At 29.2% G+C, this 64,650-nt stretch overlaps 3 protein-coding genes across 6 annotated transcripts; 2 read left to right on the plus strand and 1 right to left on the minus strand.

Annotated features, from left to right (window-relative positions):
- The first annotated feature begins 19,632 nt into the window (after positions 1-19,632).
- LOC129984319 (S-phase kinase-associated protein 1-like) lies at positions 19,633-20,385 on the plus strand. The gene has a single exon (XM_056094180.1). It carries the CDS (start codon positions 19,648-19,650, stop codon positions 20,134-20,136), a length of 489 nt encoding a protein of 162 aa, XP_055950155.1. The 5' UTR covers positions 19,633-19,647; the 3' UTR covers positions 20,137-20,385.
- Positions 20,386-27,457: 7,072 nt separating this feature from the next.
- LOC129984345 (uncharacterized) lies at positions 27,458-44,108 on the minus strand. Of its 4 annotated transcripts, none has more exons than XM_056094209.1 (6): positions 43,910-44,108; positions 41,821-42,044; positions 35,058-35,202; positions 33,945-34,064; positions 32,554-32,753; positions 27,458-29,545 (listed from the first exon to the last, which is right to left on the minus strand). In XM_056094209.1, the coding sequence occupies exons 1-6, from the start codon at positions 44,064-44,066 to the stop codon at positions 29,399-29,401; spliced, it is 993 nt and encodes a 330-aa protein (XP_055950184.1). In that variant the 5' UTR covers positions 44,067-44,108; the 3' UTR covers positions 27,458-29,398. The 4 variants fall into 4 exon arrangements, with proteins under 4 accessions (XP_055950184.1, XP_055950183.1, XP_055950186.1 ...); XM_056094208.1 differs by having other exon boundaries at positions 27,458-29,548; XM_056094211.1 differs by having other exon boundaries at positions 32,562-32,753; positions 43,910-44,107.
- Positions 44,109-56,115: 12,007 nt separating this feature from the next.
- On the plus strand, positions 56,116-57,183 carry LOC129985073 (speckle-type POZ protein-like). Its single transcript, XM_056094993.1, has one exon. The coding sequence runs from the start codon at positions 56,116-56,118 to the stop codon at positions 57,181-57,183; it is 1,068 nt and encodes a 355-aa protein (XP_055950968.1).
- The last annotated feature ends 7,467 nt before the right edge of the window (positions 57,184-64,650 follow it).

The following is a 64,650-nucleotide window of genomic DNA, read 5'->3' on the forward strand; positions in this document are numbered from 1 at the left end:
AATGCAAAATTAATCGTCGGCTTCTAGATTCGATCTTAAGACCATCCAAAATGAGATTTAATCGAGTTGTCACTCTAACCACCAGGCCACGCATCCCTGAGACCTGGTAGCAGTCTAAGATTCTTAATGCAGCCATTCTGAACCTGTGGGGCACGCACCCCTAGGGCGGCATGAGCACACTAGAGGGGAGGGGGCGAGAATACCCAAGGGAAAACATTATGAAAAAAAATTGATTAACTGACTGAAAGGAAAGCACCCTTACACATAGAAAACAAAACACATTTCGACATATTTAATAACTTAATAAAGTAAAACAACTTACTTAATCAAAACATACTAAATTAAAGCAAATTTAATAATTTTATTGACTTCCTGGGGCCTGTCTTGCAGAACAAAGTTTTTCGAAGGAAGGCTTAATATTAGAAATAGCCACTGCTGAGATCTATATTTTGTCTTCAAAGAAGCCACAGCAGAAAATCCAGTTTCACAAAGATAGGATGTTGAAAATGGTAATAGAATGCGAAATGCCCTTGTGTTTAGTGCAGAAAAATCATCCTCTAATCCTGCCCAAAATTCAAATAGTGATTTATTACTAAATAATCTTTCAATTTCACCACTTGTCGTGAAGTCTATGAATTTTTCTTCCTCATCAATTGAAAGTCCTTCAGGAGTCTTATGAAATGGAGCCCTAACTCACTCGTAATTTGCTATCAGTTTGTCGTCAGCAAAAAAATACTTTTTAAAATTCTTTGCCAGCATGGCTAAATGATTTTCAGTGGTTACACAAAAAGCTTTTACATGTTCTTCTTTGGCCTTGTAAGTTTTAGTACAATCATCCACATTTGCAAACATTGTTAGATTTCTTTGTTTTAAATTTCTGCTCTACAATTCCAATTTTCTACAAAAATCATTAACATTATCACTCGTATCCAACATATGTGTATGTACTGAACCCATGTCTTTACAAAGTGCGGAAAAAGTTCTCGATTTCAGGGGGTCTCATTTTTGTATAATTTACTACGGTTACAACTGTAGTTAACACAATATTCAGAGCAGGACTCATTTCTTTCGAAGCCAAAGCTTCTCTGTGGATCATGCAATGTGTCCAAATGCACTGAAGCATGTGCAAGACATCGACAGTCAAAATTTCTATTAAATTTATAGATACATTAAAGTGTAGTTTTATTTTAGGAAGTATGAAAATTGGTCGATTTCATAATAACTATAGAATAAGTACCGATAAAAATTTTAAAAATTTCAAAAATGAAAAGAAAAAAAAAAAATGCAAAATTAATCGTCGGCTTCCAGACTCGAACTTAAGACAACCCAAAATAAGCTTCAGTCAAGATATCATTCGAACGACCAGCTCACGCATCCCTGAGTTATGGCACTAGTCTAAGTTCCTTAATGCCATTAACCAACTTTCAAATGTGATGGAAATCTGTTTCGAAATGCCCAATGCTAAGCATACGGATGATCACTGCGCATGTGCAAGACATCCGGCCGTATTCACCAAACCGTTTGCTAAACATCGGATCGTTCAACCCATGATCAACGACAAATCATCAATCAATGATCATTGGTATTCACGAACGTTAATTTCACGACTAAGCATCAAGGTTACGACAAGCAGCTTTTTCTGCCTTTTTCAACCGAAAATGGATCTTCATTGGTCTATATATATCACATGATTATCAGCTGATGGGTGGCGCTGTTTCGTGTTTTTGTTGTTATTTTATTTCTTTCCCAGATGTGTAAAAGGAATGTGGTAAGATCAAACGAGAAAACAAAGGTGATATTGCCTAGTGACAATCTCACCGATTTGCTTACATGATATTATAGCTTTTCGTAGGATTGTTTCTCTGACTATACATTATTAACCAAGTATATTTTAAATTTCCACTGTATGATTATGTAATAAAACATTTGAGCATTTGCTCTCTTTTGAATTGAGAATATGCATATTAGCTGTGCTTTGAATAGTTTTCCAATGAATTAAACTTTTACAAAAGGTCTATCTGAATTAAATTTTTGAAAAAAAATGCATATTAACCTTAAATTAGTTAATTTACTTATGGAAATATTTAAACATTTTTTATATAATTATAGAGTATATACATAAACAATAGAAATAACAAACTGCTGCAAACTGATTTCGCAAGTGAGGAGTTCATTGAAGTTTCTTCTAAACAATGAGTTTAACAAAAATTGTAGTATCCTGTATTTTTAATATAATAAAAGAGGAGGAAATGTAGTGTATAAAATCTTGCTTACAAGTATTATGACTTCCATATTAGTAAATAATTTTCATTTACACAAAATATTTCAATTTCCAAAGGTTATTTAAATTGTAATGAAAAGCAATGATATCTCTGGCAATCCCATATAATTGTTTGCATGAAGTTTATAGCATATATTACAAACTTCTCTTTAAGATTGTTATTAGACTTTCAGCATTTATTTTTAAACAAATAGGTTTTAAACTTCCACAATATATTATATTTTAAAAAAATACTAAGATTGTTTTTGGTGTCAATATTTAAATATGTATTAGCTGTCTACATATTCAGTAGTTTTTGAGATAATTTTTTTCCCTCAAAACTGAATAAAAGTAAAAAATACTTATTCTGTGGTATGCTTTTATTTCTATCGAAAAGCAAATATGGAAAAATTTTCTTTTATTAACTATCAGAATATTAAATTTTTACATATATTTTGTTAAAAAGATATAAATTTATAGTTATAAATGTCAGAATATATACATATAAGAAGAATATATACATTCAGAATATATGCTGCAAATCAGAAGATTCAAATTATAAACAAAAGTCAGTGAAAATTGTATATGAATATTGAAGACCAACAGCTATTTCACCAAAATAAATATTCATGCAATAAATTTGAATACTATATAGTTATTGTGGAAGTGAAGAAGCTCATTTATACCTCATATCTAAAACTTTTTGTAAACAATGAATTTAGCAACTCTTTAAATTTGAATGGGCTAATTGTTAGCTTGACAACATGTACTTGACATTACAAATCAGTATAAAAATAATGTAAATATTGATGAAAACCATACTTATTTTAGAATTGATATCCCTGAATGAAATAAATGATTAATTTGCACATCATAAGCATTCACTTTTGTTCAAATAAATTGAGTGGCAAAACATCTACAATTAACAATACATTTTTTAACACTTTCTGCTTGATGATTCAAACTTAATCAAAAAGCAACACAGTTTAACTTCATTAGCCTGTCAGAAACTAGTAATGATATTTTAATTCTTTCAAGTAAATGTGAAATTCCATTTGTTTCAACAAGTTTTTGCCTTTTTTTTTTTTTTTTTATTCCCAGGATTTTGTACCAAAAAAGTTATAAATTTTTTGATATTTTAACATTTAGTTTCTACTCATACTTGAATAATATCTGTCACTTTATTATATTAATTTCCAACGATGTTTTTAATTATTCATATCTTCATTACTTCCTGAAATCATAAACCTATGAGCACAACATCTAACTAAATACTGTTAAGTCAGCATAATTTCCTTTGTTTAATTGTCAAATTTTTCAACTCAGGATCTTGTGTATTTAAACAAGGAATCTCTTTCTATATTTAAATTTGATGAAAGATGATCCAAATTGAAATGTTTCAAAAAAGTAAAAGAATTTTTCACAAAATTTTTTTTCTTGAAATCATCTTAAATATTATTCTAATAGGTTACATTAAACTGTCAGTTAAATTAAGTTGAATTTTTAAAATAAAAACCTCTTTTTTAAAATTTTATATTTGCATCATAATTTGTAGAAATTTGAATTAACTCGGATAAGTTATTATCTATACTTGTTTTTCAAATTCCAAAATTTTCAAATCCCAATTAATCTATTTTCTTTGTTTTTCATGCACTTCTCAGAATGTCTTAAAATATGCAAAATTAAAAACGGACTTCTGTATACAAAAATCTATTTTATTCAAATTTGACTCGAAAAGTAACATATATGAATTACAAAAGAAAATTCTGACAGAGAAGTTACAGCTTCTACAAGCATTAAAACAAAATTCCATTAAAGGTACTTTAAAATATAACATTCATGCTGATTATTAATTCAAAATTCTTCTACAAGAATTACAAGAAAGTGTCAATAGAGGTGCAACATTAATGCTGATTCTTAATACAAAATTCTTCTATATGTGTCTTTTTATTTCTCTAATACATATACATATTGTAATAAGATAATGAGCACATAAAACCACTAAAAAATAACTACACTGATATGAGGCATACATGCATGTCATTTTCTATAAATCATAAAAAGAACAACATCAAATTAAAAATACATTTGATTTTCAAAGATGGGAATAAGGAATTATTTAGTCATTTCTATACAGATAAATTCAAAAAATAATCAGGTAGAGAATACATTAGAAATAATGTTAAAATTTGTTATGTAATGAGAAGGAAAACATTAATAAAAATTGGTAATCATTTTCAGCAGATAACAAAGGTCAAAATTTGATTTCTTTAAAAAATGTTAATTTTATACACATTGTTGAAGATTAAAGCTGAAGTAAACTGATATTGTAAAAGAGATTAGCTATATTGAGTAACTAAGCACATTATTATATCACACAATTTATAAGTAACAAAAGTAATTTCTTTAAATTTCTAATTATTAATCATAATAAAAACTGCAATAATTCTTTTTCTATAAAATAAATAATAACATAAAAAATCAATTTACTAAAAAAAAAAAAAAAAAAAAAAACTTATATACCCATGTGAAAACAGTGTACAATCATGGAAATGAGTCATACAGGAAAGTTTCAAAAATACAAAAAGCAATCCTGTATAATCATCACCAGACAGATGAAAAAGATTTTTTTGTTTGTTGCTTTTCTTTCTTTTCTTTTCTTTTTTTTTTTTAGGAGGAAAAGGCTGTTCCTTATTTCTTCCATATCCTTGCAAGTCTTTAATCTGAGAAATGTGAAATAAGAATTAATTATATTATAAATAACTAATGAAAAAAATTGCTAATTTAACAATAATACTTACATGACATACTTAAAAATTGATAGTATAAACACAAATATTATAATTTATTTGATTATAATATTAAATATTTTAAATATTATAATATTTGATATAAGACAAAAATTCCATTTTTTGTAACTAAATTTAGAATTCATTTATACAGTACTTTTTAAAACTTTTTTATATATATAAAAAAAAGACATAAGATATTCTATTCTCAATCACTAGAAATGTGCATTCTAAAATATTTGTAAGTGATTTCAGATAACTTTGGAAAATATTCTACAGAAAGAATATTTTTTTTCCTAATCTTAAAATATTATTTGTTCAACGAAAACATATTTATTATTAAGGTGGTTGTTTCTCAAAAACCCTTCTTGCTTTATTCATACAAAAATTTGCCATAATCTTTGATATACAGTGGTATAATGGTAGGGGTAGAAGAATAAGATTTTTCAATATGGAATAAAGCATAATTAAAATGTTAAGTTTATATTGCAAATAATCTTTAATACTTGAATTCTTTATTATATTTTTACAGATTTACAAAATTGAAAAATAAAAGGAGCAAGGTTAAAATTGATTAACATGTACACTGTCTATGTAAAGAATGGGAAAATTTTCTTATAGCATAACAAATGCAAAAACTGTTACAGATGAATTCTAGTTATAAAAGTAATATTAAAAGTTAATTAAAAATGATTTGAAAAAATATTACATACATACATTATCAATTTTTAATAACTTATATCGCCATAATAACATAATTAAAAAAACTGTAAGACTACACAAATGATATGAATATGTATAGATATGAAATAACTTATTTTATTAGCAAGTCATTAGATTAACCAGATAGAAAATATGCAATAAAATGTTTTTAATGGAAGTATTTTAAGGAACAAAAAACTGTAAAACAGTATTGACAAAAAACAGCATAATCGTACTAAACTTGATGAGTTTTCTAAAAGGTATTAATAAGTTTAGAAAATTCTTTTAATTATAATTCCTTTGCTTCAAAAATTTGAATGTTCACGGAATTATACAAATGACAGATTCTAATTTTAATTCCAGAAAATAATAATCAAAAATCAACTCGGATATAATAACAATAAAAAGGGATTCCCATATGAACGATGTAAAAGGGATAAATGTAAACATACCTCAAGTCGCTCAGATTCATTATTTGGTAGGTAAATGAATCTTGGCCTCATTTCAGCTATACATCTAGATACTTCATTTATAGCCCGGCAACATGATGACTGGATAGTTTGATTGAAATCACCAATTATTTGTTGATGACTTCCTGAAGCAAAAAAACGTAAGGCAATACACAATTTCTCTTCAGTAGTTACAGCACTGTTTCGTAAAATATTGGTGCTTAATTTCTCCTTCTCAAAGATAAAATGCATTGGAAACAAAATCACATTCATCTAACAAATCCAAATCAGAAACTCTGTCAGTGTAAATTATTCACCTCCTATCTGATATCAACTGCAATAGTTCCAATGTATCTAAATCCTCCATGTTTGTTTGAAAACTAATGTAACAGTTGTCCTTCTTGAGAACTGCGCATGCGGAAAACCGTTGATCAAATTTGATTATCGGAAGTCCGTGAATCAAAAAATGGGGCAAAACAGGGGGAAATCGTCAACCGATTTGGTGTGGTGAATACCGATTTGACTGCTGATCAGCTATACATCTAGTTTAATCATCAGCCGATGTTTAACAACGGTTGGTGAATACGGCCGATCGGCAGTCAAAATTTCTATTAAATTTATAGATACATTAAAGTCAAGTTTTATTTTAGGAAGAATGAAAATTGATCGATTTCATAATAACTATAGAATAAGTACAGATAAAAAATTTTAAAAACAATTTAAAAAATGAAAAAAAAAAAAAATGCACAATTAATCATCGGGTTAAAGACTCGATCTGAAGAAAACCCAAAATAAGCATCAATCAAGGTGTCACTCTAACCACCGGGCCACGCAACCCTAGAACGTGGCCGCATTGTAATATTCTTAATACCATTAAGCAACTTTCAAGTCGGATGGAAATCTGTTTCAAAATGCCCAATGCTAAGCATACGGATGATCAATATGCATGTGCAAGGTATCGACAGTCTATTAAATTTATAGATGCATTGAATTCAAATTTTATTTTAGAAAGTATGAAAATTGGTCGATTACATAACAACTATACAATAAGTACAGATAAAAAAATTTTAATTTTTTTTTAAATTCAGAATTAATTGTCGCTTTCCTGACTCGAACTTAAGACCACCCAAAATAAGCGTTAATCAAGTTGTCACTCTAACCACCAAGCGACGCATTCCTGAGACATAGCAGAAGTCTAAGATTCATAATACCATTAACAACTTTCAAATGTGATGGAAATCTGTTTCTAAATCCTCAGTGCTAAGCATACGGATGATCACTGCGCATGTGCAAACATCGGCAGTCAACATTAATATTGAATTTATGAATACATTAAAGTCAAGTTTCATTTTAGGAAGTATGAAAATTGATCGATTTCATAATAACTATAGAATAAATACAAATGAAAAATGAAAAAAAAAATGACAAAAAAGCAAAATTAATTGTCGGCGTTCAGACTCGAACTTAAGACCACTCAAAATAAGCGTTAATCGCGTTGTCACTCTAACCACCAGGCGCCGCATCGCTGGGAAAGGGCAGCAGTCTAAGATTATTTATACCATTAAACAACTTTCAAATGTGATCAAAATCTGTTTCTAAATGCCCAATACTAAGCATACGGGTGAACACTGCACTTGTGCAAGACATCGAAACTCAAAATTTCTATTACATTTATTCATACATTGACGTCAAATTTTATTTTAGATATGTGAATATTGGTTGATTTTATAATAACAATAGAATAAGTACGTAGAAAAATTATAATAAATAAAAGTAGTGAATAACAAATAACTAAATTAATCGTCGGCTTCCAGACTTGAACTTAAGACCACCAAAAAGAAGCAGTGAGCAAGATGCCACTCTATCCACCAAGCCACCGATCCTTTGGACGACGCTGCAGTTTAATAAATAAGAAATAAAGATTTACAAGATGGTGTATGATAACAGAATAACACAAGAAGATTATTCTATACTTCCATATGGGTGTTAAGAACAAAGTGAATGTACCATTTACTTTGTTTCACATGGTGTTCACTTGTTTATTTTTATAATTTTTTCGATAAAAAATTATTGCTCATGATCATGTTGTTTCCTCATGCTTATGAGGAAAAAACATTGAAATATTGTTATACATAATTTCTATTTTTTATTGCAAAATGAAAATAATAATAATACATCAATATGTTACCCATGTGTTTCTTTTTGCATACATTTGTTTTGTTTTTGTTACAGCATTATCTTTAAATATTTTTTGGTTAGTAATATAAGAGGCAGGTTTGTTCATTTCCTTCAGGGCAACTTGAAATTCTTTGAATCCTGCTAGGAACTTCTTTCTGTTCCGAAGTAAGTCTGTGAATAAATTAGCGATGTTAATTCCTGCTATTCACTGACCCTTGCGAACAATTTCTCCTTCAGGAGTCCACGATAACATTGTATGGTTAGACTTTAAGAAATCTAAAATATTCTTTACAGTCTTTGAATACCTAACTGATGCACCCTTTAAAATTTTTGTTGAAATGATATCTCCTTCCGTTTCTTTTACTCTGGTTTCAAATTCTTGACTTTCAGTTGTTTCTGACGTTTCCTTGTAATGATGTTTTATTTTCACAAATTTTTGAAGAATTTGTAAACATTAGTTTACCTTCTCACTTTCTGGCATATCCTTTCTTTGAAGAATATTTTGCATTTTAGTATCTAAATCAGATAAATGATCCACAAATTCTTCCTGATCTTCGTATATTAAGCCCAATTTCTTAAAGTACTCCATTGATGAGAGAACTAATCACAGATATTTCAGCTAGTAGCAAAAGAAATAAAAATCCTTCATCATGTTGAATGAGAAGTTGCCTCTTCTTATATAGGGGTATCTTCCTGTCCCAAAGTTTTCTTAAATTTATCTTATAAGGAGTTAGTTTATTCCTTTGTTTGTTAGTGAGAGGTACATTTCCTCGAAGTACATAAAGCGCACATTCTCTCAGAGCTTTGATAACATTGTTCGGACACGTTTTGAAAACTGAACTCTTCGATTTAATTTTACAAATAGCTTTCAAATACTCTAACTGTTATAGCGTACACATATTAATAGTTAATTTGATCAAAAAATGCTTATCAAGGGGGCTTTATATACTTTCCAGATATTTGGCAAATGCTTTGGCTTTGTAGATGAAACAATGATGGAAACGTTTCCCGTGAATGTAGGGACAGAGCAAATCAAAACTCGGTAAATCTTTTATTTTTGGACATTAAAAATCATCAAGATTTAATACTTCGCTATCAGTCAAAACTTTTAAGAATATCTTTTTATTCAAGTCCTTTTACATAAATATAAGAAAACGTTTCGAATATGACTGCCAACACGCAGTGAAAGGTATCATAAGGTAATTCATTATCGTTCCATTCGATCTGATGAAGGAATTTAGTAATCGAAGAATAAGTGCTTTGTTTCCTACTGTCCAAACTTTCAAAAGATTGAGGCGATTTAAAAAGCCATCGTCCACAGAAAATATCATCATTCACAGCATACACTGCTATCTCTTTGACGATAAAACGTCCCGGAGAGAGTTGAAATCCTTCAAAATCTAAGACTGCTTATGTCATGGTGCTTCCGTAACGAAATCACTAACGAGGCTGATATAAATAGTATTTATCACCCGGAAAAAGTCCAGTGCGCAGGCGCAATGAGTCATCTGTTTGAGGAGTCAGATCAACAAGTAGATAACTAAATGCTTTTCATGTAGCATCTTCGTATACTTCTCGAAAAAATTTCACATTGTTTGGGTAAAGCTGGCGAACTAAATGCATGATTGGGGAACGATCGCGGGGATTTCTAAATAAAAACATGTAATGCGCATTCAGTGAATCTCGCATTTCTTTACCTTTGTGAAATATACTTTGAACTATAAAAATGATAGTTAAATTACGATAATGGCTTCCCTGAGTGAAAAGTTTGCTTCATTTATTGTAGCTGGAAATTTCTGCCATTCGATCATCGATCACATTACAGCATTCGAAAAACTATTGATATTAAAAGGCAGTCCTTCGTGAAATTCCACACTCTTAATTTCTTTGTAAAGATTTTGATAAGCCCCATAGAACCAAATTATTTTAGGGGAAAAGGATGTATCATCTTAAAATAGATTAATTTCTTTACTAGGTGTGTCTTTCCACAACCTGTTGCTCCACATACAAGAACGGTGCACGGGTGACGCAGATGTAATGAATTCATGATTACTAACTGCATATTTCATCAGTGGTTGTATTTATACCAAAAAAAAAACAAACTAAATAGCTTTCAAAAAATTTATTTATTGTCTAAAAACCATTCTTACACCATATCGGCTTTTCACAAATTGGTGCATTCGAAAATCATTTTTTTTTTCATAGGGATAAATTGCTTACAATGGAATACAAAGATTGTCCTTGACATCGTTTTAAAATAAAATAAATGCAATAGGCTCCACAAACATTAGAAGTAATACTTTGCATCGGTGTCGAATTCCATAACACAGAGTAATAACGGGAAACGTAATCGTGAAACAGTTGACCATAAAATTCAAAGGCTAACCAGTGGGATCCTGGCTCAGATGACGTGTCGGTATTCACAACAATAGCAGACTTTTCTTTCAAGGTCGGAATAGTGTCGGATGCAAATACGCCACGAAAAAATGGTAAAGTATAAGGGTCTTTTGATGAAATGAAATGTATCTGATTTCCATTCATTTTCAATTTCCAAAGTCTTATAAAATATTTCTCGTTTTGTTTATTTCTATTACGTTGTCGAACTAGGGATAAATAAGCACACAGATGGTTTGTAAAAGTGTCTTTGAAAATTTAATTTCCAATCTCAAATTGCTATGCTTAATGAGATTTAAATGATCACCATTACAAAGGTCCGGCGATAAATTAAAAGCAAACAATGTATTTCCCTCTATATAATCATCTCTAGATAGAAATAATCCTTAGTCGACCGAATTTATCAGTTCCAGAAAATAAACTATTGAAACCTTTGATGTAATTATTATCATGAAAATTCAATTCGAAGGGGTTATGAAGTACTGGCTGGCTATCTACATAAATTCCTATAAAATTCATGTCAAAATGCTTGAACTCGAAAGGTGATTTTATTTTTGAAATGTTCCATGAAAAGCATCATTTTCCACACATCCTATGATGACTCTTTTGGGCATCTGTCCCACGAAAATATTGTCTTGTACCATCGACATACTTCCCTGAGGAATAGAATATATTTTGCAAAGTACTCTATTAATATGATATTTTGCTATTTCTTTCTCTAAAGCTTTGACGTGTCCTAAAATAACACCAGGATTGACACGAACTTTTAGAACTAACAAATTGATTTTTTCCAAAACAACTTTGTATCCTTCGTCTCCTTGCAAGCAGAACTCGGGTTTACTTCGATTCAATATAATTTTCACATCGACTAAGTTCAATAATAATCTTTCTTAATGAAACTATGTAATCTTCCTATCATATTCACTGAAGCATTCGATTCAAAAAATTTTGATCGTTTTTCGAGTCCGTTGTCATTACTGCTGCAAACCATTTCATATGTAAGCTGAGAAGTCTTACTGTCGTAGCCATGATTCAATAACGCCTCAATATAAGACCCATCGATCGTTTAAGGAAACGTCTACTTGACTGAAGAGTGAATGAAGAATTAAATTTACAGGGGCAATATTAGTTTTTGTTGATGTAGATGCAGTTGGTGTTGTTGATAAAGATGACAATGTTAATGTAGATGAATCATTCGATTCCGTTTCTTTTAGTATAGGTGAACCATCTGCTTTCAAAATTTTTGCTTTTACATATAGCTGGGTTTGACACCAATCGAGATACTCTTCACCGCTTCCAGAAATGTGAAATTCAACAGGTCCTCCATCGAATACATTGTATAAGGGATGAAATTCAACCCACTGACCATTTTCCACGGCAGTTTGAGTTGAAGGTAAGTGATAAAGTTCCAGTTCCGATTTGACACATTCTGGGGAGCCTTTCAAAATGTGAGCCTTTATGAATCAAAGATGTATCGACTTCTCCTCTTTCATACCTTAGGTAAAACCTATCATAGACTGTATCTATCTTAACCTATCATAGACTGTATTTGACCAATAGCTTTTTGAGACAGGATTTTTCCAGCTCCTTTATTTCTTTTTTTGGTAGCGATTTTGATATCTTCCCCAGAAACAATATCGTTAATTACATTCCTTCCTGAGACTAGAGCTTCCTTTCCAGTTGCTTTCTCTCCTTTTACTAGAAATGGCAATGCCGCATCCATGCCGGAACATTGAAAATAAGCGATGATTATCCTAATCCTTAAACCGAATAAAGATAAGACTAAGACTTCCTCATACCATCCCATTGCTTCTTCTCAACTTTCTATAAAATCTTTGAATGCATCCTTTTCCAACGAATTATTCAGAATTTGGTGTGTAATAAAAATCCTTTTCGTGTCAATCAGACCACGAAATAGTATTATATTCGCACAAAATTCTAAATGTAAATCCCACCGAGAATTTGATGAGCATTATAGTGAAGAAACGTGTGAGAAAGATGGACATCTCAACCAAAAATTTATGAAGAACGTCTTAAAAGTTTGGTTTAATGACGACGGCATTAAAAATTGTAGTTCTAAATCAATGAAAATCATACCGAAATTTTATAGTTTAGTTATATTAATGTCCTGTTTTAAAACAATACTAGGTTTATTTTGGGACGGACCTCATAATTTTGAACCACGGTCAGACGACGAGGACGACACCTGAACTGGCATCTCCTTCTCCACGTCACAGCAGCAGGAGGACCTTTGGTTTGGAGGACGGTTTTAATGTGCAACAGACCCACTTACACGACGATTCTTCGTTGGAATTGCTTTCGCAGAAAATGAGGTGGAATTATATAATCGTTAATGTCTAGAATTGGCACGGCTATCAGAATATAACTAAATGCAGAAAAAGGTTGAATTTTCCGAGTTATATCATCAATATGTCTGGAATTTATCCTTCAGAATCAAAAATTAAGGCAATTTATAAAATTCTGCAACGAAATAACAAAGCTGACAGTCAAGTTTCTCTGGGTCTCCTTGATTTCTAACTCGGCTGCCAAAAAGACATTGCAGTCGAGCCTTTTCATTGGTTTGGAATACAGGTATACAGAATGAAAGTGGATTTCAGCTCACGAAAACGCTTTCCCTGCTATAAAGGGATTCCTTTCCTCAGTAAGTGTATGGTAAGTATATGGCGCTTTTTGTATATCTACTTGTCCCCATTTAAAATTTCTATTAAGTGGAAACAAAACGGATAATAGGTTAACAAAAGGTGTGTTAATATTTCGATATAGCTCGGATTACAATGGCCATATACAATGGCTATCACAGTTCGCAAAGAAATTGAATATTACGGATCCTAATCTATTAAATAAAATAAAGCACCTCTACTGCTTGAAAAAAAAAGTGCAATTCCCCAAAATCGTATTCTTTATTTTTTATTTATTTATGCGTATTATATTTCCACGTTTTATTTTATTGTATCGTGCTTTAAACAAAAAAAAAAAAAAAAAAAAAAAAAAAATTCTCTGACGAACCTTTAAATTGTTTACGTCATTAAAAACAATTTCAAAAATATTTTAATTATTTTTCTTTCTCTCTTTTTAATCTGAATAGGAACGTAGACTTATTACTAGCAATGAATAAATACAAAGATATTTGAAGTTATGCAGCTTTAAAAAACTGGTTCGAAAACGTCGTATTGTATTAGAAAATCCTGCCTGATCTTTAAATTAGCAATCATAAAATCAGCATTTGAATATTTTCAGAAGGAATAATTTAATTCTATATATGCACAAATATACGTTGCAGACATTTCGGGGTTTTTTTAATTATTATTTATTTATTAATTTTTTTAGTTTTAAAGATTTTTAGTTTGTTTGTTTCTGACTAACGGAATATTTTCGTCACATTTCGTACGGTTAAACATACATTGCAAACATTTCAGAATTGTAATCAGTCGAATGTATTTATTCTGTTTTTAATAAGTAGCACATACTAATTAAAATTTAAATATTTCTTAATTCTAGTTGTACTTCTAAATTGATAACACAGAAAATTTAATTTTCAATTTCTATTGACAAACATTCCACCTAAGCAATAAGTTTTCTTAGTGAAATTGTATTTGAAAAGCTACTTATTTTAAGAATAAATATATAGCTCTTGATTGCATCTTGTGTAAGTTTTGAATTTTAATTAAGAATTTATTACAAATTTAACACGTACCATTATATCAAAACTATTTTATAAATTGCTTATTCTCTAAGAAAGCCAATATTAAGAACTATACATATATTTAAATAATCTTGTGAATTCCTAAAAAAAAAAAAAAAAATTTCTTCATAGAAAATGCTTTATAATATTTATATCATATGAATGTGGGTGACTTAGGAGTTGGAATATATTTTATGGTGAGCCATGAAAAACGTTAATAAATTATTTAAAAGTTATTCTGTTTGCTATTTAATGAATTTTAGTAACTTTTATGTATTTTGCCTAGTCATTTCTATTTAAAATATTTTTTTAATGATTAAATTGCTTTAAGTTTTGTGTATTATAGGTTTTGTAACATCTTCTTAGTTTTTGCATGTTTGTTCATGAACTTCAGAATGCACAGGTTTTCATAGTTATTGTAAATTCCTTGAATTTTATCTTAATTTATGGTTCTGGGAAAAGTCCTTAATTTTTCGTAGGATATTTCAAAAATGGGTTTAATGTACATGTATATATTTTGACAGAGAAGGGAAAATCAGTCTAAGAAAATTCTATTAACAGAAAATATGTCTTGGCATAAAAATACTGAATTCTTTTTTTTTTTTTTTTTTTCTTTGTCACTGTACTTTTGAGGAAGAGGACAAGGAAAACAAGTAAGTTTACTGTTACATTTAAAGGAATCTTCAACAGACTAAGAAACTGGATATAATATTCCACATTTATTGAGTCTTAATGATGTTTAGATGTGCAATTAATTTATCTTTGGTGTGTGTAGATAGTTGCTATAATTCTTACAAGTAGGTTTCGAGCATTTTACAAAATGTTTTTAGAAGGCAAGAATACCCAAACATTTTTCTGTGGGCTTCAACTTTCATAGACCATTACATAAACAAATATATTTTACAAGACTTTCATAATTCTATGGGAAAGGCTGGAGTTGAGAAAGGTTTCATTTATCAAAATGGATAGATTGATTATAAGTAACATTAGCTAATTGGGAAACAGTTTCAGAAAGATATATTTGAGATCTGACAAACATAATTGTGAGGACTTTATGTATACTCCTTCAACTATAGTTATAAGTACTATGAATATGTATTTGTTCTATTAAGGAGTAGATAATAAATCTACTCTAAATCCGAGAATGGCCCAACAATCCTATTCTTTTTATTAACAAGTTAAAAGTCGGCACAAGAAAGATGTAGATAATTTTAAATAGAATTTAACAATCTTTTTTTTTTTTTTAATGATATGGCTTGCAATTTAGTAGAATTAATGGAATAAGTAGGTAAGATTTAAGTTTTTATCAATATATTTAGCTGGTCAAAAGTTTTATTAATTATAAGAGGTAATTTAGATTTTGATACTATTTTATATTTAGATAATATTTCAGTGGGGATTAATCTTAAGTAAAAAAGTTGAAAACTGTTAAAGAAGAAACCTACTTCTGTATGAATTGCATGCCATTAGCGAATAACATGACATCTTTGGTGATTAATTATTAACATGCAGTTAATGCACAAGTTGTAATGTATGTTTCTTTGGGAAATATTTAGTTTTGGATGAATTGAAAAAATGTGCCTGAATCAAGAATTTTCTAAATATAGAGGAACATAGATTATGTGCTAAAAATTAGCTATGTTATTAGCTAGATTATGTGCTATATTGAAGGTATGGACAAGAGATTACATTTTTGATATGATGAAAGGAATAAGAAAAGAAATTGCATTACTGAATAACTATGTAATTTAAAGGTTAAAAAAAAGTGAAGAATTAAACAGATGGTTTTATCTTATAGAAATCTAGAAACTAGTTGAAAAGCAGAATATATTTTCTGTGCATAACAGTATCAAAGTTATAAATAGTTTTTTAATAATTGAAGTTCTAATAACAATCTTTTATTAATATGATTTCTGTTCACGCGAATATTGCTTAACACCAAACTTGGCAATCTTAAAATTACAGCAACCCTTTTACCCGCCCTTCCGGTCAAGTCTTTCATGGGTTCTTTAGAACGTTGACCCGCATCGGCTCCCCAGCCCCCGCGGAAGCTGTAAACAACTTCAGTTTATAAGGCTTAACAAAGCCAACTGCAATGCAATACCGCAATCAGCCATGTATTATATGAACTACTCGCCACAAAAGGAGTGTATATAGTGTAAATAAAGAAGTTTAAGTAAAAGTACAGTCCACTGCTCACCTCGAATCACCAATTTGCTTCAGCTTTATTTAAATGTAAATAAAGGTTTATGATTTTTATCTGTTTCTTGAATTTTTCTCCTTCATTCTGTATAACAATTAATTAAAAGTAAGGTTCAAGATTCTTGTGGGATTAACATTATTTGAACTTTGTTTCAATTAAAATGTGAATATTTAAAATGAGAACCTATTAATATATGCGAAATTAGTAATAGCAATGCTGTGGCTAATGGTAAGAGCTTGCATTATGACTTGAAAACTTACTAATGATCTATAAGTTTTAATTTATTAATTGCAAGATGAGGGGAAATAGGTGTCCATAATGTTTTTCTCTTAACAATTTGTAAGTACTAAGCAAGAAAATAATTATATAGTTGAATGTTAATATCAAAATTGATTTAAATTTATTCTAAATTATTAGATTTTTCTAAAATTTACAATTTTGTGGTATTTCAATTCTTCATCAAAGGTTTCGATTCTTCTGCCCCCCTCTCCTTCAAAGTGGTCGTTTGACCTCTAGAAAATGAATGTAGGAAATTTTATAAAGTTATTCATATTGGAATCACAAACTTGTTATTTTTTTAAGTTTTAAAAGAAAATATCCTCGAGATACCATGCGCTTAAATACAGCTCATTTTATGTATTCTCGTTTAAGTACAGTCTTGTTTAAGTACGTCAAGTCTCGTTTAACTACAGTGCACCGACTTGTCATAACCATGTGGCAAAATAACGATAATTCGGATTCGATCTAATTTTTCTGTTAAATGGCATTTGTCTTCATTAACTGTGATGGTGCAATGAGCATATTGCATCTAACTGAAACTCTAGGTTCTTTTGTATTATGCGTTCCTCATTAACAATGACAAAACTATGTATTTTTACAGTATGTTAAAAATGTCGATTCGGGATAGGGCACATATGAAGGAAATACTGACGAAATTATCAAATATGTCTGAAGATAGAAAGAAAAGATTTAGAAAAAAAAAGAGAAAATCTAGAAGTTGTTTTACTGTAAGCGAAAAATTCTCATGAATCTCTTAATTTTTTTATAGCAGTTTTATTTCTATGAAAGAAATATGTTCAAGTTTCAATCTAAATAGTCACTTATTCAGTAACTGCTTAAAGAACATAAACAGTAATTTGTTAATTCTTTATCTTGTTGCATGAAACAGGAATTGTTAGCGAGTGAAAATTCAAAAGAGCATGGAAGAATTGAAGTAATGAATAATGGGACTTAATTTAAAATGTTATAGGTGCAGGAACTCAATTATATTAAATGATTTTAGTAATTTTATAAATGGAGAAATTCATTATGAAGTTAGGAAAAAAATCCTACAGAAACTGTGCTGATTGTTCGCAAAAGAAAATTGTCTGGCATGTCCTTAACTAAAGTGCATCTCATTGAGTAATCCAGTTACTAGAGAGAAAGAGATTACATTAAAGAAACTATTGTTCTATACAGGTCAATGGGAAAGATTTCTATAGTCATATTCCTATAGATATTTGTTTGTCGAAATTATTCACTATGGGAAAAATGTATTAATTTCAGCAAGATGATGGAAGCTATAAGTTGTTTTCCTCTTTACTGGGTTGATGGTGTATTCAACATAATGCCGAACCATATAGATAAAGGAATAATAAAACATTCTTCAATTCAGATTATAAAATATAAAGTAAGAAAAGAACAAAATTTTGAATATTAAAAAAAAACAAAAAACTATGATATTGATTGTTACTTGTGTAAAAATTTAAAATCAAGAGAATGTTACAAGAAATGTTAATGAAGGAACTTCTTAAGTAAGAAAAAATAATAGAGGGAAAATACCCCTTCTCTCATTAAAAAAGCATTTTTGTAAGTAGAAGGGAGGGGAAACCAGCCAATTGAAGTATAAAAAAAAAATTAAAAATATAAATTTTATTTGTACACAATATTTTCTTAGTGAATTATATCGTTCTTTTAGTTTTTTGTTAAAACCGCGTCTGTTAAATTTTGTTAAAACAAATGTTTTATTCGTTTAATTTTCTTTTAAATAATAATTTAAAATTCTTATAATATTTCAAGTACTTTTTATAAAAATATTTTTTAATTTCAATTATTCAAACATGTTAAGAGTTCCCACAGTCCTAAATTTTATTTTGATTGTCTCGAGGTCCCAGAAAACTACTGGATTTATCAATAGGTTCTTGGAATTGTTTTGAAAAATAAGTGAAATATACATCTACAATTTTTTAAGAGAGAAGAGAAAACCATTTTGTGCCTTGGCTTTCCATTGATTGTGTGAATAAGTTTCTGAAGTAAATACCGGTATTAATTTGTATGAAATTAGTATTTAATAGTGGCTGAAAATAATGGGCTTGCATTATGATCTCGATGCCAATTTTGATTTGCAAGTTGAGGTTTATTATTTGAAAAATGAGTATATTGGGTGATGTTAGTGCTTTTCATTTAAGCATCTAGATATAGTTAGCAAAATAATAATGGTGCATTTGAGTATTATTGTAAAATATTTCATTTAAGATTATCATTTACATTTTTATATCTAAAATATGTATTTCCATGTCCCTTAAAATTTAAGAAAGTCCTTGAATTATTCTACTTAACTAAGAATTAAAATCTTGATTTGCTTCTTAGTATTATTCATGATTCATTATTTATGAAGTTCAGCTTTTGTGATTTTTATTGGAGAACATGCAAGAAAGTTTCAAGAAGACTATTCCCTTAGTTTCATTTCTTATTTATATCTTAGTGTTAATTAGCTATTAACTTCAAAGTATAATGAATTAATAATTATTTTTGCATGTTTAGAAAGAATTTATTTTCCAATATTCTTTATATATATATATATATATATAATTAGGTTTTTAATAATTCTTTAATAAAGATCATCAAATTTAATGCATGCTTTATCCAAAACAGTCTCTTTTTTTAAACTTAATTTTAATGTAGCTAATTTTTAATTTGAATTTTAGAGCATGCCTAATATAAAGCTACAGAGCTCTGATGGAGAGATTTTCGAGGTGGATGTGGAGATAGCAAAAGCGTCTGTCACTATCAAAACTATGCTGGAGGACCTTGGCATGGATGATGATGAGCAAGAAGTTGTACCACTTCCTAATGTTAACTCCTCCATCCTTAAGAAGGTGATTCAGTGGGCCACTTATCATATTGATGACCCCCCACCACCTGAGGATGACGATTCCAAAGAGAAAAGAACCGATGATATAAGTTCATGGGATGCTGATTTCTTGAAAGTTGACCAGGGGACTTTGTTTGAGCTGATTTTGGCTGCTAATTATTTGGATATAAAAGGTCTCCTGGATGTGACTTGCAAGACAGTCGCAAACATGATCAAAGGCAAAACACCTGAAGAGATCCGCAAAACATTCAACATCAAGAATGACTTTACCCCTGCTGAGGAGGAACAAGTACGTAAAGAGAATGAGTGGTGTGAAGAAAAATAGTGTAGACACATTTTGAACTGATAAATTATTACCCCAGGATGATCTACAATTCTTCAGTGTGATAATGACAATGAGCAATATATCTGCTTTGACTTTTATCTTAATGAGCAACTAACATCTGGATTGTTAACTTGATAACAGCAGATGTCTATATTGGATTGGTAATGAATGAAATTTGTATGGTTGTATTGATGAATGTTATCTTGTAATTGTAAACTAAATAGAATTTATAAAAAGTATGGAAATATAGTTACCTGTTTTTATACAAACTGTTAGTGAAGGTCTTTTTAATTTACTTATTAGTTTTTCTAGTGACAGAAAATAGATACAATATTATTAACTTACAAAATGTCATTGCTTAATGCTACCTGGCTAGAGTTTAAAATTATTATTTACACAAAATTAATAATTTTTTATGTACCTAAAATATAATTGTAGGTTTAGAAAAGAATTCAACTTATTAAAATTGTTGGAGCTGATAAAAATAAAATGAATCCGATATTTATACAGCTTTGCATTTTATATTTGAATTCCAAACCAACTCTCTAATTGTTGTAACCTAACTCTCTGATTCAAAATTCTTAATGCTCTAATTTGTTACACATTTTAATGACTGATATTCCAGTTGTAAGGATAAGCAATGATTTAAGAAATTGAACGTGTGAAAAATTAGAAGGCAATTTGTATTGAATCAAATTTCTCCCATATATTAAATTTATAGCTATACAGTAGACTCCCGATTATCCGCGTCTGCCGCACAAAGTTTTTTTTTTGACTAATTTTTTCAAAGGTGCAGTTTTACAGTTATGCTTTTGTAATTGCATAATACATTACAGTATTAAAACAGTACATATGTATTAATTTTTCTGTGTATCCTTGACGCCTCTCGTAAATACAAAGCACTTTTCTGTTTTCCTTAACAAAATGCATTTTAGGTTAGTTTTGAGTGATATACTAAAATATTAAGCGTTAGTTAAACATTTACTGCTGTTTATTTTACCTTTTATTGTACATAAAACGATTTTTCAAAGTTGGAATGACTGTTTTCTCTTTTGCTATACCCGTTTTTAGCTTTTTTCGGATTATCCGCGATTTTTGTTATCCGCGGCGGCCGCGCCACCCAATTCCGCGGATAATCGGGAGTGTACTGTACTTACTTTATATAAATATTTATAAAAAAATAATTTTAATAATTGATTTAATAAACATGTATTAGATACAATATACTATGGTATGAATCTGATTGGTTAGAAAATGCTACTAATGCTTTTAGAATAAGATAGTAACTTTTTTTTTTCTCCCCCCAATGTTGAAAAATGGGAAACAACTTTCTTGTACTTGAATTTATTTAAGGATTCTATTATTCAAAATAAGGCCTGGCTTGTTGCCTAAAACTTTTTCTAATGCAAATGTTGGATATAAATAGAAACTGTTTTGTAAACTAGGTAACTAATTATAGCTTTAACACAGTTAAGTTTTTCATTGATATTTCATTAGAATTTATTTTAAAGTTTTATTCAAATTTTGCTTAACTTTAACAGAATATTTAAATAAATGTTTTTGTACTGTTCAGTAATTGAAATTCTTAATCCTAACAAACTGTTTGATTGATTTGAAAGACTTGAAAACATTTTATAGTTTGCTAGTTTAATATCTGCTTATAAGTAATCAATGTTGATTTTATTTAGTGATATTAAATGCTTTCTTTGTGTCACTCTAGAATTGGCGAGATGCAAATGCTGAAAGCATGAAATCTGTTCAGTTTAAGCATTTAGTTTGAAATAAGTAGTTACTTTATCTGTTTTTTAAACCATTGCCAATGAATTTCTAAATTTTTACCATGTTCACCAGGGGTGTTTGTGGGACCCCAAAAAATCCCCTGAAACTTTTACGGACTTACTACCGACATTTTGGAGTTTCGAGAAGGGGGGGGGGAGAAATGAAAAATTACGATTATGAAGTATTGAATGACCTAATTATAAAAGTTCAATGAATTACTTTTTTTGCAAAATTAAGACCTTTGAACCCAGGTCACGTGATCGCACATCTGGTCGAACGAAGTCTCTCCCTTTTTTTTTCTGCCGCGCCTACTTGCCGAAAAGAATCCAGAAGAGAATGTCCGAGAACCGGGGGAATGAGTCATAACTCGCAATAAGGAAAGAACAAAAAAGAAGTTTTTTCCCCCTTTTCACTGCCTTTGGAGAAAGAAAGGAAAAGTTTTCACCACACACACTGACCTTGCGTTTTCTGCTTTCAAGGCAAACAAAATTACCCAGATCAAAATAAATAATTCATTATTATTCCTACTTCCTTTTGAACGACGATCCCCGGAATTTCCGGGTATCGAAGTTCAAAATCCCCGGAATTCCGGGGTTTCCCCGGAGCACAAACACCCCTGGTTCACGTAAGGACATTCTAGATTTGAATGTTTCATATAACATTAAGTAGAGGACATTGACAGATGTCAATACTAGCATTGCATACAAAATAGTTCAGATACTGAATCTATGACTCAAACATCAAGCCAAATCTTCAAATTCACATAATGGAACTGAAAGTTAAGCATTTAATTGGACTAACTGTAAAAACTGTATTTTTAAGCTTTAAATAGGATTCATCATTTTGCATATTTCTTTCATAAATTATAATTTTTTTTTATGAAAAGTTTAAATAATTCTGCATTTTGGAATTGGATGAAAACAAAGGTAAAAATGATGATTTGAAGGTTATTACAGTTTTGCATGTAGAATCCGATTTTGAATTCCACAATAATACAAGACTTTTTTTTTTTTTTTTTTAAATTATAAGGGTTACAATACTAAGTTTTCAAAATTAAAGAATTTCCAATTTTAATGCTCATACGAAAAGTATATTTAACGGATTTGTTTGAAGAATGTCTTAAAAATGGTTTTAACTAAGTTTGGCATACTTACAAAATAATATTCATCAGATTATGAGCATGATTGTGACTTATCAGTTCATGGCTTAGAAGAATTGAGAATTTACTTTTTGTTAGGATCTTCAGACCCTCAAATCATATAGCAATAAAACCACAGATAAACTAGCATGGAACTTCCTTCATCATTTAAGTTATTCAATTCTTATACCCAGGATTACTGCACATAAATTCTGTTGGTTATTGGTGCATCACTATAAAGTAAACTTAAGACTACAGTTAATATGACATTTTGATTCCAGAATTAGTAGCAGGTTTAAGTAATTTGGTAAAAAGAATAGTGTCATAATTTAAATGAGCCAAAAATTTTCTTTGAGTTGACATTCTGAGATATGCATTATATATGGATCTGGCATTTTATTACTTTTAATAAATTTTTTAGCAATTTACTTTAATGAAAGCAGCTATTTTTATCTTTAAGAATATAAATATCAGATAGAACTTCAATTATCTAAGCTGATTCAAGATAAAATCGCATTGGATAATCAAAAAGTCTGTTAATAGTGAATAAATTTTAATTTGCAACTTTCCATTTGGCTAGGTTTATAAAAATATGAAATTATACAAAGGTCATACAGACTATCATTTATTAATATTTTAATCTTTTATTAAACTACTTGTGTGCATTTTTTAAAATTGGAAGTTGAATTAGAAAGTATTGCATTGAGTGATGTGTTATAACAGAATAGTCTCCTTCTCTATATCTTAGAAATAGGAGAAAACAGTAAACAAAAATAATGAGGTGGAGAGAAACATTTTCCATGAACTTTTTAATTCCCAAATTGTTTTAAAACCTAGATATCATTAACTTCATTTTGGTATTTTTAATACAACTAAGAAATACAATTTTGAAATTTTTTTTAGAATGGAAGGCTATATTTTAGAAAAATTAGGGAATTTTTTTTTTTTGTAGATATATAATAAACGGTTACTTAAGAAATTCCTTCTACTATCTCAGAAGATCAGTCAAAGAAATAAAATTTCAGACAATATTTGACATCAAAATCTGATTAAACGGGAAACAAGGAATTCACGTTAACTTCTTACACAAAGCAAAAAAAAGAGAATGAAATATGTTCGGTTTAGCCTTGAAAGAGAAATGCAACCCCTTATAAATATTGATGCTGGCCATTTATAGGTTAAATGATTGGAAGAAAGGAAAAGCAGTTATATTCATCTCTGATAAGAAGATTCACAAAGGTTAGATTTTTTTGATGTTTCGCAATGATTCTTTCAAGTTGTTTCTCAGAGAATAATTTTCCTAAAACTTTCTTACATATTTTACTGTATAATTTTTTTTATGATAGTATATGAAATTTTCTTGTATTACTTTAAAATTTGTAAGAATAGTTTTTTATTTCTATATAACTTCAGAGAATTATTAAAGATTACCTTCTAATTACATAATTTCATAGCTTCTGCTTCATAAAGTTTGATCTTCTTTTCTCAAAAAATGTGCGTGTTTTACATTAATAAATGAAAAACATTGATTTTCTGATGCTGATTCAGTTAGAGAGACCAGTCACATTACAAGGGTAATATTATGAATACATTGGGCACCAAGTGTATGCATGATATGTTCATGCTACTTTATAAAATGTAACATCTTGTGGTAGGGGTCGAAAAATCTTATTGTGTCCTTGGTGTCAGTTACCCATGCAACAGACAGAGACTCGGATAATCGAGATTGAAATGTATAAAACAAACCACTAATCATATTTATATTTTACAAGTATTTAAAAAATTTTGGCATTTATATAGGAGTTTGAAATAAATTGTTAATAATGTGTATGCAATAGCTTCAATTTTCCAACAGAGGAGGGATAGTATGTGCAGTATGCTGCATATTCGTTTTTTATAAAATGTGTTATATCGTTTTCCTATAACTATATGTTCCATAATTAGAAAATATATGTAACCAATTAACTAATCTATTTTTATATTTTAATAAAACAAGCTTAAACTTTTATTTTTCAAAAAAAAATTTAATTGAAAGGTTCTATTCAGTTGCTATATCATGCTGTCATGAAGCACACCACATTTATAGTTGAAGCTTTGTCCTGAAGCTTCAAGTATATGTTAAATTAGTGTTTTGTTCTCAGTGAGAACTAACTTAAAAGACCAACACACAATAATAAGCTTTATCTAATCACTTGATGGTATTAATATTTGCCCATTATTGAAACAATTCTCAATCAGAAATAGTCATAAGAAAAACACTGTACAGTAGTTTAAATGTTCAGCAATACTCAAAGCACTGCCACCCAGGTGCAAGTTTTTGTCTGCTCTTTGGTTAGATGAGTGTTTTGCTGTTTGTAAAAGAGAAAATAAAAGGAGCTTTTTTAGAGTTTCAAAACTGATCGAGAAAAACGGAAGAGTGGACTCTAAAATTGGTATATGCTGAGAAAAGAATCTAAAAGAAATATTTTTTTAGCAATTTTATAAAATTTTTTGAAAGCAGTTTTATTTAATGAAATTTGTTTTTAAATACTATTTAAAATATTATTAAATAGTTAAGATCAAAACAGTATTATTGTAACAGAAATTGTACCATCTTATCTTTGCCAAAATGTCCAAACTCTGTAGTTCAATATCAAATCAAATTGCTATTCTTTACCATAGTGAGAATAACTCACTTTTTCTAACATTGCATTTATGATAATTGTCATGCAGCTGAAAAATAAACTGCTTGAAGCTTCCAAATATTATATTTAATAACAATTTGAACTAAAATATCTTTTCATAAGTTCTTATTATTAATTCTCTGTTTATGTTTCACAGTTCGCCCTTTAGGATTTCCAACCTTAATACCGAGTTCAATATCTTAGCATAAAACATAACTGAATTTCATTCATTTTTTTAATTACTCTGAAAATTACTTTTAATAACTTTTTTAATGATAAAATATATGCTGTGGAATATGGGAAACTATGTATGGGACCAATTCTAATCTTTTAAGTATGCTATGAAATGTTAAGCTGAAGTATTAAATCTCAATATGAAAGGCAACTTCACAGTTTGGAAATTTTTAATGGGAGAATCTTATGCATAAATTTATGGCTAAATTACTTTTATTGTATAAGAATTTCCTTAGTATTTCAATTACAGTGTTAAAAAAATTAAAATACATAGCTTCTATTGAGATTTCTGTTACTGAATTTCTCAAAAAAGTTTCTGAAATGGATGAAGGTGAGTAAGTTTCTATGGAGAAGCATGAATATCTGATGAAAATCATTTTTTGAATTTATAATTTTCATATAACAAAAAACATATATGTACAGATTTAATTAGAGGCCATTACCATTCCATTGTTATACTGAACGCACTCAGATTTCAATTTAGTTTCATTGTATTGTTATAGATGGCACCATGGGTTCTACTAATCCAAAGTGCTAAGTCACATGACCATAAGTTTGAGTAAAAGCGAGCTGTTGGCATTTGCTCAAATAAAAGAGATACGGGTTCTTTGTCTCCGGTAATGAGTGTTTAGTAATCTTACGCTACAGAGACTTTTTTGCTATGTGCAGACATCTTGTTAGGCTTTACCCTTTGATGCCATCTAAGTATTTTAACTTCTAACTTTAATGTAATTAACCTTTACTGTCTTAATTGTTAATGTCCTATTAATTTTGCTCACTCTAAATAAATTTCTGTTCTTCTTTAAATGTTACTTTTTTTCTTAATCAGTACCTTAGACACTGATCCAAATGGGATTGAATGGGCATTTTGTCCCACCCAGTCCTACACACATATTATATATATTTAAAATTTTTGAGATTAATCAATTGTTGTCAAAGAAAGAATTAAGAGCAAAACAAAAATAACAATTCATGAAATATTGTGCTTAAATTTGATATTATATGTTTATTACTTCCTAACTTAAAAAGGAGCCATATGTGGTCTCAAATCTTGGAGGTTAACGGCTCCTATGCTATATAAAATGGTCTGAAAAATGAATGTTTAATATTACACCTGCTTTTAAAACTGCTTCATAGTTTAACAATCAAAAATTAATCCAATTAATAATTACCAAGTTACATAAGTAAAAAGCAATGCCAATTATATTTGAAAGACATGCACAATCATAACTAAATTTCAATATTTTTCAATTAGTGCAAATGCAGTTGATGGTTCCATTACTGATGATTACAAAATTACATGAAATACAGTAATCCTCTGTAATGGGATATATTTTAAGGAGGTTTCCATCAATTTTGTCAGTACCATTTAAGCTTCGTGGAAAACTGACATGCTAACAGAAAAGCAATTTTGTGGCAGTACATCTGCTAGGCAGTAATTGCAGTCAAACCAACAGAAAAATAACCGATTTACAGGGCAATCAACAATTGTAATATTAAAAAAAGATTTGGACACATGAAATCTTTTTATTTGGCTTCAATACACAAACATATATAAAGGCTCATAAAAATACAAAAAAGGAAATGATATGCCTCTATGTGAAGCCAAGACAAAAACACTTGGCTAAATTGGATGAAGCAAGTCTTGTTCTTTGTGCATTCTACAAACATGCTAACACACAAATGCTCAGAATTCGTGATCAAAAATCAATACATCAAAATGAAGCTTTCTAGACTCGTATTTCCATGCAGAAAACTCAACTTTTAGAATTAGGGCTAATGTCTAGACTAGCCTTTTTACAGTTGCAATAGAAAGAGCTCTCCTTTAGTTTTTATCACTCATAGAGCAAATGGTTTGGCTGGTGAATCACCCTTCCAAATGAAAGAAAAGCAAAAGGAGAGGACTTCAGAAACACACAGAATTCTTTAGGTAAATATATTTCTTTTTTCTGCTAATAAATATAATACACAAATTTTTATAAGTTTCTATACTCTGAGATTTAAAAAAAAATCATTTTCCATAATTGGACATATATACATTTTTAAATTTTGTTTTGCAGTTGACAATATAGTATTTAAAAAATGACTAAAATAAACAGCATTAAAAAAAGTTGAACTCAATGATAGTTGTATGTCTTGCACTGTAAAAATTCTAAAGCAAGTACTACCAAAAGATACACAGAAAGAGATCAATAGCACAAATATGATTGTATAAGTATAATGTAAAATGAGATTACATATATTATGAGATTTATGGCACAGATGTTATTTAAATGCCATCAACTTATATCATATAGAACATTCTTTATATATATATATAAGTTTCTCTTTTACCAAAACAGAGGATGTAAAATTACAACGAAAATATATAACCACCAGCTGTCTTAATGGATTCTGAAGAGCAAAATCTCAATTCTGGTCTTAATAGCTTGAAAAAAAGAAGAAACATCTCAAATTGATGTTGTGCCTTGGAAATAGCAAAGCACTTTCATTTCTTACAGTACCTACCACAAAATAAACATTTCATTAACATAAATTATTTCACTCTTAAAAAAAATGTAAGGTCTTCCTCTTTTCATATTAGTTATGTTCCTATCATAAGGCTATATAATATCGAATATCAATCTATTTACTCCAAAAGATTTGGGTAACACTAACTGGTAAATAAAAGCTATATTGTGAAATTAAAGTAAATCATTTAAAAAAAAGCTAATGATTCAGACAAATATAATTTCAATATGTAAAACAACATGCAAATAACAAAAGTTAAACCAATACGATATTAAAACAAATACAGTAGAAAAATTCACCACAATCCAAAATAACTATGATTCTACAATAATAATACAATCAACAACTTCAATAGATTCTGATTACAAAAATAATAAATTGTATTTGCATATAAAAGAAATGCCTTCATATTTTAAAGTCTTCATATAATATTACCGACCAAAAATAAGCATTTACATATGCTAAATTTATATAAAGTCTTCTTCAAAAAAATTTAGTTACATAACTCATTTGAAACTTTCATCAATAGAACACAGATAAATTGATATTTGGAAAAAAATTTCATTACCTGTAACTACTATTATTTCTTTATTGGTTCTCCTTTTCAAGTTATTGTGAAGAAAAACATAAAAGTTCTGCATTTAACCATTCCCTAGATGTACTAAATTTTAAATTTCAATTCTATTAACAAAGTTCTCAGTAAAACTAAAATAGCAGATTTCAAAATGAATTTTATATGTTTCCAAACAGAGATGCTTTTATTGTAATGTCATGAAAATATCCTATTAAAACCAGAATGGATCCTTCGCAGAAAATATGACACAACACATAATAATGAACATATATCTGAAAAAGGCAAATGGTTTGCTATAACAGCCGACACCAAAAATACAAACCACAAGAGATTGTGCTCAGACGGTATTGCTGTAACGGCTCTTCAGACGAGCCAGTTCTCACTTGGTGGGGTAGTAGAGGCTTTCGTCGTGCATATTGTAGGTGATGCCTGTGCCTGGGGAGAACCCACCTCCTGGATAGGGGGGAGGCTTTTCCTCATGTCGATCGGGGGAGGTACTGTATCTGGGCACTGCTGTGAAGAGAAAAGAAGACAGTTCTTAAAAACATTTTTAACATTTCATAGTTATTTTATATGGCAGCAACCATTCCGTTTCAAACATATTTTAAAAGCAAATTTTGTTTATAATTTGTATTAAAATTTTATTTGAAAGGAAAAAATCTATACTTCACTACATCTTATTTGAAACAACATTTTTATCAGTATGAAATTTTTTTTCCAAACTGTATATTAATGCTTAAATTTAAAAAATGATATGAAACTTGAATTAGGTTTTAGAAAATGTTACTGGTAATTTCTCAGTTAATTAGAAGCAATATCATTTTAAAAATCTCAAATTGTTTTACACCAACTTTGAATTTTAGTATAAAGTTTCTAATTTAAACTTTAAAAAACCATTAAGAAAATTCAAAGAGAAATAATAAATGAAAGAGAAAAAATTATGGGAGAGGAACATAATTTTAATTAGCAAGTTAATAGTAATATAGTTAACTTTTTATCTTAAAAGTTTTTGGAATCTAATTTCCAAGTTTTTTGAATAATTTAAATTTTAGACTACCCTCTAGACTCCTAGACCCTTTAACTCTAAATTCTCCAACTACTCTCTACCATTTAGGGTTTTCCTTCATGAAGAGAAAGGGAAATATTTGTTTTTCAAAGAACAGCTAAAATATCCAAAAGTAACAATAGTAATGACAGAACTGTGAAGATTTTTAAACCAAATCCAACATTTATATTGATTTGATTACATTATCAATATGACAGCTATACAGACAAAATTTTAATAATAAAGCATTCTTGTATATTTTTAATGTATAAATATGACTCTGGCCATTTTCAATAGATAACATTAATAATGATTGCCTGTAAATGAATCAAAAAAGCTGAATTTGATGGTTTGACAACACTACTTAAAAAATGAATGTGAAACCTCTGGTTAATATTTTAAATATATATACACATATATTTTAGCTTAGAAAATATGCCCTAGTTTTGTGCCCCTCCCCTCCAAAAAAAAAAAAAAAAAGTATTTACGTACAGTTGTGTCTCATTTTATTGCAAAAGAAACTTTACAGAAACATTGGCTGTTGTTGAATATTTATGGTGAGCACGGCCCATTGAATAAATCTTGCGACCACCAAAAGAAAAGAAAATAATAATAATAATAATAATAATAACTGACATAGCAGATTTGGAAGCATTGTTTGATGACATTTTGAAATAACAGCTGATCAATTCAAATGGCGCAATGAAGAAGAAACATCCTGCATATGGTGAAAGACACGACAAGGTTACTTCCCAAACCAACAATGTTCACCAAAATGTTGCCAGAACAGGGAAAGAAATTTCAGAAAAATGTTTCTGGAATGTGTTGTTTTACTTGCCATGTTCAGCAGATATTTCCCCTTTAAACTAATAATGTGTTGCTCCATGCACAGAGCCCTTTATGGAGAGAAATTTAATTCCCATGCAGATATAAGAAAATTAGTTGATCATTGGATTGTATCTAAACAATCAGATTCCTTTCTTCACAGAATTCATTTGTTGCTCAAAAGATGAACAAAGGTCGTAGTTTCTGACAGGAAACATTTAATTTTTATTAAAGAACAAGTACCACTTTTTAACTTCAAAATGAAGAGAGTCAGATTTATTCAAACGATAGTGCAAATGCAATTTGTAAATAAAGGTCCTAAATTTCAAAACTGCTTTGCTACAATTAACTCTAAAATTTTGAAACAATATTTTTATATTTTAACTTATAATGCAAAATTTTTAAATGTTTTTACAATGGAACAATTCAAAACTATTAATTAGAAAATTATTCTGCATGGGAAACAGATAATTTGCTAAGCATGGAGTAATTAAGCAATGAACAATATTCAATTCAAGATTATGAGTTTCGACTTATCTTGAATTCTGAAAAGGGGAGGGGGATGAAGAATGTATGTTATCAAAAGTTCTCAAGATTAATGGAACAACTAATTTAAATGTTGACCATACACCTGCACTTTTAAGATTTCTTTAAAAGGTTAAAACATAATAAATTCCTTTAGACATTAACAAAAGAAAAGATTAAAACAACAAATGCAATGTGCATAAATTGCAAAAATTAACAAATTTTTATATAACTGGTTAATTCAAAGCTTTTTAAAACATGAGTTTTAAAACAGAGCATTGAAAATTCTGGTAGCTTGTCAAAAAGTACTCATATGAGAAATTTATTTCCTTTATGTTCAAAAATAAATGCAATAAATCACAAAGCATTTCATAATAAGATAAGTTGTGGCTGCAAAACAATTCATAAAAGATTACTTTCAAAATAAAGAATTAAAAAAAAAAAGTAGCAAGGCACTCTGCCTGCTCAAAAACTCAACTAGATTATATTTAATCAAGATTCCTTATTTAAAGGAGAAATAAAATAATAACTGCATCAGACACACAGTTCCAATCACAACAGTAACTGCATCAAGCAATATCCTTTTCTTGTAACAAAGGGCTACATTCTAGTTAAATATTTTATATTTGTCAACTTTCATCTTAAAAACAATAATAAGTATAAAGACAGAAAAGTAATAAGAGCTGAATTTCATCTTATAATATATAAATAAGTAAGTAATTTTTTAATGCATAGATGAAATTAAAAAACTAAGGTAAAGGAAGAAGTATGTGGAAAAACATTTGCAGCCCTGATTTAAACTGCCCTAAATAAAAATCATTTATTTATAAAAATACAAACAGGTTTCTGATTCAATATAAAAAATACATACTTCTCCATATATAAATCAAAACTGCTTGAAAGGAATAAAAAAATAGAATTAAAATATTTTTATAACTTAAAATTAAAATCTTCTTAGTATTGTCCCAAGTACTTGACCTCTAGGTGACCTCCAATGAAACAGCAATTAAAGAAAAGATCTAGGTGAGGGAACACAGGGGAGAAGCAAGCCAGCGAGCACTACAACAAAGAACTAGCCATCTAGGAGAAGCCACAGTGAGAAAAAGAGAAAAGTGGGCATTACACGCTTACTAGGATAAGGCTGGTGGCCAGCAACCAGGGAATGCGGTGAAGCATTTGGAGGTTCATCTCTCTGAAGGCGAGCCCGGCGACAAAGGCATACCCCCACACCACAAAACAGTAGGCCACACCCAATCAGCACCGTAATGCAGGTGGCAAAAGCTCCTGCTGCCATTCCCAATATCTCATTCCCTGAGGTGTCATCTAGAAAATAAAATATAATTCAGAAAACAAATAGTTAAATTACCATAAAAAAAATTGTCTAGGCTCAAATAATTCTGGAACTATTTTTTAAATTCCATTAGCTTGCAATATAATATGCATGCTTCCCTTAAAAATGGAAAGGAATATAAATATGCATTAGACTGAATCAAACTTAAAGTCATGATTCTTCTAAAGGAATCAAAATAAAAATTAAATTCAAAATTAATAATCTTTACTTTGTTAATTCCTAATCAGAAATATTTAAAAAATAATTTGTAATAAAACAATGTTATAAAATACTTCATTAAAAAAATTACAGATTTAAAAATTGTGATAATACAAAATATTAGATATTACAAAATATTTTTTTTATCTACTAACAGTATCATGAACAAAACAATACACAAATTAAGACTGTATTACAAAATCTAAAAATACAGCAATCTTGCTACTAAATTCTTCAGTATCTTGCTTATTATTTGAAGACAAATAATTAAATTAGCAAAAAAACTAAAAAAAAAAAAAAAACTGCAAATTATTGTGCAGTTGATCATAAACAAATAGATTAAATAAATTTTTAAATTAAGGAATTTTTTGTTATTAATAAGAGAAGGTGAAATTCTACAAACATAAAAATAAAATATTTGTACATTCTGATGTAGAGCTGGGTTTCTGAAAATGTCTCATTTGAAATTACATAACTAAAGCAGAATTAACTTGAGAGATAAGAGAAAAAGATTATATATTATTCAAATGATAATATTTGCTATAATGTCTGAAATCTAAACAGCATTCTGATTTAACCTTTTTCAATAACATTAAAGAAACTGGTAGACATTTATTGCAATCAGGACTTAAAAGCTCAAGCAATTCCAATATAAAATCTTTTTTACAGGAATTGTCTTGATTATTCTAATAGAGAGAATGGTTCTTTGGAATTTCCTTTGGTATGGAGAAGAATTTAAAAAATTTAACTCAAAAAATAAGATACAATATTTAATGAGAAATTCTTTCAGACAAAAACTGTTAATAGTTTTTATTTATACCTCAAAAGTAAGTTTTGTTGAAGTTGAAAATGCATAACTTTGAGAATTTGAAACAATAAATGTGAAGAATTATAATACTTCTTTATTTCAGTTGATACTGTACTATAAATAACAAAAAATAAAGCAGCATATTTAAACTTCTTACCAATGCATGAGGCATGACTTGTTTCATCACTGTTATCACCACAATGATTCACACCATCACAGGTTAAATCTGGAGTGATACAGAAGCTATTCATACAAAGAAAGTCCCGACATCCTACAGCTGAAAATAAATTGTTTATATGTTAAATTTGCATTTGAAAGATATGGAATTTCCTAATGAAAGCAAGATTTTTTTTTAGCATTCTCTTCACTGACAATTTATAAAATTTCTAATTTGTTGAAATGACACAATCATATATTTTTAAAAGAACTTTAAATATAATTGCAGAAATAGAATTTTGATTTTTTTTAATACTTTATTAATGCTTGACTTAATATAAAAGCTGTTTAAAAATCATAAGTTGATTTGACAATATAAATAACTAGCAATTAATTTACTTTTTTATTTAATTTTTACCAGAGAAATAGTTGTAGGTTACAATTAATAAAACAAATAATGTATCTCATACTTCTAATTCTCATAATCTAACAAAAATTTCTCATGTTTAGAACTTAAGAAATCATAAGAAGCAATTCATTTTAACTTTAGTCATACATTTTAAGTGGTACAATTTGAAAAGAAATTTTCCCTTAAATTTTATTTGAAATATTTTGCTATAAAATTCATTGATGTATTTTTTATCCATTTAAACCAAATGACTAAATCTTTGGATTTATAACAGGTGTGCATGTACTACAGGTAAATACATGTAAAAAAATCTACCTAAAACCACACACAAACACAGAAATATCTACGTAAAATTTCAAATTCAGACTTTGAAGTACTATTACAATTATCTGCAAACCAAATTTCATGTTGTAAATTTTACAGAATTATCACTACAGATTCTGATTAATTCTAATAATTATTATAAAAAATATAATCTAGTAATATTTTTAAAAATATCCATTTCTTGTACACTAACATGTTTTAATAATTTTTTATAGTTATAAAAAAATGAGAAAATATTTAACTGAAACAAATAGCTTTATTTTAAAGATTACTAGATTTAAATACAAAAAATTATATAATGATAAAATGTAAGCATTACATTCTTAGCCACACATTAATAGTAATACAATAAATGTTATAAAAATAATTGCAGCTTCTTACGTGAGTCTTTAAAGGTTGTGATAACTAATTTAAAACCATTCCCAGGTTGAGTCCACTTATCTGTTACATACTTTAGAGTTACAAAATTGCTTTGTGTAAAGATGGTCCCAACATCAGCTCTAGTGCTACGACAAGACAAATCTGCCTACAATTTGACAGAAAAAGATAACTAAGATATTCAATAAAACACTACATAAAGTTAAAAAAAAATTACAAATTTGTTAATTTTATAAATTAAACATATTACTAATAGAAGCCAAACTTTATTTACAACTAGTGCAAATTAATAGGGAATTTTTTCCTACATATATTATGAAACTATACCCATCATTTAACGATTTATAGTAAATTAAGCTCCAAATAATTCTAAAAAAATAATTCTAAATTTCATATTGGTAATAATTTTTATTGATTTTCTTCTTTAAAAACTTCATATGCATAACATGAAACTTAAAAGCATTATTCATTTACATTATATAGCAGCATATTCATTTACATTATAAGATAGAGAAATTACACATTGCCAGAGAATAAAGAACTTTAATACCTTGACACAAACATCAGTTGTTTTACTATAGGTATATAATGGAAAACATGCTCATGTTTATCAATCATTTTCTTTATTTTAATCGAATTATATACGTAAAATATTACCTAAAAAAAGAGGCATGGAATTCTGCTTTTATTCTTCATAATTTCAAGGAAATATTAAAATTTTTATATATTATCAAGATTTTTTTTTTTGTCATGATAATAGCAAGGTGCAAAAGACCAAATAAAAAAGAATTATGAACTTATAGAGTTTCAAAAAAGAATTTGTCAATAGTTATTTTTTTGCTCCATGGAATAAAATAGTCCACCAAACTTGGAAGTTACAATGAAGTTGGACTCAAATTATTCGAAAATTTTTAGAACAAAGATTAATTAGAAATTATTACCTTTATATACATAAGAAATAAATCAATCTGCTATCAAAGTTATGAACTTCAAGTAATGATAAATTTTAAGGTTCCTCCTACTATTACGCTGAGCTTTCAAAAAGCTATCTTTGGATTTTTAATTATTAGTTTAAACAAACTGAAATATTTCCTTCCAGATATTTCTTTAGATGCATTCCCTCCCTCCTTTTTTTAAGGATTCAGCTACAAAAATAGAGAATAAGGAAATCCATGTGAAGAAATTAATTTGATGTAATTTACAGAACAAGCTATCACTATTAATATAAAACTTAGTTTAATGTTTCTTTCAAATATTGTATCAATATAAAAAATAGGAAGATATATTTTTTTTTTACTTACATTCAAAAATTTCCGAACTTAAAAACATGATGCAAGTTTATAAAAATGAATGGAGATGGTGAAAAAATGGGATTATTAGAAAAAGACGAGTATAGTAAATAACCAAAATAACAGAATGCCAAGCTTTTGGCATTTAAAAGTCTATTCATCTATGGTTCTGAAATATCATCAAGTTTCAATGTAATTATATTAGTTTAAAAAAAGACAAAGAGAATTTCTTATTATATGCTTTATGTGCACTTTAAAATATACCATGTCTATTTTTATTATTCTGGAATTTTCTTTGAAAATAAAATACATACAACAGTATCAGTATACCAATTAGATATAGAAACCTAAATTAATATTAGTTTTGTTAATAATTGAAGCAAATGAGCATATATTGCTTGCTCAAAGCAATATTTTGTGTGTGAGTAAGGAGAATTCAATATGTGAAATATCCCTTTTCTTTCCTAATACATAAAATTTTTAATGTAATTTTTACAGCACGGTATATTTATCATTTAAAAATTACATATTTAAAACTAATATTTTTCACATTTTGCTTTGTTTTAATCAAACATTTACAAAAGTACAAACATAGTGATTTTCTCAAGCTGTTCTATGGATTTACTCACACATGAAAAGGAGTTAGTGCACAGAAGTATTCTAAAATTTAAGCAACATATGAACTTTTTTATGCTTTTTAAAGTAAATGTCTTTTAATTCAACATTACCAATCAGAATATAGCGAGTAAAAGAACAAATATCTAATTGAAAAATTAGCTTAAGATGGAATAATGTAATATTACAAAATATTAAATACCTATTAATTATTATTAACAAATTACCTCAAACAGCAAGTGATCTATTTGATCATATAAGACTGAAGAGATTCTTAATTGTTCAACTAGATCGCTAAAAAGATAATAAATAAAATAAGCAAAATATATCAAGCAAAATAAGCAAAGCAATAAAAAAATAGAAAAAAATAATATTCATTTTAATAAAGAAAAACTTAAGAAAAATTTATTCTTTTTTAAAAAATAAAAAAAAAAACTGAAATTGAGAACTAAAAAAGTAAAAATAAGGATAAATTAAAAACAATGCAAGTCAACTTTACCCATACAAAAAACTTATTTTTTCAGCTTATTTGAGAGATTTTAACAACAGCATTCGGCTTTTCAGGAGCATGGTTTCAGAGACTCAAACACTACATTGGTGCAAAAGCTTAGACAGGATTATGGATTTGCAAACTTTTAACAGTATACAGATTTAAAAGAGATGACATTACAAACTTTAAATGGTTAACACTGCAAATGATAATTCATCATAGTCTAGATAGATGCTGCAAGCAAAAATAAATAAATAAAATAATGAAGTTATGAAGATTTGGCAGTTAAAAGCTGAAGATAAGAAATTTTAACTATCCTTAATCAATTTAAGAAATATTTAATGATTCTATTTTAATGCATATATAAAGCACAACACAGATATGGGAGGTTATATTTGATAACACAGTCATCAGATCCAAAGAGTAGCTAATACCCAACAAATGGATGTTCATAAAGATCACAGGTCATTAAGACTCGGCCCTTAAGACCCATGATCTTTAGGACTGAGATACATGAAAAGATACTTTGAATTTTGGATGCAGGCATAATGGCTCAGAGCAAAATGAAAGCTCTGAAGTGGCATAATAAGCCCTCTAAAATGTTGTGGGTTCCAAATCATGCATCTAATGGACTGAAATGGCAATCAGTGATATTTAGCAATGAGAAAGAATTAAATTTTGATGGTCCTGATAGGTGGGCATTATATTGAATTTACAAAAAGAACTTTGGCATTGTTTTAAGCAGATTAATTGATGGTTCAAGGGTTGCTTGGGTAGCCTTTGGTTACAATGGGCATCATATCATTATATAAAAACTTTGGTGGATAACCTGTTGCCATTTGCTGAAATGAGTAAGCCTTTGTGGAAACTTCAAAAAGACAATATTTTGATTCAGAGTGCAAATAAACACATAAGTCTACTTAATTCAGAGAATATAATTTTTTTTTTGATTGATCAGTATGTAACTCAGAATTTAAATATATACTGAATTTTTGGGACATCACAATGATAGATAGTGTTCTAATGTAAATGAATTCAATCAGGATACATGGTATAAAATCGAGTTCTAAACCATGCAAGATTTAGTTTCTTCACTGGAAACTTGTATTTATAAACTAATCAAAAAGAATGGATATGTAATCATATTTTAAATCCCCTTAATTTGAATTTCATTTCATTTTAATCAAAACCTTTGAGACTACAAAATTTTTTTTAAAAAAATTAACAAAGCTAGTAAAATACTCAAAACAACATTTATTGTAATATTCTGTATTCATATATTGCACTTCACTGAAGTCATTTTGGAAAATTGATTAAATGTGCTTTGAAATCTGTGTGAATCTGTTCATTGTCTAAACTTTTACATCACAGTGTAATCTTTATTTCCAAAAACAAATTTTATTTTTTTATCTAAAAACATAATTGGGATTTTTATTAACCCGAGAATAAATATTTTCTGGTCACCACCATTAAATCATCCAGTTAATTTTTAAATTATATATTTGTTTGAAAATAAAATTTTGAGAAAGGAATGAGTACATTTTAAACATCTGATAATTCAAGATCTAAAGTAGAAAATGCAGAATTCTGGATATTTCATGACTACAATCATCCTGATTTAAGTTTGAGGATGTAATGGGCTATAATTCTAGTATGTAATATATCTTCAGCACATTTATGCACTCTAAATAATGTTAGCTTAACTGCTGAAGCTATAAAAGAAAAATAAAGTTTATTTGCAGTTTATTGCTCTACTGATCTGGCAGCAACATTTTCTATATTGAAATATATGAAGTGCAACAAACATATTTTACACTAATTCCCTTGTATTAGTACATTCACCTATTTATCATTCCATGAGAATAATACTGCATGCATTATAGTAGATATATAGCATTTAGTTGAAACATTACTTTGAAATAAGTATTACTCCAAAAAACTATTACTTACAGGAAATATTAAAATTCACTTAAGAACTGTATGTAACAAAATATATCATTATGTACTTTTTGATAAAATTAGTTTATTGTATAACTTTATTAGCTAAAAATCCTCTAAAGATGTGAAAAACTTATGGATAATATCAAACTACAGAATCTAACAGAGTGAAAAAATAAATATTAACTACAGAGAAGTAAATTTTTTTCATGCAATTATGTACATATAATAGAAAAATAAAAGAATGATTCTTCAATTAATAACATTGAAGGTAAGAATATTTATATATTTTCTTCAACAAAATAATTATTGAAATTTTAAATTTTACTACTTTTAAGTAATGAATAATTTAAGAAAAAAATATGTAGTATATGGCAAAACACTGAAATAATCTGTACACAATTTACTCAATTTTCATTGTAACGTTTACAGCCTTTAAAAAAATATCTGGTATGATTTATTTTGATAGTATGTTAACAACTTATTTGAAAAATAGTTTATTTAAATACATCAATAAAATTCATGTAATAAATTAAACTACAAGCTCTAAAATTTTTTTATATTTTGTATCTTTATTTAATATAGAAGTTAAAACCCTGGCTTACTTTAATCTATAAATTTATGATACATTTTATATCCATAAATTAATGACAACATTTTGTATGGAAAAAAAGTTACTCAGAAAGGGTTCCATTATTAATGAGATATGGTATACAAACAACCTAATAATAAAAATATACCGAGAAAAAAAAATGTAGCAATATGCAGAAGATAAGAGAAAAAAAAAGCATGGTGTTTAGAAGGATAAGTAATATAATGATAAAAATACAATTATGTTTTCTTTTATAAAATCTCAGTAAGGCGAGTAGCACTACTCATGGTAAAGCATACATGACAAGTGCTGTGCATACTCTTGACTAGATAATACAGCAGAAATTGAAGTAAGTTCTACTATTCAAAATGCTGCCATTAGAACTTTTTTACTTAGTGGATTGTGCTTTACTGGGTTTTATATTATATATATATATCTATTCCCATGCATGTTTTATAGTATACATTTGGGAACAGACACATTTAGTCCACTCTATTCAATTAATTTTTTTTTTTTCATTTTCAATAAGACCAACAATACATCCTAGTTATTAGCAGCTAGCATGATTATCATGAAAATGACAATTTATAAAAGAACAAAAAGAAAAAACAAATGCAAACACAAGTCTATAATATCTTGGCAATAAGTACCCTTAATTACTTTTCTGAACCCTACATACTGATTTTCGCAAAACATAAAATTACGTACTTTCATTCAACATTATGCCTGCCCATTTTACTGCCACTTTAATAATAGCAAACTTCCAAACTTTTGGAAAAAAGCAGTTCTGATATCGCATTAAACGTAATAGCATATTAAATAAGGCAATAAAATCTTTCATCTGTGAACAGTGTATTTTTCCCATTAATTATTGATTAATCCTGTAGATAAGTTCATTTCTACAGGAAATGAATAAAATATATTCTTATTTTATTTTTACTGAAAATATAAAATGGAATATATCTAACTGGTTTAAGGGTAAACAGATCAATATGGTTTAATATTTTGGATATCACCTGCCGCAATATTCAGATATCCATGATTGTTTAGATTCCATTATAAAAGATGCAATCTCAATTTAATCATTTCTATAAATTTCATTTGCTCAACGAAAATTATAATATATAACTTATCAAAGTTCAGAAATTTTTCCCCCTCATCTAAGCTTTAATACTTTTGACAATATCCATTTATAAGCGATATTTTTAACTGAATGGCTCTTTTCAATTTAATCACAATATTTCTTTGGATAAAACTGTTTATTTACATTGTTCATATTGTTTACTATATCATGAGAAAAAATATAAAACATGTATATTCACTATCTTTTTTACATTATCCTGTTTTACCTATTATCTTACATGAATAAAACACCAGTCATGTGGTTCAATATGCTGGCAGATCCATCGACCATTTAAAATTTTATTACCTATAAGCAGCAATGATATCAGTTTTCTTTGATCACTCGGTTTTCTTGTAGATTTTATGTGTAACCCTTAATTTATGGGTGCTAATGTATATTAAAAAGATAAACAAACAAATTCTATATTTCTTTTCTATAAAAATTTTGAATTAACATGAAACATTTGATTAGTTTGTATATTAACACATAATATTACACATAATTAATATTTAAAAAAAAAAAAGGATATTTTTGAACAAAAATCTAGAGACATGTTAGGAGATACCTTCCACAGATTTCAAATTCAATAAATTTGTATCAGAAATGATTACAATAAAAGTTAACTTAAAATAAGCATTAAATATATTACAATGCAGAAGCAAAATCAGTAATGAATAAAGATCCAAATCTTCTGATGCATTTAATCATTCAATGTTTACCTTGTAATTACCAAACGCATGTGCACCATCAAAGATATAAAGATGATCGTTACAGTCCAAAGCTAAACGTTCAAACCTCAGCATGAACCTCTGAAGTATAGTATCTGTCTGGAAAGTGAGGACACATGACAAGTTGTCTTCTCCTTCCGATGTTAGAACTGTACCATCTATTTTCTTGTACATTTGAAGATTGCGTTCCTTAGTACATAATGTAGATATGTGATCTGAAATAAAAGATTTCTTGAGTCATTATCTTTAATAAAATTAATAACAAAGAAATTTTTAAATAATACATTGCAAAAATATAAAATTTTGGGATGTAATCTATGTTATTTTAATTACATACACTTTTATAAACTACATCATTTGTTGTTAATTATACATAATAACTTTTTAACTATTGAAAAAATATATTACCTAATATATCAAACATACAATAAATGATATTTTACATAAAAACATTTGCTTTTATCCTCATTATTCAACATTTTAATTTATCTCGCATCAATAACCAACACAACATTCGATAATCGTAAAAAATGCATTTCATACGAACACACACTTATATTTTTTGTAATATTGTCTTGCATTTTATTAAAATTGATAACATTACACAATTAAAAATAAAACTAATAATAATAATTGAAGTTTAATTGTTAGAACCTATTGCCTGCTACAACATCTCATCAAATTAAGAGATTTAAAATGTTTCTTGCTACAGCTCGAGTTGTTCAATTAGGTATATAAAACTGCTAAATGGGCATGATAAAATAAAGTGTAAATATAAAGAAAACTGCATTCTCATGAGGTTAAACAATTAACAACCTTGCTCACAATTGCAGACAAAATAAAAAATTCACATTTTCATCCTCTCAAATTTTTTTCATGCTTCAATTTTTAAATCAACCTATTTTATTACCTCCACCAGAACACTTTCAAATTACTCGAAATTTATTTCACTTTTATTACTCTAGGTCTAAATCAAATTTTTAATATTGTACCCAAATAGTAAAATAAACATATTCCTAAGAATTCAGCAATTCTACATAAACAATCAGAATTCATATAAAGATATTAAATTATGTTATTTTGATACTTTCCAAATTTGATATGATACTGCAGAAAAGTTTGCATCCAATATTTAATATCAAAATTTTGGTTTCATAAAAGTCTACAATCACAATTTTATAGGCATTTTTAGCAACGCTGCTTGTTTCTTAGTTGACATTATAATATACAAAGTGAAATTCTTAAAATACATAACACAATAAAATTCTTAGAAACTAATGCATACTACAGCAAGTAATTAAGAAAATTACATTATATGAATAAAGTGTTAGTTACTAAAATTTTGATGCAATGTTGAATAGAAATAACATCATTTAATACAACAAATCTAAAGTGAATTTCTCCAATGTCCACTGCTACTAAATATTATATATATATACAAATATTTATGACGAACTGTAATATTTATTAGTTTACAATTGTTGAAAGGTTCTGATAATCAAGCAAATAAATAGAACAATTGTATTTAAAATTCCAGCACTACATTTGCTTTAGTGAAAGAATAAAAAAGTTTTTTTTTCTACAATCTTAATTTCGTTTTTTTAAACTTTTCTTTAGAGCACGGTAGCAAATCAAGTTTTGTACATTTACTTAGTTAAAATATATAATTAAAAATAGAAGAAATCTTATTTTTTCCGTTAAATTATATAACTGAAAACAGAAATCTTGTCTTTTCAATTTTGATATATTTCAATGCATTGCTTCTATAGCAAATTTAAATATCTTTAAGGAAATCTATCTTCGTAAACATTTGTTACCACAGGAAAACGAAACTAACATAAAGGAATGCTTGTTTTTAAACAAATTTCATCCTCGAGTAATAAATAATGATTTACATAGAGAACAACTTTAGATATAATTAATTATATGAAAAAAGCATCGAATATCTAGCGAATTTTAAAGTATATTCAATAACATTCTTCAGAAACTATTAAAACACCTATTATTCCACACCCACATTAAATACATTTTATCATAAGAAATAAAATAAAAATATTGGGTTTAAAACAAAAACGCTTACAATACTTATTTTTGTCAGCAAAAGCACCATTTCTACATAATAATAAGTTCAATAATAAACATTGAAGAACAACATAACACCATTGATCTCTCTGTACACTCGCCATTTTGACAGGCCATTTAAAACAGAAGCGGATAGCGAGAGAACGATCATGCATTGTTAACGGACTTCAAAATTTTCTGAGCTAGAATGAGTATTCTTGCGCATGCCTACATTTAACTGGAGGAAACGAGGGCTAAGCTTTGATATACCAGGTTGGCAATTTTTCGGTGGCGCTTTTGTTACCGTTACGCTATTGCTGCCGTTCGCGCCACATTCAGCCATTTCACTAAAATTTGGCGATAAACTTTTTTTTTTTTTTGGCGAAAATGTCTGTATATCAAAGCTGTTCCAAAATGAATAACATTCGCCCAGTTGCGTAGGAAGAAATGGAAAATATTAATTCTAGTTAAAGCTATGATTATAGGGAGGTGTTTTCTTCTTCTTTTTTGCATTTGGGAATGGGAGATTTTAGGAAATTTACCATAGGATTTTAGAATTTTTTCTGTTTACTAAAAGAAAAAACTTGAACATTTAGGACGTACTAAATTCTTTTTTGGATTCGATTATTCGTAGGAAACACAGTGTTTATTTTGTTTGATGCTGCTTGAGTTGCTTTTATAATTTCTTTTAGAAATATACTAGTCTTGTGTGATGTTTGGATTCTGATCATCTTCCTCCCTGTTATCTTCCCCTGATCAATTCGTGATAATTCAACGTAAAAAAAAAAAAAAAAACGTTATTCAACATCAAATTACGTTTAAAAACGTAATTTGTTTGATTAGCAAGTTTTTGAAAAGAAATCTGCGCATACTATAAGGGCAATTGCAAATAGCAATCATGTTTCACGAAATAAACAATGTCTCTGTCCTTAATAATTTCTCTTATATCAACGCAGAGTGATCAAGTAATCATCGATTAGAGTGGCATGGTATATATTTAGCCTAAATTTTTTCTAAGTCCTATAACATTGTATGATCGTTCTCTCACTATCCGCTTCTAGGAAATAGGGTCATAAACATTCCACCCCTCCTTCTTCTATTGAGAGGGAGAGTTTTCCGCTTTTCGTTCCCGATAGAAACCCGAAGGGTATAATCGATCAATGCTATTCATTATTTGGCCGGAAAATAGTAGAAAATCAGCTTCTAGCGAACAGAGCAGCATGAGACCACCAAATTGTGGTTGTATATTTACGTCTACATTAGATTTGGAAAAAGTTTGAATTAAATGCCTTTTTTTATTTAAAAATAAAAGTTTATGAAGAAAATATTAGATTTTTGTTTTTTAGAAGAATCTTCTGAAAATTCTATTTCCCAACCTCTTCTCCTACATAGAATATAAACTTCGATTTGGTCGGGCAAAAAAAAAAAAAAAAAAAGAGTGAGAGAGAGAATTTCTTCGTCTTATCAATTTATTATTATTGTTTCTGAATCAGAAGAAAGTATTTTAAATGTTGTGTCATGTTCTCATACAACAACAGATGGGGGAGAGAAAAAATTATAAATTTATCAATCGTACAGTGCATTTTCAATACTGTTTATTATTTCTTTAGATAAATTGTATTCTGTATTATGTTAAGAATCTTCCCAGGATCTATTGATACAAATGGAATGAAAAGATATTTAAGGATTTCATTATTTTTCAGTACAAAATTATGAAATGATTTACTTAAAAAAAAAAAAAAAAAAAAAAAAAAAAAAACTACCTCTTTAATTTAGGAATTTTTTATAGAATATTTCTTTAGTTTCACTGGAAATAATGCTTATACAAACAAATATTTTTTAGATGAATAAATTATGTTAGTTAAACTATTCAATAAGATGAAATTACCAAAGCACCTGTTAGTTAGTAAGATTACAGAATTGCGTTCAAAGAAGCATAGAATTATATCAATTGTATCACGATTCCTAGAAAAAAAATGTTAAGTTCAAGGAAATAAATTTAAAATTAAACATTAATAAATGAGAATAAAAAGAAAGTAATATTTTATTCTTTTACTTTCAATCTGATATCTTTTAATTAACTTTTTCATTAATTATTAATATAATTTCGTACATAACCTCTTTTCTTTATATTTTTTAATTATCAATTTATTTTCATTATCCATTCTATAATTGCATACTTTCACTTAAAAGTGCAGGAAAAGAAAGCATTAGTGCAGTGATTCTCAACCTGTGGGGGGCGCCCCCCCCCTCCTAGGGGGACCCGAGAATATCCAAGAGAAAATATTATTTCAAAAAACTGACTGAAAGAAAAGCACACATACACATAGAAAACAAAATACATTTCGACATATTTAATAACTTATTAAAGTAAAACAACTTACTAAATCAAAACTTACTTAATCAAAACATACTAAATTAAAACAAATTTAATAATTTTTAGTGACTTCCTGGGACCTGTCTTGCAGAGCAAAGTTTTTCGAAGGATGGCTAAATATTAGAAATAGCCACTCTCAGTTCTGCCGAGATATATATTTTGTCTTCAAAGAAGCCACAGCAGAAAATCCAGTTTCACAAAGGTAGGATGTAGAAAATGGTAATAGAATGCGAAATGCCCTTGTGTTTAGTGCAGAAAAATCATCCTCTACTCTTTCCCAAAATTCAAATAGTGGTTTATTTCTAAATTGTCTTTTAGTTTCGCCACTTGTCGTGAAGTCTATGAATTTTTCTTCCTCATCAATTGAAAGTCCTTCAGGAGTCTTATGAAATGGATCCCTGACTCACTCGTAACTTGCTATCAGTTTGTCGTCAGCAAGAAAATACTTTTTAAAATTCTTTGCCAGCATGACTAATTGATTTTCAGTGGTTACACAAACAAATTTTACATGTTCTTCTTCAGCCTTGTAGGTTGTAGTTAAATCATCCACATTTGCAAATAATGTTAGATTTCTTTACGTTAAATTTCTGCTCCACAATTCCAATTTTCTACAAAAAGCATTAACTTTATCACTCGTATCCAACATATGTGTATTAGCTCCTTGGAGTTGAAGATTCAAGTTAAATTCCTCGAATATGTCGACCAAGTTGCTCAATTTCATCACAGATAAATCATTGCGAAAATACTTGGCTTCCTGTCTGTTTTCTTCTTCTAGGAAAATGGCGATTTCTTCTCTTAATTCATGAACACGTTGCAACAATTTCCCACGTGATAACCATCTTGCTCGCAATAAAATAGTAACGCCGAATATACTGAATCCATGTCTTTACAAAGTGCGGAAAAGATTCTCGATTTCAGGGGGTCTCATTTTTATATAATTTACTATGATTACAACCGTATTTAACACAATATTCAGACCAGGACTCATTTCTTTCGAAGCCAAAGCTTCTCTGTGGATCATGCAATGTGTCCAGACGCATTGAGGCGATTTTTGTTTCAAAGTGCTTGTATACCTTGGAATCTTCCGGACATTGAACGAGCACCACCGGTGCATATTCCGACGCAATTTTTCCATTCTATGTTTGCCTCGTTCATAAAATCATTTTAAATAGCAAATAATGCGAGGGCCGTTGCTTTGAGCTCTATTGGTTTGCAGAAAAGTATTTAACACAACTGACATATTATCACTTCTTCCACTGACATATTATCACAAAATCGAACAAAGGCAATTAAATGAGCATCTTTATTAGTATCTGTTGCTTCATCAAACTGTATTGAAAACAATTTTTCAAACAACTTCGAGAAAAGCAGACACTGTACATCTTCAGCTATATCACCAATTCGACGAGCAACAGTATCCTTTGAAACAGGTACGGACTGCAATTGTTTGAAAAATTATCTCCATAGTTTCTACAATTTCAATTGTTGCTGTCAACATAAGCTCTTCACCAATGGTGTGAGGTTTTTTACACCTTGCTATTTTATATGAAACTTTGTAAGATGCAATTAAAGCTTTTTTATTCACAGACAAAGTTTCTTTAAAAAATGATTTTTGCTTTTATATGATTTTAATTTTAATCCGAAGAATTCTCTGTGTTTGTTAACGTTCTCACTATGAAGCGTTTCCAAATGTCGTTTAAGTTTATTAGGTTTCAAGCTGCCTGCGGCCAATATTTTTGAACAAATGATACACAAGGGCCTTTCTTCTTCATTTACTTCAGTACTGGTAAACCCAAAATTTAAGTATTTCTGAGAATATTTTCTTGATTTTATATTCGGAACCATGCTCGTCTGTGTACTTGTTGATGCTTGGCTGTCGTCTAATGCTCGCTTACTTCCGCTTAAAAATTTATCCTGCATAAATCTGTCTTTATTAAAATTTTATCCTGCATATAAATTTAGTCTGCATAAATCTGCTGCCGTAAATATTTAATATGGTGAATTGCAATTAACACGAAAACATATATAACATACGCATTCATGATATATTCGATAGCGATAGAAGGATCGACTCGAATGAGACTGGCTGGAATTGAAACTTGCGTTATCGAACATTTTCCTTCTTCCTGTGAGAAAACATTTGCTCCGCGCATGCTCGAGACGGCATCGGTCGTGTGGATTCCCTTCCACAAACATTAATTATTTTTTTCTCTTTTGTTTAGTCATGCTTCTGTTTTATTTCTTTTATTATTCTAAAAAAATGTATTCCCAGTTTCTAAATTTAGCTCACCCCATCTAGGTTAACTTTCATTGCTGAATTTTTATACTTTTATATTCTTTTAACGTTATCTCCGTGTTTGGTTTTCATTTCAAATATAATATTTAAATTTTCCCCGCTTTCATTCGCTTCATCTGTTCACTGCCCGCTTTGCAAAATGCCAGATGTGGTTTCTCGCCAATGTTGGCTCCCTTTTACTCTTTTTTTTGGCAGTTAGTTAAAAATAATTTAAAAACAGAATACAAAATACTCAATATACATTGTCCGTTGTATATATTTTATTGTAAGCGGGGGGGGGGGAGATGAAAATTATTATTGAAAACTGGGCCGCGAATACTGAAAGGTTGAGAAACGCTGCATTAGTGTTATAAGTAAATCGTACATGAGAAATTCCCCCTCATTCTTGGTATATTTTAATTCATTATTTGCCATACATCGTTTCTTGTCCTTAGTTTTTTTCAGGTAATTTTTTGTTGCGAGCGTCGGAATATATTTAACCAACATATCCTGCTCCGCCTTAAATATTTACGTGATAGATTGGTTAGTTGGTTTTTATGGCGCAAGGACGAGATTTGATCATTCTGCGCCAAACATTTGTTAATCATGGCTTTCGAGTTAAAAATTAAAGCATTTTAAGAAAAAGATACAATTAAATCTGATGTAAAATTTGAATTTCTTTTAAAAAAGTAAAAATATTTGTATGAGGATTATCTCCTAAAATGTCATTTAAGTTGAAAACAGTTGCTTCAAAATGGACTTGTCGTTGTGTACTAAAAACTTGGCATTCACACAGAATATGCTGAACCGTTAAAACAGAATTGCATTTATCACAAAGTGGTGCATGATCTGAGTGCAAAAGATGTTTTTGGGTCAAATAGGTGTGGCCTATTCGAAGTCTCGTGATAATGACATCTTTATTTCTAGTTAGAATTTTACTTTTGAAACCCTTGACAGATGGCTGTATTTGAAAAAGTTTATTTGTAAATAGCTTTTCCCATGTAGCTTGCCAGAATTTACTTTGAATTATTTTTATTGCTTGTAATGCATCGGATAATGGAACAAAATTTTCCTTCAGCAGGGTTGAGCTTTTTGCTGCCTTGTCAGCTTTTTCATTTCCCCAAATTCCAACATGCGCAGGAATCCAACAGAATTTAATTGCGAAATTATTTTTCAGCGAATTATATATGTGCAAACTATTTAGAACTAAGGGATGACTTTCCGACGACACATTCTTAAAAGCTGCAATACTACTTTTAGAGTCAGTATGTATAATAAATTTAGAGGGGGATAAGGTTGCAATCTTTTGAAGGCTTAGATATATTGCATAAAGTTCGGATGTAAAAACAGAATAGAGAGGGTGAAGTCTTTCGGATATTACTACATTACGAAAAACTGCTGCTGAGTCAACATTATTACCACATTTCGAACCATCTGTATAAACAAGTTGAAAAGAATGATACTGTTGTCTGTGTTCATAAAAAAATTTCTGAAACATCACGTCTGATGTTGATGGTTTCAGGAAGTGCATAAAATCATCTACAAAACTGAAAGACGACTCCTGCCATGGAGGTGGACCACTAATATTTACAACAATTGGGAAATCTTCGGTTTTGAATGTTCGTAAAATCTCTCCTATACGGAATCCAAAAGTTGGCGTAAAAGATAATCTCCTAGAGAATAACGATCCGTATATAGGATTGAGAACCTTGTTGCACAGTGAATGGTATTCGACACTTTTAATTTTATAAAAGTAGGATAAACAAAGTCGTTTCCGCCTGAGTTCCAAGGAGGGCTCACCACTTATAACTAACTTAACTTCCAGTTGACTTCCAAAAAAGTTAAACTTCCAGTTTCTAGCTAAAGAGGCTAGGTTTAACACGTTTTCGATCGATTATTTCAAATGATGCTGTTTATTTTCTTAGTGTTTGATGCATTGAAAATTAAGCGTGGGAAAGAAAAACAGCAGTAGCCTTACTCATTTGGCGATGGGAAAATGAAGACTTTTGGCGGGAAAGTTAGTTTTTAAATAATAAAAAATTAACCACTCAATTAACCGGAACAAATAGTAGCCTATGTTCTATTCCAGACTATAATCTATCCCTGTACTAAATTTCATCCGATTCCGTTCAGCCGTTCTGGCGTGATTGACTAACAAACATCCATCCATCTATCCATCCAAACTTTCACATTTATAACAGTAGTATAGATTATCATCTTTGTTATGGCAACACTTATTTATATAACGACATTTGGCATCACTGTGTATTGTTTGCAATCAATTTCTAACTTTGGATTCCAGTTGATTAAAACCTAGTTATGGTTCTTACAATGTTAATCTTCTATTACAATTTAATTAACTAGTTTTTTTTTGCATTGCCACATTACTTAATTCAGTAAGATGGAACAACTTTTAAAATCTGAAAGGTTCGATACCGATCCTACATGAGCGGGAGCTGAAACGAGGTGGAAACACTGGAAAGGAACATTCACTAATTTCCTCGGCTAGGTAAACCAAGTTACGGACGATAACAAACTTCAATAAATATGTCTCCTGAAATATAATAGTGACTCAGAAAAATACTCTGATGCTATTGGATTACTCGATTCGTTATATATCACCAGGCGAAATGAAATCTTCGCAAGACACTGCCTAGCATCTAGAGCTCAAGAAGCGGGAGATTCTATCGACGAATACCTCCAGTGTTGAAACAGATGAGCACAGACTGTGAATTTAAAGCGGTAACAGCAGACCAAAATAAAGATGAGTATATAAGGGACGCTTTTATCAGAGGAATTAAGAGCTAGCGTAAACGAGAAAGACTTTTGGAAAACGCCACCATTATATTAGAAAAAGCCTATGATCTTGCTAGATCACTTGAACTAGCTGAGCTACATTCTGCATCTTATTCAAATACATGCAATACAGTTGCTGCGATCGATCACACAGAGGATAATTTAGAAGAAACCCAACTGACTTCAGCTGTTTTGACACGCACCGAAAAATGCTTTGTGTGTGTGTGGAAACGAACGGCATCCAAGGAAATCTTGTCCAACCAAGGAAGTTATCTGTAGAAAGTGTGGAAAGACATTACCAACGAGTGTGTAAATCAAGATCCACACGTCCTATCACAAATCCTACACCTCTACTTTGCTTTTGGCTTCTGCCGTAGCAATATCTCATTGTCTCTAGAAATCCACAACGAAAGTGTTAGTGAATGGAGTAGAGCTAAATGCACTAATTGATACCGGTAGTTCTCTTACGTTTCTGAACCAACGTTTTGTGGAAAAATGCAAAATTGATGTAAAATCGTACTTTGATAAAATAACCATAGCTAACTCATCCTTTATTTCAGACATTAATGGATGTGGTTCACTTACCTTAAAATGCAGGCTTATACATATACTAATATTGAAATGCTAATCATGAAAAATCTGTGTGCTGACTTTCTGATTAGGCATGATCTTCTAAACAGACACTCTTCAACAGAAATTGAATCCAGCGATGACAGATAGGCCCTTAAAATCTGCTCATTGGCTACTGCCCTAGTTCCACCTGCATCCTTATTTGCAAATCTTATACCAGACTGCAAACTCGTTATAACTAAATCGAGACAACAGACATAGGCAGATAAAATATTCATTGTTGCTGAAGTGAATAAATTGCTCAAAGAAGGAGTGATTGAGCTTACTAACTAACCATGGCGCGTCCCAGGTTTTATAGTAAAGGGAGAAAATAACAAACCGAGAATGGTTGTTGATTACTCACAAATAGGGATTGCAATACCGGTATACCGGGATTCCGAATACCGGTATTTTGAGCCATTTATACAATTTTGTAATACCGGTATTCACAAGTTTAAATACCGGTTTTTCGGTATTTACTAGAAATTTTTAAAATGGTCTCTACTATATGTTCAGGGATCGCGAACATAACAAAATAGTATACGTTTTTGTTTTTATGTCTCCCTAACGGGCGAAACTAATTAGCTAATTAAAATGGCTTAATTAATTGCTTAAATCTAAATTAGCGAAACATGGATTATCCCTGAAAGAAGATATTGTATCCATAACGATTAATAGAGCAACAGTTATGAAAAAAGTTGGAAAGTTGATTGGCGCAAATCAGCAATTGTACTATGCTCATGGAATTCAATGAGGAGTAATAGATGTATTATACCAAAAAAATAAAGAACAGAAGAATCCAAATACTGTGGATATAGAAACTTCGGATTCCGACGTTGAAGAGAGTAAGAGTGAGAGTGATATTGACAATGAAGATAATGACAATGCAATTGTTGAAGAAGATATTGCTAAAGAGGATGAAATATTAACCGATCAAGAATTGTTTCTTATAATTTATAAAGTTCGAAAAATTGCTAAGATATTTAAACGTTCCCCTTCAAAAAAATGCCATATTACAAAAATATATACAAACTGAAAATAAAACCGAATATAAGTTAATAATAGATTCTAAGACACGTTGGAAGAGTTTACTCCTAATGATGGAACGATTTTTGAAATTTAGAAATCCCATCCAAAAAGCAATAATCGACTTAAACCTGTAAATTAATTTTTCAGATAATGAATTCGACTTAATATCCAGAACTATATCAGCTCTACTTCCAATAAAACTGACTATAGAGGCATCATGTTGGAGAGATTTTAATTTATTTACAGCTAATATAACAATAAATTTCATGTTGCAGTCATGAAAGAACAGCACACATCACTATCTGAAGAATTATCTATTACATTGAAAAACCGCACAGAAAGGCATAACGAAATAGAAAATGTCTTATGGTATTTACATAATTATAAGGATTTTAAAAATGAAAATGAAAAAGAAGAAAAGAAAATAATTAATTCAAATCTGATTGTTTATAGTAAATGTTCTCAAATTTTTTTACCCACAAACCTATCCACATTCAGAGGAATTCGGTTCCGTTATCGAAGATTATGATGACACTAATGTCGAAAATGAAAAGGAATTGTCTCTTGAACAAAAATTAGAATTAGCGATAAATAAAAAAAAAATTCAGCGAACCAAAACACATTACAGAAATTAGCTATATCCAAAACCATCCGACGAGAAATCGATTTATTTGAAAATGAGGGATTTAGAGATAAATACTTGGAAAAAGTATATCGCCCATTGCTAACAGTATCCCCAACTAGCGTAGATGCCGAAAGAGCGTTTTCGACAGCAGGTAATTTTTCACAAAATTACTTTTCAGGCTTAATGACAGTGCAATTGATGCATTATTTTTTTTAAGATCACTTTTCAAAAATTTGTAATAGTACCACAGACTGAATAGTGATATTTACACTTTTTTGTGATTTAAATAAATAAGATGTTTCTTTACTTTTTTGTGATTCTTTATATACTGTTATAAATTTATAAGTTACATATTATTTTTTGTGATATTTACACTCTCTTATAAAACTGGCAAATAAAACAAAGAAACACCTGTGTTTTCTCTCTTTTTCTAAAATTTCTAATACCGGTATTAAAACCGGTATCCCGGTATTAAGATCTAAAAAATACCGAATAACGGTATTGAAATTTTGGTCCGGTATTGCAATCCCTACTCATTGCTTCTTACATCATTATTACACTGAAGTATGTATAACAATTTCATATTTTCAAAGTCTTCCCCTCTCCCTATTTTCTTTTAAATTCAGTCTACCTATTTTGTGCTGAGTATGCAAATTGTTTTGATAATTTAACAAAAGGTTAAGATTTGCTACACACCAATTATGTAAAAGTAATAAATTACAAATGCAAATGGTTAAGTTCTCCTAATGAAAGTAAGCATAAAAAGGAATTAAAAAGAATTTAAAGCATATCTAGGGTCATTATAAACTCAGCCAAAAGATTAGATTGGGATTTAAAAAAAAAGAACCTATTGATATGATAGAGGGTTTATTTATTTTGAAGATTTGAAACTTGCACTAAAAACTAAGTTTAACATTTGAATCTCGGACGTGTAAACAAGCAATAAGCGGAGGCATCACCAGGCTCATGTCAATCTTTAGGAGTCTAATCACAGTGATGCTCACATAAACCTTCATGATGCTTTTGTACGCTGTGCCTGTGATTATTCCAACTGCTGTCAGATGCCAAGTTGCTTTCAAGATCAACTGGAGCACCACCATCTTTTTGGTCCGGCTTGTGAGGACTTGAACTAGGGATGACGAATATTTACACGAGCGGTTATTACGTAACCAATATCAAAAAGTCACAAATACCAGTGATCAATACTTTTCAAAGTGGAGTGTGATTCAAATCCTTGATACGATCTTACTGGTGATATTTCGATTACAGGTTTTGGATCACGATAGAAAGTAATAATCGATACGATATCACTGAAATTTACCGGAGCGGTGATTTCACTGCAAAGTAACAATCGATACGATCTGTCCAATGGAAGCTCTCGAACGAAACCGAAAAGGATAAATCTGTGACTGGATTGAAAAGTGAACGGACCGGTTATTGGAATTATCGTATCATTGAATTGCATATCACTGAAATTTATCGGAGCGGTGACTTCACTGGAAAGTGCGAAGTCGCCGCTCCACTTCATGAGAGTGACCTTGGCTTTCCGTTATTCGCATTTAATGATGCACTATTTCATACAAATACTTTCTAATTGCTTGTGACTTGACTTTTCATATATTCCGTTTACTACTGGCGCCATCTATTGGTAGAATATAGAACTAAAGCAAACAATTTAAAGAAATGACATATATATTTAATTCAAATTTTTCAGAAAATGGTTTACTCCAATAAAGAAATTAAATAAATAGTTTTGAAAAAAAATCAAATTTAAGAAGTCAGCTGAAATAGATAAATTAATTCAATCACACGTTACTTAAATTAGTAAATTAAGTATTAATTAAATTAATAAATTTTATATTTAATATTAAGTAAAAAATTTTAATTTTACAATATGATTGAAATAACAGATATTTAGAACAAATATTTAAAAACAACAATAACAAAATTATTTGTTATTCAAAAAATCGTGGATTATGCATCTCTACTTACAACCGCCACCACTAGGTTAGATGCCGAAGTGCTGAGTATGCGAATAGTTGTTTCTGTGCGGCGGCGAAGAGAAACGAGGTAAACAGTGTTCCTATCGGAAAGTTATAAATATTTCCTTTTGGTGGAGAAGAAATATCAAAAATGGCAACATCTGAAATCTCACCAGAGGATGAATTACACTTGGATGTTTATTGGAAAATTAAAAATTTCAGTTATTGTATCGTCGATATTATATCACCCGAATTCAATGTATGTGGATTCAAGTATTGTTTAATATTGCTACATAAATGTGCTGACGTTGAATGTAAAATTTTAAATTTGGATGATTGTTCGGAAATTACTTACACAAAAACGCAAATATCTTTCCAAACAACTGACTCTTCAGAGGAGGAATTTGTTTCAGATTCTAAATTGGTAGTATCAAAGGATGCCATATTTGGAAATCGACGAAGTGCATTTCTTCCAGGAGATACTCTTACCATTCGATTTCGATCAACAACCAGTTCTGAGAAAAGTTTCTTTATGTGCTCCCAAATCGTAGTGAAGCGCAAATACTTTTTACTTAACTTTAACACCCTCGGCAAATATGGTTCCGAATTACAGAAATGCATAGAAAAGTCTGATCTTTACGGTAGGATACAACTGAACCTCACATTTATGAATGGAATCGATTCTGCTGAGCAATTCCATATTGAAATTTCTAAAACAGGTGGCAGAAAGTGCCTTTGCGTTCTCAAAGTCTCCGTATTAAACGTGGAAGGGAAGGCTTTAAATGAAGTTAGTGACAATTTCATTTTTAAGCAGGAAGGTGGTGAACAAACCAAAGTGTTTCCTTCGATTATCAAGACACTCCAATGGTTTGATTGTAAAAACCTGCTGTTATCAAAAACGTTACATTTAAAATGCTATCTGGCCTTATCACTTGGGAGAGTTTTAGATGAATCTTCTATTATTAGCTATTGTGAAAATGCTAGACCTTTGATGAAAGAATCTGAAGATCTTTCGTTGACTTTTAAAGAAAAAAATGTACCTGGTTCTGCTACAGAGTTACAAGCTGATTTGAAAAGCATACTGGATACTGGAACACTTTTCGATGTGAGTCTTCAAATTGATACCGAGTTTATTCAAGCCCATAAGATAATTCTGAGTGCCAGATCACCCGTCTTCAATTCAGTGTTCACGAAACATAGGAAAGAAAACAACAATATTGTCGTCATTGAAGATTTGGACGTGGACACCTTGCGTAAACTACTTCTATATATGTACACAGATACCATATTTGATGACCATTGGGAAAATATCAAAAAACTGTATTTTGCTGCAAACAAGTATGAAATACCCAGCTTGAAAAAGAAATGTGTTTCTATCTTGAAAACTAACCTTTCTATTTCCAATGTGTGTGAAGCTGCATGTCTGGCCGATTTACATCAAGATGATGACGTGAAGACAGCAACGATAGATTTCATTTTCGAGCATGATTTCGAAGTTTTTGCTTCAGTGGCATGGATGGAATTAGAGAGTAACAACTCTCCTTTAGCATTTCGAATCATGCATGAAATACATCGTAACATAAGAATGAGATTTGCGTAAAGTTAATATTTTTTTTTTTTTTGATTTGCGAATTATCTATTTTAACTGAAGCTAATCAAACTTAAAATGTCTAATTTTATTTTTGATATATGCAGAAGTGTTTCTTATAGCATTATGCGATATAATTGAAAATTAATTTTGTCTTGTAACAGCTAATTGTAGTATAATAATTTTATTTTTTTATTTGAATAATTGGATATTGCATTTTATTTTTTTGTTTTATATGTATTTTTTAAATCATATTATTTTTATTATTACTAACTATTATTTTTATTACTTGCATTATTATTTCATTATACATATATTTCAGATACGTGTTGATATGCTTTTCTTTATAAATTTATTTTTTTCGAACAGGTCACGGTACACTTTGATTCTGTTAATTTTATTCTGATACGATTTTGAATATAATTTTTTTGTCATTCATCCTTTATCTGTAAGCTACGTAGAAAAGTAGTGTTTTCAAATTTCTTATATGTTTTGTTAATTTCTAAAAAAAAATTTCCATCCTCTCAAAAATTAGAAATATTGAGCCTTTTAAAGCAATAAAAAAATTCCAGTTTCTATGTTATGCTGTATCTGTTAATTTAATTTGGATATGCCTTTATTATAATTAGAAATATATTTTTTTGTTTTTTTATTAATAAATGTATCATGTGGTGTATTTTTAGAATTACTTTCTTCTGCAACTTATTATTTTTAAAAAATGATATTCTTAGAAAAGTTTCCTGAAGTAACAAATTATTTTCTTACCGTCTTATGTGTTAAAATTGCATAATAAAATTTTAAAATCTATTTTGGTTGGAATAAAAAACTTTATTTTTCGAAGCAATATTGTTCTAATAGAAATATTTTAAGAATTGTTCTAAATGAAAACTGCTTATGTGTTATTTATTCGTATAGATAAATACGCTATAAATTTGAACCTTGCTTAGTTTTTTACGTTTTTGAATTATCTGTTCAATATGCTATTTCGGTGGTGTGACCACATTCCTATTTCACCCTCCTAGTTTATTGCATTTTTGAATATTGTGCCCACAAATAGGCTGATATAATTTTAAAGAAACAATGGTCGGATTTCTATGTAGGCAGACTAGGTAGTTGCCTAAGGCCACTAAGCTAAGAGAGGATCATAAGGAGACAGATTTTAAAACTAGATTTTTCTATTGCAAAATAATTATGTTTTTAATAAATAAAAATATGATTCATAAAATATTAGAATGATATTAATATTATTTTCAAGTTTGTCATGTCCTTATATGTTTCAATATGTTCACTTCGTTATTAAAAGTAATTATAAAACCAAACGTTTGTTTAAGCAATGCTCTGGAGTCATAATCTCTACTTACAATAAAAGAATGTCTGTATGTGTAGGTTTGCGCTGTACGACTATTTGATATGCTGATACCAAAATTGGCACATTCATGCTTCGGGGGGATAGAAATGTACCCCTCTGAGCGATGTTTTAAAAATTAATTATAATCTTAATTTATTAGAAACTAAACGAAAATTTTTCATTTTTTGACCCTAACTTTCGAAAAGTAATACAGCACAATGTGTTTTAATACATCAATTTATAATTCATTTCAATGATATCTCTTAATTTACTGTATAATTTTTCCAATTTTTAATCAATTTTCGGAATAATATTTTAAGAATATTTTTCAACAATGTAGTATATCTCACATGTACATCTCTCTATCTCTCTCTCTCTATATATATTGTTTGAAAAAATAGTTGTGATCAAGATGCTGCTGTCTTATTGGTAATAATTCAAAATAAAAAAATCAAGTTAATTCTCGCTGTAAACTAAATCTAGACAAGTGTAATTTATAACATGGGTCTGTATGAAACATAATATTTCCTAAATAAATGAATAAATACAAGAAAAAGGTTTCTGCGACTTTTAAAATATATGCATTATTTCAATAATTCTGTTTTCTTTTAGATAAAATAGTTTAATATATATAAAAGATATCGACTCTTAATAGTAGCTCAGCATCTAATTTCTAAACAGTTGATAACAGACATACGTATTAAACCAATTAACTGTTTCGACCTCTTCAGAAAATGCGCATCTAAATTGTGTTGCAAAAATTTAGCGATGATGAGTTTTTTCGTCAAGCATAGAATATATGTAATATGAAATTATGTTGTAATGAAATGACTTTTCTTTTTTCTTCAATAATCACATTTAATTTTTTACTTGAAAAAACATATTTTTTTGAATATGGATGAAAAACAAAAGAATTTATTATTTTAATTTATTGTTAGAGAATGGTACTGAGAAAAGCATGGTACAACATATAATAATCTTTTATTTATTCATTTCATTTCGATTTGGCCCCAAAATATTTTAAATATCTTGTAAAAACTCAAACGTATTCGTAAATTTCCTAAAATTGTAATTCAAACTGCATGCTGTCACTACATACTACTCCTGACAAATAATGCATCATAATGCAAAATGTTGTACATTTTCCATGACGAGTATACTCGTCAAAAACAGTTAACTGATTAATAAGTATTGTTTAAATGAAGTAAATAATTATATTTTATGTAATTTGAGAGTATAAATATTATAATAAATAACAGAAATCTAAGGTTGTTTTACAGACCCTTGGACGTACGAGTCTTATTAAATAAAATATTATTGCGATACTAATTTAAAATGTTTAACTCTTTTGTGACGAAAATCGATTTGAATTATTGAAATCTGAATATCGCTATTTTGTAAATGTAGAGATTTAATTAGTGGCCACCATTCCACTGTTATACTGAACGCATCCAATTCAATTTAGTTTATTGTAATAGATGGCACCATGGGTTCTACTAATCCAAAGGGCTAAGTCACATGACCATAAATTTTAATAAAAAAGCGAGCTGTTGACATTCGCTCGAGAGAAGGAAAGAGAGAAAGTTCTTCGTGTCTGATATCGATGTGTAGTTAATAATCTTGCGCTACTGCGGCACATAGTTTAGCTATGGGCAGACATCTTATTAGGCTTTGCCTTTGGTGCCATCTAAATATTTTACTTCTAACTTTAATGTAAATAACCTTTTTCGTCCTAATTGTTAATGTCCTTTTAATTTTGTTCACTGTAAATAAATTATTTGTTTTTCTTTAAAAGTTTCTTAATCAGTACCCTAAACACTGATCCAAATGGGATTGAATGGGCATTTTGTCCCACCCTGTCCTACAAACTTGGGGGTTCGGCCGTGACCTCCGTCCGGCCAGAATTTTGAATCATCGCTAAAGAAAGCGCGCGGCTGACCTCTCAATACTAACAATAACTATGCATTCCTATTCAAGTGGAGTCATGTCATAGAGCTGATATATAAATGAAGGGGGCTGGTCGTATGTTTCTTATCGAAACATAGTACGCAACATGAGGGACTTAGGGATAATCTAAGAGTAAGAATACCTTTTTTTGGCATACTCAAAATCTGTCGCGCAATCTGTTTCTTTCCGGCATTGGGTCCGGTCAATTTTCAATTCTTGAATTTTTTTTTTCTTTTTTTTTTCTTTTTCTTTTCTTGTTTTGAGATTATCATTCTACTAAGCAAAAACTAAGCAAATTGATTTCGAAAATAATTTTTCTTTTTCATAACATCAATAGCTGAGTTTGTTGATTTAAATCATGCTTAGTTTTTTGCTTTTTTTGCATTAATTAAAAGTGAGTATTTTTCTTCCTTAAGTAAATATTTTATTTACCTAAAAACATCTTTTAATTTTACATTACATGTTCAAATATATCTATCATTATCTCAAACATGTAAAAAAAACTTTTATAAAAATAGATTATAAAAGTGACCTAATTTTTTTTTTCTGAATATTTAAAAAAATACATCCGTATTTATAATTATTTGTCTTTCTAAAAATTAAATTAGGAGAATAAATATTTATTTTTGCATCAAAATGAAAAAGATATTAATTAAAACTGTTAAATTATTTTGAAATAATTTAGTAAGAAAAAAAGAATACTAACTCAGGACCGAACCTGTGTCCTCGCAAATGCTACGAAAGTGCCGTAACCATTACACTATTCAAGCGCTTCCTTACGGCAAACATTATTAGTATATAAGCTATATTGAAAGTGTTAAGGTAGTTATTGAGCCTTAATATTATCATGAATGAACATTCTAAATGTATACTATCATTATACGAATTCTCATCCCGAACTCAATTTTAAACTTCGTGCCTTCCTCTTGTTAATATAAGTTATAAATATTTCACTACTGGTTTATAATTCTCCCCGGTAACTTTACTTCTAAATACCGTATAAACAAAAGTAAATCATTTTTGGAATCTTAAATGTGTAACTTTAATACTAAATAATAAAGAAATTCGAAATTTTTATGAAAACGGTGATTTAAGGTATGTACATATAAGTAAGTTGTTAATAAATGTTAACATTCATAGAAAATTTTTATAGATAAAGATAGCATTTCCTTCTTTAATAATTTCTTATCTTTAGAATATCTACTCGTTACTTTTTTGGATTTTAATTAAATTTTATAAAAACATGCAATCGTAACTACTACATTTATGAAATTTTACTATATAGAATTTTCAATAAAACATACGTCTTAGTTCATTACATTAATGATTATATATCGTTAACGGTATAATAAGATTCGAATATTTATGGTAAAAAAATAACATATTGGAAATAATAAGGAAATTTATTTGCATTAAAATAAATATACAATTATTAATTGATCAATAATGTTTATATATACACTTGTATTGGCGAAAAAAAATCATGCCAAACTTGCAGCTAGGGATGACGAATATTTACACGAGCGGTTATTACGTAACCAATATCAAAAAAACACAAATACCAGTGATAAATACTTTTCAAAGCGGAGTGTGATTCAAATCCTTGATACGATCTTACTGGTGATATTTCGATTACAGGTTTTGGATCACGATAGAAAGTAATAATCGATACGATATCACTGAAATTTACCGGAGCGGCGATTTCACTGGAAAGTAACAATCGATACGATCTGACCAATGGAAGCTCTCGAATGAAACCGAAAAGGAGAAATCTGTGAATGGATTGAAAAGTGAACGAACCGGTTATTGGAATTATCGTATCATTGAATTGCATATCACTGAAATTTATCGAAGCGGTGACTTCACTGGAAAGTGCGAAGTCGCTGCTCCACTTCATGAGAGTAACCTTGACTTTCCGATATTCGCATTTAATGATGCACTATTTCATACAAATCCTTTTTAATTGCGTCATCTATTGGTTGAATATAGAACTAAAGCAAACAATTTAAAGAAATGACATATATATTTAATTCAAATTTTTCAGAAAATGGTTTACTGCAATAAAGAAATTAAATAAATAGTTTTGAAAAAAAAAATCAAATTTAAGAAGTAAGCTGAAATAGATAAATTAACTCAATCACACGTTACTTAAATTAGTAAATTAAGTATTAATTAAATTAATAAATTTTATATTTAATATTAAGTAAAACATTTTAATTAATAATATGATTGAAATAACTGATATTTGGAACAAATGTTTAAAAATAACTATAGCAAAATTATTTGTTATTCAAAAAATCGTGAATTATGCATCTCTAACTTGAACTAGAGATGCATAATCCACGATTTTTTTGAATAACAAATAATTTTGCTATTATTATTTTTAAATATTTGCTCCAAATATCTGTTATTTCAATCATATTATTAATTTAAAATTATTATTTAATATTAAATTTAAAATTTATTAATTGTAATTAATACTTAATTTACTAATTTCAGTAACGTGAGATTGAATTAATTTATCTATTTCAGCTTACTTCTTAAATTTGATTTTTTTTCAAAACTATTTATTTAATTTCTGTATTGGAGTAAACCATTTTCTGAAAAATTTGAAATAAATATAAATGTCATTTCTATAAATTGTTTACTTTAGTTCTATATTCTACCAATAGATGGCGCCAGCAGTAAATGGAATATATGCAAAGTCAAATCACAAGCAATTAAGAACGATTTGTATGAACAGGGCATCAACACATACGAATACCATTAAGACCGGTTACTCTCATGAAGTGGAGCGGCGACTTCGCACTTACCAGTGAAGTCACCGCTCCTATAAATTTCAGTGATATGCTATTCAGTGATACGATGATTCCATTAACCGGTCCGTTCACTTTTCAATCCGTTCACAGATTTCTCCTTTTGTGTTATGTTCGAGAGCTTCCATTGGACAGATCGTATCGATTGTTACTTTCCAGTGAAGTCACCGCTCCGGTAAGTTTCAGTGATATCGTATCGATTGTTAGTTTCTATTGTGGTCCAAAACCTGTAATCGAAATATCACCAGTAAGATCGTATTAAGGATTTGAATCACACCCCTCTTTGAAAAGTATTTGTCGCGTTGATTCTCTATATCTATTAATATTGTCTATGTTTCAACTTTTGTTTTGTTCCGAATGGCAACGGTGTTAAAAAAGATATATATGTAGTTTGGAATTCATTAAAAGAGGTTGTGTTTACTTTTGAGAATGGCTTTGAGTTTTATATTTACGCCATAAACAAATGCCCTTTCATCCAAGAAATCGAAAGCAGAGTCTTTATTGAAAGTATCTGAATAAGAATATTATCTGATTCGATGTCAAACCGTGACATCTGGCTTCCGCGACATTACTCGGTTGCTTTTTAAGAGTAAGTACGAAACATTTCAGCATTTATTTCATTATGGAAACTGTTTTGAAAGATAGGAAGCAACTGAGAAGACTGTTTACTATAGCATGCAATTCCTTTGACAAGGCAGAAAATCAACTGAGTTGTGCCGATAAAATCAATAAATTAAAGCTAATTGAGGAGAAAGCTTTATTAATGATGGCATGTGAAGAAAAATTTAAACAGTTGTTGTATTCCGAGGTGACTTCCGATACTGAAATCGAGAGAGAAGTAGATGAGTCGGAAACTTACATTGATCGCTGGAGATCTTTAAAACAAAAGTTAGAATCATTTGTGATTGAACAGTTATCCTCTAAAAATGAAAGTTTTAATATTGGTACGAATACCTTATTAAATTATCCAAAAATAAAATTACCTACTTTTGACGGTAATGTACGCAATTGGTTATATTTTTGGGGACAGTTTCAAAAAATTGATGAGGACATTAATATCGATTCTCACGATAAATTTTCATATCTATCTCAAGCAATGGAACGAGGTAGTCCTGCCGAAGAATTAATTAAGAGTTTTCCTCCAGGTGGTAATAGCTATGAAAAAGCTCTAAAACAATTAAAATTGCGTTTTGGCAGAGAAGAATTATTAATTCAAGTATACGTTAGAGATTTACTAGCATTAGTTCTTCAAAAACAGAACTGTTCAAAAAATTCATTAAGAAAGTTGTTTGATCAACTCGAGAGTTAACTACGTTCACTTGAACTATTAGGAGTTACTAGGGAGAAGTATACTGCTATGTTATTTCC

Source organism: Argiope bruennichi, chromosome 9 (assembly GCF_947563725.1).
Source record: "Argiope bruennichi chromosome 9, qqArgBrue1.1, whole genome shotgun sequence".
Taxonomy (NCBI): Eukaryota; Metazoa; Arthropoda; class Arachnida; order Araneae; family Araneidae; genus Argiope; species Argiope bruennichi.

Bases quoted from the DNA above. Each gene is read 5' to 3' on its own strand.
- LOC129984319 (XM_056094180.1), top strand. From the start codon at position 19,648: ATGCCTAATATAAAGCTACAGAGCTCTGATGGAGAGATTTTCGAGGTG.
- LOC129984345 (XM_056094208.1), bottom strand. From the start codon at position 44,066: ATGCATGATCGTTCTCTCGCTATCCGCTTCTGTTTTAAATGGCCTGTC. The intron at 35,203-41,820 runs GTAAACATTGAA...GTCAAATTGTAG, and splicing joins ATGCGTTTGGTAATTACAAG to GCAGATTTGTCTTGTCGTAG. The intron at 32,754-33,944 runs GTAAGAAGTTTA...TTTATTTTCTAG, and splicing joins AAGTCATGCCTCATGCATTG to ATGACACCTCAGGGAATGAG.
- LOC129985073 (XM_056094993.1), top strand. From the start codon at position 56,116: ATGTGCTCCCAAATCGTAGTGAAGCGCAAATACTTTTTACTTAACTTT.